Source organism: Monopterus albus, unplaced genomic scaffold (assembly GCF_001952655.1).
Source record: "Monopterus albus unplaced genomic scaffold, M_albus_1.0 scaffold26.1, whole genome shotgun sequence".
In the NCBI taxonomy this organism is placed as follows: domain Eukaryota; kingdom Metazoa; phylum Chordata; class Actinopteri; order Synbranchiformes; family Synbranchidae; genus Monopterus; species Monopterus albus.
Window position 1 is genome coordinate 3,703,774 of NW_018127906.1, and position 59,812 is coordinate 3,763,585.

At 42.3% G+C, this 59,812-nt stretch overlaps 1 protein-coding gene across 2 annotated transcripts; it reads right to left on the minus strand.

Moving 5' to 3' along the window:
* Nucleotides 1-4,940: 4,940 nt before the first annotated feature.
* On the minus strand, nt 4,941-38,815 carry rasgef1ba (RasGEF domain family, member 1Ba). 2 transcript variants are annotated; one of them, XM_020595043.1, is made up of 16 exons: nt 38,707-38,815; nt 37,231-37,881; nt 36,595-36,974; nt 26,503-26,685; nt 26,058-26,180; nt 25,743-25,880; nt 20,731-20,946; nt 19,224-19,298; nt 18,328-18,423; nt 17,715-17,817; nt 15,277-15,356; nt 14,085-14,180; nt 11,451-11,546; nt 10,666-10,789; nt 9,009-9,081; nt 4,941-5,661 (listed from the first exon to the last, which is right to left on the minus strand). In XM_020595043.1, exons 1-16 carry the CDS (start codon nt 38,753-38,755, stop codon nt 5,637-5,639), a joined length of 2,508 nt encoding a protein of 835 aa, XP_020450699.1. In that variant the 5' UTR covers nt 38,756-38,815; the 3' UTR covers nt 4,941-5,636. The 2 variants fall into 2 exon arrangements, with proteins under 2 accessions (XP_020450699.1, XP_020450700.1); XM_020595044.1 differs by lacking the exons at nt 36,595-36,974; nt 37,231-37,881; nt 38,707-38,815 and adding an exon at nt 33,092-33,336.
* Nucleotides 38,816-59,812: the final 20,997 nt, after the last annotated feature.

The following is a 59,812-nucleotide window of genomic DNA, read 5'->3' on the forward strand; positions in this document are numbered from 1 at the left end:
ACACACTCTTGTGTGTTACAGCCTGCTCAGTGTTTTATAACTAAGGTGTCACTTTATTTTTAAGCTCATTTAATAAGACAAGTTGAACCAGAACAGACTCATTTGGAGCAGCATAGAAACACATACAGTACACACATGGATCACTGTGTAGAGCTATGGGCAGCTTCTGCACAACTTCTATAATTAATTAAAGTCCCACTCCAGAAACATTTTCATTTTTATATTTGTATATAAAAATACTTTACTATAAACAATATGCAGTCTAACACAGCTTTTCCTCAAAAAAATTTCAGTGGGCCTCTGTAATAGGAATGAACATTGCCCCTCATTGTGCATTCCAGGATCTATGAATGTTGCCGTCATCCCTTATGTGGATTTGAATAATTTTGCACGCCCAATTTTTCAGTTTTTTATTTGTTAAAAAAGTTTGAAATATCCAATAAATTTCGTTCCACTTCATGATTGTGTCCCACTTGTTGTTGATTCTACACAAAAAATTACAGTTTTATATCTTTATGTTTGAAGCCTGAAATGAGGCAAAAGGTCGCAAAGTTCAAGGGGGCCGAATACTTTCGCAAGGCACTGTATATTTACAGGTATTGCAACTGAGGGTTATTGTCCAGTCATACTGTCGTTGGTTAAGTGTTCATCAGAGTGATGGCCCCGGGGGAAGAAATTGTCCCTGTGCCTGGTTGTTCTTGAGAACATTTTCCAGATTTTACTCTTCTGTGGTTGTGTGATGGTGATCGGCGTCATTTAGGTGAGGCGGCAGAGTTTTACTTTCATCCATTTGGGGAGAGTCTGTCACCGTGAAATGTACATCTTCTCAAAGCATCAACTAATACTCACTTTATTATTAAGATCCAGAATGTTTAAAAAGGGTTTCTTTGACATCATCAAGCAGACAATATACTATGTTTATGAAATTTCTATTTCTGTGATGGAACTAATATTCGTCTGTTATGGGGGAGTCAGGAATGTATGTGTGTGACACCGTGATTTGTGATGGCGGACAGAGTTACAATTAAGTTCGAGAGAAGCAGTTTAAATTGCGTTCCTGAACACTATTGTTAAGGAAGGTTGGAGTAGGTGAAGACGCCAGGAGTTTCCGATTGGCCCGCTGTTTTAATACGGTCAGTGAGGTATGCAAAGTTATGTTTGTTTTTACGTTGTACTGTAGCGATATGCTAACAGCTAATGTGCTAACGGCTACAAGAGTGCAGCGTGATAGTTTCTCTTATTTCTCGGTGAATGTAATAATAGTTATGTCAATCAACTTGGTTCTTGCTCTTTGTGAGAATGGTATGCATTTTAAGACAATTTTATGATTTATTTTAATATATGTAGTTCTCACGGCACGTTTGGTTATGCAATAAGTGCCTGGAACTGGAAGAACAGCTCGTGTCCGTCTTTGAACTGAGTGCGAGTTACACAGCTGTTTAATGACGGCAATCTAGTTACAGTACTAACGAACGGTATCCGGCATTTTAATGCCATAAACACGTTGTATTAAGAAACGTTATTACCAGAGGAGTTTGCTTTTTCAGTGCCCGTGTTTTTTTGTTTTTTTTTTTTATTATGTACGTTTGAACGTCATGTGTGATTTTTCAGCATCTTTCCAGCCGTTTTAATGATGTGTTGTGTTTTGTAGGAAAGGTTCTGGTGTGTGTTTGTTGTTTTACCTACATTCATCTCCGTGTCTGTGGTTTAGCTCTGTTGGGAGGTGAGAGATATCCTATTTTGCTGTCCACTCTTGTCTTTTTTCATACTACCACTGGAGTAGTTTGTTAGGTATTTTTAGTCAGATAGACATTAGTTAGACACTTCATGTATTAGAAATGTTTAGTGTACACAGGATGTCTAGCTCAGGCTGTTAAATGCTTAGTCATTCCCATGGGGTACTCCAGGTTGTTCAGGTTCAAGGATAACTAGATAGAAAGTTGATTACTGTTAGGAGACAGAATGTTTATTATTATTATTATGTGTTTAATCATAATCGTAATCATAATATTTTCTTATGCTTAATGTCATGACATCTCACTAGATGTCATGTCAGAATGTCTTAGATACACACCACACAATCAACAGACAATCACACATTGATTTTCTTCATGCTTTGACTACTGCTATGGTCAGCTGCACAGCTGGCACCGGGAGACGTCACGGTTTGGCGTCCCTGAGTAGTATGGGGTTAGCCCGAAGTGATATAATGTATAGGCCTGTTGTGGTTCGGTGGCTTTTTCCCATCTTCCGGCTGCCTGCGTGCATGTTGGAGGTGCAATATACCTGAGCGTGTAATGTTAATTTTAGCTGTGATCATTGAATAAATCAGCATTGTTTTGAAGTTACTTGGACTGCCTCGTCTCTCAGAGTTAACGTGATGAAAAGAACGGGGGCCAACAAGTTGGTCACACGTCTCTGTCATCACATGAAAATCTTTTCTGCATGTGCAGGCTGGGCGATGACATCAAAACATCATAGTGACTATTGTTACTGTAAAATGTGTTTCATGCATGACATTTTTGAGCGTTATCTAAACAATACTGCAGGTTAGTGTGCGGGTATTAGAACACTGTGGTGTAATATATACACGTTTGAAGAGTGTGATGGTTTTTAAGACACAGTGCAGCTTTAAGACACCAGACTATCGGTTTTGTATACAACTACTTTAGTGCTACACATTAATTAGGATATTCAGTTTGATGGTAGTTTTGTTGTTTGTTTTTTTTGGGCCTTTATTATCTTTTCTATTTTTTTCATCATCAGAGAATAAAATGAATATGTACATTTACAATGTTACATATTGAAATAATTTGGAAGTCAAAGTTTTCATTTTTGGCATGTAAGAAGCAAGAGTGTTGCCTAATGAAACTACACATATGAATCACCACTCTTGTATAAAATGAATAATAATTTTGGAAAGCTATTCGTTCCCATCAGAGCATTAGAAGTGTCTTGGAAGTCAGCAGCAGGCATCCAGCTGTGCTACCTTGATTTGGCCACTTGGTGGAGCCACATGTTATTTTAAGCCCAATTCAGAAAACTTAGCAGCAGCAAGGATTTCAACCCCACACAGCCTTTTATGTTGTCCCTTCATATGTTTCTGAATAACCAGAAATGAAATCCTGTAAGAGAAACTTTGTGCTGATGTTTTTTAACAGGGAATTTGTAAAATGCTAGTTTCACTGGCTGTCTTTGTTTTAAAAGGATTTCATCAATGTTGAATTCTGCCTGTGTAGCACTTTGTTATAATTTATATATGGTTTTTATTATGGAAGATTGAGATGGCAGAGCCTTGTCTTCATTAGTTTCCTTTTTGTGATTTATGTTCAACAGAAGCAAAGTCCAGGTTTTTGATTCACTTTCCAGACTGTTTTAAATCCCACCTCACTGGCAAATTGTTTTTTTTTTCTTCTCCTATGCAGGTGGTTCCTGGTTTGTGTAAACTGCCACAGAGCTGTTGATGTGTGGAGCTTTACTTCAAAAAAACCAGAAACATCTGCTATGCAACAGGTGAGTCCACTTCTCTTTGCATGAATTTACTACTTCAGTATCGTTTCTGCTGCAGTTGCATAAAAGCAAAATAATTTTCCAACAAACTGAATGTGACATATGCCATTCAGAGGCAGGGCAGTTTGATTTTTAAGATGCCGAATGCTGCTCTTCCTGGTAGTTAAAACACACAGTTTCTATTTAAAAGGTCGACGTGTCAAACTGTGTAATTCATGTGATTTACAGGTGATGATGCTCTGCTCTTAAGTATCAGTTTAAAAATTGCCACCACAGAATCCCCTAAGTATCAGTTTATACTTAGGGGATTCTGTGGTGGCAATTTTTTCCACAACAGATTCATATGGAAGTACATATCTGCTAAAATATTGGAGTGTGCACACACCACATTTCAAGTGTGTATTGATTAACAACAATATTCTTAATTTTAATATTATTGTTTTTCTTTAGTATGATTTAAGGTTCTTGCTATTTTGGCTGTTTGTATTAAATAACTGCCACTTGTTATAATTGTCTTTGTAGGTGTAACTACTGGTTATGTAAATCTGTTTTGTTTTGTTTTTTAAACAAAAAATTGAGCTGAATAAGATTTGGTCTGGGTCAAAACATTCAGGTTTAATGGCGTTACTGTTCAGGTGCTGCAGGAAAAGGTGGCTTAAGTTTCACTTTATAGTTAGAAAAAGTAAAACTGGACTTTATTTTAAGCAACAAATATATCTTTGACACTGAGGTGCATGACATGAGCAAGAATGGAGAAGACGAGGTCCCGACCACAACTGGCAGATCTAGCGTCTCGATCGCTGGGAGGACAGCGCAGCTTCTGCAGGTACACACACTGTCATGTCTTTCTATAGCTGCACTTAGCCCCTTCAAGTGGGTGGGTGAGCTTTAATTTATGATTCATGATTTAACATGTGAATTTATAATGCATTGAGATGGTCTTAACGTTTGACCTGTGTAAAAATTGTAGGATTAGATAGTTTACATTAAATGAGGTTAAGTCTAAAGGCCTTTTTTTTTTTTTTTTTTAAACACAAATTGCTTCACTTGGGTCATGTGACCACCCCTAAAAGCTACTGTAGTAACTGGGCCTGTGAGCTTACATAAACCTTTAACGGGTCGACAATTAAATGGAAAAACCATTTGACAAACCTGGAGTCACTTGATAATTTTAAACATTTTATTAACTCTTTTAAACACAACTAAATAATTTACAAACAGTTCCATAAACTATTCAATTGTAACAGTCCAAATACAAACGGATGAACAAAGAGGGAAAAACTCAACATATAGTTTTACACATTAAGCCACAACACTGACAGGAGAGCAGTCAAACATTTAACTTCACACTGAGCTAGTACCTTAGAAAATGTCTCATTAATTGTATAAAATAAGCCAATACATAAGCTTGTACCTAGTACAAAATTAAATAAAATAGCAAAGTATAGACATGTAGACATAATGTGACTGCAGTTTATAAATAAAACATGAAAGTATTTTTACTAATGAAAAACAACAAGAAAGTGTCGGCCATTCTACAACAAACATTTACTTCTTTAAATTTCAGCCAGTGCATCTTTTTCTTACATGTCACAATAATGAAGCCAGAGATACAAAAGGAAGAATAGGAAACAAAAACTACAGACAGCTGCTAGCTTAATGACAAACAGTGTTGCAGGTTAAAGTTTAATTTCTCCGTACAGAGAATGCTGGCTTGTGGAACCAGAGTTTGTTGCGTTAGCCAACCAGCAGCTAACTTTGTAGCTTCAGTTAACCTGGTTGGGGAACAAAGCCCCAGTGACGCCGTTAATGCTCACGATAAAGCACCTCCCTTGGCTTTTACTATGTTTGTAGCTTTTCCTTTTTTAGAAAAAAAGGACAAAGTCTTAGAGATGAAGAAAAATCGCTGTCCTGAAATATACAGCACAAAGAGCAAGAGGGCAAGGAAAAGCAGAGCTCAGTAGAAAGCTGAAGCTCGGGGGGACGCAAAAGGTCCTCGCCAGCCAAAGCACAGATTGTCGTTTCCCTTCCAACACAGGGATACTTGGTTTGGACAAAGCAACACTGACAGGCGCAGCTCACTCGTCAGGGGTTTGTCTTGCTTCTGGTTTCTTCAGCACAGCCGTTTAGACCCTGCTTAGCAGAGTAGATCTGGAGAGGGAAGAGAGAAGTGTGTGTTAGGTCCAGGCTTTTCTGTTGTTCACAGAATTAGAGTAAACATACCTCTACCAAAGTTACACAATCTGAGCGTTGAAATGTGCCATATTTAGAATTGTTTCTAATATTACAAGCTAATAAAAAAGCTGGGTGCAGTTTTAAAAAATTGAGCACTCCAAATTTCAATGCAACTTACTAAAACTTAGTTTTGAGTCCAACTTACTACAAACAAAAATGTAAAGTTTCTGGATTTGAATACTTTTATTTACAGTGCACCCACTATTAAAAATCTTGACTGACAGGACAAGAACCTTTCCCCTACAACCAGGAACCAGGTCATTTAAAAAAAAATGGGAAAAGGTAACTGTTAAAATTGTGAATCGAGTGTCACAGCTACAGTTTGTTTTTAGTAGATTCTGAAAGGCAACGTGTGTAGAGAGGCGGTCTGTCCCCGGCTGAGTCGCTCCGAGCCCAGCAGCACGTTCTGCTGACGCAGCTCGGCTTGAATAAAATAACAGACCGTGTCACAGCGGAGGCAAAGCTCAGGGGGAGCAGAGAGGGTTGGCAGTTGACCAGGAAAAGTGACTGCGTGTACACACAGAGCTGAGTGGATTCACCATGGCTGGGCTTAACCCAACCCCCTAAGGCTCTGGATCCAAAACTTGCCCTCACCTCTGACGTCTGCCAGTGGATCTGATTCACAGATCTGCACGTGGGTGGCTGGATGTGTAGGGGTGCTCTATAGCAACCTGCTTTGAATCACGCGTTAACTGCCCCTGAACACGTACACAGCAGTCAGATTTTTTCCAGTTTTACATGTTTATAGGTTCTATAAGTGAAACTGAGGAGATACTAGATGAGGTTAAAGCAATTACAGGCAACTTTGTCCATAAATTTGTTATCTATGTAGGTTAAAGAGTATTTTTCATAAAATACTTTTTTTGTGTGTCTTCTAGGGAGCCAAAGAATTATACAACAAACTGTCACCTGACTCAAGTAAGTACTGTACCTTTGTATGCTAATAGGTTGGGAAACAATCCAAGCACATAGTGTAGTGGTTGTTTTTTTTTTAAAATATAAACTTCAGCTTTGTTTTGTACAGAAGTGCACTGTATTCACCAAAGAAAATAAAATTTGGAGGATCTTTTCTCATAATTATGAGATAATGCAGGGGCTTGAACGCTGCAGAACTTGCCTGAAGATAATCAGGTTTTAACTAATTCTTTAGTGTCAGCATAATTTGCTAGTTGTCAGTACAGCCAATAGTGCATAGCAAAAGTGAATGGTTAATAGTTATTTCTGCTTATCTAGTGTTCCAAATCCCAAACAAATACAGAGTACACACGGGCTTCAGAGTTGCTACCTGCAGTGTAACTCACTAGATCCATGTACTGAGCAGCTTCAGAACCTGCTTGGAAACACTGGGTTTTTAATATTTCAGCAGCAGGATGGTTACATAACTCTGACAGCACATCCAGCAGCAGGTAGCAGAAAGAGTGCTGATGGCTAATCCACCGTACTTAGTGCTCCAAAAGGTAAACAAATATAGCCTAAAACTGGCGCCCACATTGTAACACACACTGTCCATGGCAACGTTACGTAGCCTCTACTCCCTGTTACTTGTCAAAGTTTATATCTGTTCACAGGAGTGATGATGATTAACACTTATTGTTTAATGCTTCGTCATCATTAGGAGAGGTGGAGATCAGGACCTTGTAACGGGCCGGGTTATGGCCGATGTTTAGGCCACCTGATGTGTCTACATCCTGTAGGCCATCAGACCAGCTATGTAATGGATTTGAGCTCAAGTACCAGTTAAATTTTGTTGTGTAGTATTTTGGAAAATGTTTCATTAAACGTTAAAGGTTCAGTCACGTGAACAGATCGTACTTTTACACCAAACAGCCAGAATGTTGCCATAGATACGAGTTACTGTGGGCTGCAGCTTGGGCGCCATTTTAGCCTGTATTTGTTTGCGTATTAGAACACTAAGTATGCAGAATTAACTATTCATTTTTGCTATGTGCTATCGTATGTGCTGACAGAATTACATTAAACTTTTAAAAACCCAAATGTTTGTTAAGCAGGTTCTGAAGCTTTCCAACTCCTGCTCAGTACCTGTAGTAAGTTACACTGCAGGCAAGAGAAAAGGGTCTTTTAATTATGAGAAAACAAGTCAGTTACAACATAAGATCCTCCAAGGTTTTTTTTTTTTCTTCTCTTTGGTGAAATGCAGTGTGCGTCTGTACATTTGTGGCCTTCCTGAGACACTAGGGGTGTGTATCTCTTCATGGTCCACGATTAGATACAAAAACAATACGACAGTGTGCGTTTCAGAATCATTGACTTGATTCAGCAGATATTCAATTTTAATTTAGCTTTGCTTAGATTACACATATGGTTTTACTGTCTAAAACGTGTTTCCTCATTTTTATCAGTTTATCTTTACATCCCCGTGAGATGCACAAATCTGTTGTTTCGCAGTGATGTACACTCACCGGCCACTTTATTAGGTACACCTGTACAGTTCATTGAAACACTTCCACCTTAATATCAGTGTTTATGGAGCTCGAAATGTTGCAGTTTTTGGTGAAGCTGTCAATGTATAAATTCAGTTATGTTTATTATTGGGGTCATAAGTTAAGGTGTTGTTGTACTGGACTACATTATATTTAGATGTATTCCTAATATTCTGACCCTCTCATGAATGTAGCTGGGAGGACAAAAATATAGACATCTCTAAATATAATGTAGTACAACGCCACCTTTAACTATGACCTCAGTAATAAACATAGAATTGAATTCATACATTTGACAATTTCACCAAAAACTGAAACAGTTTGTTTCATAAACAGACGTTAAGGTTAAGTGTTATACTGAAGTGCATACAGTTGAACAGGTGTGCCTAATAAAGTGGCTAGTGAATGTATAGCCATCCACCTGAGCTGGGTGAGCTATTTTGTCAGTGTGGACAAATTCACTGTCCCCGATTCAGTTGGCATCAATTAAACTGCAGTGAGGAAGAGTGCAAGAAGAAAGTCTTCCTCCGTCAGCTCTCTGGGGCTTTATTCAGCGAGTCAGAGCCGCTGAACAAAGACAACATCCATCCTCAGTGCTGTGTGAAATGACTGATGTCTTTTCATGTCTCTACACAAGGGACTAATAAGAATGATGAGCGCCCGTGTGTGCGCATGTTTGATGCTGACCTGACCGCAATTCCGTAAATGCATTAGTCTGAACTACATCCCCTCTGGGTCTGCCTGGTCAGCGGGGAGGCAGGAGGGGATGTGGGGTGACAGCTGTGATGCATGTCTGTGTGAGACATGGAGGACCGTACCCACCTCAGAGACTTCCATCTGTCCTTTTCCATGTGGTTCTCAGGGCCTTCGCTCTCGTATGATGCTAGATACAATGCTGCAGTGAGAAAAATGAAGGAAACCTTAGCTTTTTCTTGACAAATGTTTTTTTAAAGAGACAAAAACATGTACCCTCACATTTCATGATGCAGATGACCGACCATTTTAGTTCTTTTCCTTCATTTTTAACCCATCACATTTGTGCTTTCTATATTAACTAGTAACATAAGACAAACATTACAAGAACGACTAATGCTCCAGCAGATTTAAGCTTTTTTGGAACCTAAAAGCAGTTTAAAATGCTCCTGAGCTTTCCTCTGGGTTTACTAATGTTGCTACTACAGTGTTCTGTTGTTGGCCTGATTTACATATTCTAACTTAAGATTAAAAAAAATTGTCAATTTGTTGCATGTTTAGAAAAGTTCTATCTCCATTTAAGGCTTCATCATGTAAACTCTGTTCTGGCCTTAAATATGTGCACAGGTTGGCTGACAGGAGGATGTTCACTATCACCCAACACTGTCGCCCAAGGATGATAACGCCGACTGTAGAAGAACAGGGGATGATGATAAGAAGCGCTTGCAGCTGATTGGCCAGGCCTTACGGACCACTCTGTCTCTGATAAGAGCCAGCGACGTGACTTTGATGTGGAAGAACGGAGATGGAAACTCAGCACTGCTCAAGCAGGACGAGTGATAACGGGCTGTGTGTATATTTAAGGCTTATTCTGGATACAGTGCTTCACTGTTTTCTCTGCTGGTTGAACCGTAACTATTATTGACAGCAGTCACGTGCATTTGATGTTGCAGGGTGTAAAGTAACATGATTTCTTAAGTCTGGATCTGTTTTCACAGTAAATTAAGACATGATCAAGCTGAAAAAACATAGAAAAAAAAAATCATCTGGACGTGGTTTAAGGTAGATGAGGTTTCACCTCTCATCCAAGAGGCTTCATCAGTTCTGTCCAACCGGTGTTGAGCAGGAGGTATTTATCCCTGTGTTTCAGTCCTTCGATAGCCAACAATGTGAGGGTTCAAAGACAGGTAACGACGTTCACCAATACCGGACTATAAAAACTCAGTTGTTAGAGGACATTGTTGGCCTAAAACCACGTCCAAATGATTTTTTTTTTCCCTACGTTTTTTCAGTGTACTATGACCTGGATGACTGACAATTTGCATGGACAAGACATGATCAAGGAATTGGTTACAATACTAAAATAAAATTTGATCTTTGACTAATCAGAAATCTTAGTTTTGTTTACTGATTACACAAAGCTACTATGTTAATGTTTTTTTCTGTTTATTATAGAGCTTTAATCTTAAAGGAACTGTTTGACATTTTGGGAAATACAGCATTTACTTTCTTACCAAGTACATATGAAACTAGCCTGGCTCTGTCCAAAAGTAAAAAAGTTTAACATGACTCACTGAGCTGCAGTGATGCTGGTAGGTATATTGTTACCTTTGGAAAGAGTCATGCTAACAGTTTCTGCCTTGCGTCCTGTCTTTATAGTAAGCTAGGCTCACCGGCTGCAGCTTCGTATTTAGCATATAAACACAGTATCTGAACATCAAGCAAGTGTATTTTCTAAAATGTAAAGTCTTTGGTTGTGATCTTGCCCATTCAATAACAAACTCACCGTCCTCAGTGAAGACTGGAGCAGTCAGCAGGTACTGCAGGATCTTGCGATCTTTCTCAAATGGACACTCCACTTTCTTCCACGTCATGAATTCGCTCACTTGTTTGGCAAGTTCCCAGAATTTCTGGAATAAGACAAATAATATGGGTTCATATTCAGAGGGAATCAGCTTGTTTAAGGGCCTACACTGCATAATATATACACTTTTGTTTTTAAAGGGACATTGCATATTGGCCAGCATCACTGTAAATGTGCCAGTGTTGGCCATAAGACCAAGTTTGAGCCATTGTCCTCATGGGACAATTAAACAGGATGGTGTCTTTCCCTGGCTGCAGGCTACAAATAAACATGGTAAAATCTATAGTCCCAAACTGTCTTTGAGCCAGGTGTATGATAAGTTCCAGTGGGGCTGCCCAGTGACCAGAGCAGTACACCGAGGCCCTAGTCAGCAGTTCTCAAGTGTCAGTCTGTACGTGTGTAGGAAATGGGGCCGGGCAGAAAAAAGGGTTCCCAGGTTAGAACTGATGCTTAAAATAGTATCTGACTCAGTGGAGCTGTGACCAAAGACCAGTGGAAATACATGAATCTGTGGTCACTGCTCTCTGTATTTGTTCCATGGAAACTGCTGCATTTTACTCACTTCTTCATTCTGTAACACTCTTTAAGGGAGTGGAAATAAATAGCACCAGATCCGTTGCCACATGTAGTAAATACAGTGATGTTTTGAGGAATGAGAAGTCAGCTGCTGGGGAAACTCCGTCTGGGGATTGTAAAATTATGTTTACCTCAAAGTTGATGTGTCCGTTCTGCAGCCTGTTGGCACAACCCTCGTTGAGGAAGTAGATGTCTTTAATGAGCAGGCTGAAGAAAGGGATGACAATCTGCAAGACAGCAGAAAGAGAATGCGGATTGAACATTGAATCCAAAAGAATACAAATGACTGTGCATTATTATTTCTAGGCAAAAAAAAACAAAAAACAAAAACAAAATCAGACCAATATCTTCTGCTTTAACTCTCCAATTCTTATAGATATGTGGCAGCATATAAATACAGCCTTTGCTAACCTAAAAAAAATTCACAGGTGAATTCTTCAGACCAAAAATGGAAACAAGACTGGGGGAAAAAAAAAAGAGGACATTCTCCAGAGAAGAATTCCCCTTTAAAGGCCTTTAAATAATTAACTGCCAACCTCCTAAATGTTTCAGGTCACTGCATGTCTGGGTGTTAGCACATTTGTTGACCAGGACCAGGCTGGGGAGAGAACTGACCATTAACACTTCACCCTGCCTGGCTAAATCAGTCACTGTGATTGAGAAACACACAGAATGTCAAGACATGCTATAATCTGGCACAGTGACCTCTAATTTAAAAAAAAAAAAAAGGTCTGTCACCACTTTGCTGCGCATCTCAGCACAGCCTCACCTGGGGTCATCAATCATTCATGGCAGTGGAGCGTCTTAAGGGAAAAGCAGTAGACTGAGCTACTTTGCTTTCTCCATATTATTTTGACTTGGACTCCATCAGAGGCTGCACCCACTCCCCTTGTTCAAGCTTTTAGTTCTCTCCACAAAAGCTGTTTTGCCAAAGCAGTGAAAACTGTGATTTTTCTTTAACTCTGTTCTTGGCCAACTTCTATTGTAAGCTTGTGAAATCCTGCCTCCGCAACACGTTTCCTCATCGGGTGCAGCTGACAACCAGTTAAACCCACTTCCAGCTTCTCAGATGTGAACATTTGCTGCTGTCCATGATAGAAAAGTCAGTATCTTCAGGTTTCACACTGTTGTTTTGGCCAATCGAGCAAATCAGCAAGAAATCAACTTTGACCCAACTTAGTGCAAGTGTAAGGAGAATTTAATCACAATTTTGACATTTCATAGACCACATGATTAATTAAGAAAAGAATCAGTAGATTATATCTTATGATCAACATTTCAATCTCTTTAAATATATATTTTTTTTTTATTCTTGTTGCGGTCCATCAGTTTGGTTTTTTTTTTATTATTCTCTGCAATGATATTTTATTCCGATTACAATCTTTGTCTCTTACCCCGTTAGCTTTCCTTACATAAACCACCTTATAGTTGCTAGTTTTGATAAACCACACATGATCATGAATCGACCTGCTGCCTTGGGCCTCTGTCAGACGGAGAACTCTTCCTTCTGAAAGTCTGAACCAGTACTAGAAGCAGATCATGTGATCATATTTTCTGGATTACTCTTCAAAATGTCTTGTTGAGCTGTTCCTGCACAAACATGCCAGTCACCAAATAAAGAACAAAAATGCAGCAAACCAGAAGCAAAGTGAAGCACACATGTTGCTCTGTTGACCCTCCGACAACGTCAACAGCACAGTGAGTGCCTGGAGGAGATCATAAACAATCTCCCACTCCTCCCTAAAAGGACAGGTCACAAGAACATAGACTTCTTGGGAACTTTCTGTTTCGTGGCACTGACCTCGTGTGTATGCATATCTGAGCTCTAAAGAAGCATCCCCTGACAACCCTTAGGGAGCCAGATGTATATTGACAGTTCACTCTGATGCCATAACAAACAAATTCAACATGTAATGACATGGGGAGAGGCCAACCACCAACGCTGGTTCAAACTCAGCCAGGGTGGGTGACTCAAGCAGCAGAGAACACTATGTGATCTGGCAGGCTGCCATGTTTTACGTTTCCTCCACAGCCTGATTGTGGAGGAGGAAGCAGAGACTCTCCTAATGTCCCGACCCATTTATAACTCGACCTCCGTGTCCCCTCTGAGCTACACTGTTACACAACCTCTGTCCCTGCTCCAAGTCTACCCGAATGGAGTAAATATGATGGGAACTCTGCTTCCAGACGATAACAGGACACAACAAGCGGCGACACTGTTTGTTTTTCTGCTTTACTCCACCACCAGCCATTTTCATCAAATTGAACTCTGTAGAACATGAAGATAAAGGCGGTGGGATAACATCTCCATCTTTTAGATAACTGTGACAAGCTCTAAGTTTCTACAGCCTCAACACTTTGTTCAGGGAGGTCTAGTGGTCAGAGCATTTATTCTGAAAGTCAAAGGTCACAACAGCTGTCAAGTGATTCTTCATGATAAGTGGCTCTGGGTAAAGTTTCAGTCAAAGGTATGAAACCACAGTCTGAGTGCAGATGTGCAAACCTTCTATAAACTGGGGTAAAAGAAATGTTTTGTGGCCAATTAGATATTAACCAACATGATCAGACTCAGATTGGCTTGACCTCCCAGTGGTCATGGTTTTGCTAGAATTTCAACCTTTACTTAATAAACTGCACTTCAAAAGTCAGCACTCCTCAGTTCTGCCCAGTACGCTGCGTTCACATGGAGCTGAAGTACAGCTGAGCCAAATGAAAGCAATAACCACAAGTGTCATCCAGTGTGTGCTGCTGTGCGGAGGACCCACCTTCTCTCTGCTGCTGTTGGCGGTGATCGACCTCTGTGTGGCACCTCGCAGTGCTGTTCTGTAGTTGTAGAAGTTGCTGGAAGGATCCATTTGGTGCTGTGAAGAGAAAACATGCACAGGGTCAGATGAGAACAAGCTAACCTCTGACCAGAATTCAAGAAACACAGGTCAGTGGATTTGAGAGGCCAATATATATTTAAGATGATTACACATAATGCATGACCTTCAACAAACAGGCAAAGGAACTCCACACTACCATCAGAGCATGTTACACCTCAGTGGGGGAGAAAATGCAGGATTCAGTAAAGCACATAGGGACAAGAGAGCACAATGAAAAGAAATCATCAAAAGACAGTGAGGCAGTGGGGAGGTGTGTGACTGACAGGAGGAGGATGGAGGTGAGCTGTGATGAGACATGAAGGGAACCTAAAGAACTGCATCTTTGAAAGCCTCTAGATCCCACAGAGCCTGAACCGTGTCCCGCTCAGAAGGACCCACTGATCGCCTCTGCAGTATCTGGAGGTTCCTCTGGTATCGATGGGAGGGGGGCAGGGTTGCATGTGATTTGAATCGCAGTGAACTAGCCTTTCAGGTCACTGTCTGTTCACATGTCCCCTTTTTAAACTGTTGAATCTTAATAAGAAGTAAAACAGTTTGTGTGGGAAATGTGTTTTACAGCAGGGATTTAAATCCAGACCTCTGGCTGGCAACACATACAGTACATATGTTCTAATTGTTTCTGTCCATCTATGTGAAATCTGTGAGTCACAGCAAACTCCTGCTCATCCACTCAGATCCATTTTCATAAGAGCTTTCAGCACGACTGTGCTTATCGGTCAATGTCATTACACTTAACCCAACAGTTCATTAACAAAGAAGAAGCTCCCCCACAACAGGGTTCGTCATCAGTGCTGCGCACAACAAAACCACAGTTGCTAATTTTTGCCGCACAGGAAAACCACTAACTGCCACGAGTTAGAGGCAGGTGATAAAAACACTGGAGCAAATGATATAAAAATGTTCAAAACTGCAGGTTTTATATAGCAAAAGGTTTCTCTTAGCAGATGTTGACCCATGAATGCTGAATATCACTTCTTCATTTTCAGACTCGTCTTTTGACACAAAACTGCTTCCACATTAAATGAATTTTTATATCACAGCTGCAGCATTCAACACAAACATGCAAACTTACTTCTAAAATGTCGAACTTGGCCGTCTTGACTTTACTCCAGGTCTTCTTCAGCCGAGACACAGGGCTCATGTTCATCCCAGCTGCAAGGCAGACACACAAAAAGACAGAGAGATCACACATCCAAGTAAACAGCCAAACATGATCATGTTAACACATGGCATTTTCCCCATTCAGCCAGACAGACCCACACCCTCCCCTCCACCTTTCCTCCCATGGCAGTGATCCTTTAACATACCCTCTCCCCTCTCTCCCTTTCTTTTGATGCAGCAGGAACAATGGAGTTAACACACCCGGCCTCCCCTCCCAGCACCCTGCTCCTCATATGGTAATCCTCTGTGTGTGCGTGCTGTCGGTTTACACACTGAGGGGTCACCATCAGAGCAGAACAACAACACACAACAACCCGAGTAAACAAACAAACAAAAAAAAAGCGTTATTTTTATCCACAGACATCAGAAAAACAGCACTGACTGCTAAACCCCGTCCTCTGCCTGGGCTCGCTCCTCCACAGACAGCTTGGGTTGTCGCTTAAATGCTGCAGGGCCAAACGAATGCACGTCGAAACACGGCGGTATGTCGCCCGGTGTGTCAGAACGTGTCATGCCTAGGAAATGGCTCCATCCACTCAAAGACACCAGTGTGTGTAAGGACAGGTGTTGGCTGGACTAGTGGTCCCTTAGGGACACACCCCCCCTCTCTCTGAGAACATTATTACAGTACACAGCCAATGTTTTCTCTTTCCAGCACTGACACCGTCACTGAAGCCAAACAAAGACACTGTCAAAGTGTTTGAAAATATAAACCGGAAAGACACCAAAGCGCCAAACACATTCCCTCGTAGTGGAATCTAGCCACACATGCAGTTTTTGACATGCATTAAGTCAAGCAGGCCCAGATCATATCAGGCCTAATGTACAACAAGCACTTCTTCGGGTGTCGGTACAGTATGTGTAACGCCTGCATCCACACTGGCTAAAATATAAGCTCTACTCATGTGGGACATCACAAATGACTGTGTGAGAAAAGTGGCTTTCCTGAGAAAGTGCAGTTTGTCAACTATGATTCTGAGGCGGTTTCAGCAGAAGTGCAACATGGAAGCTGCAAACAAGATCATTTCCTCACCTTCTTACAAAATGCACCAAACACAAACGGCTCCATGCTTGAGCCCTGCAGCACGTTTAAGCAATGCTTGGAAACCACTTTGTCTTCTACTTTGGAACTACTCCTGCTTGGTGGTGGTGTGTTCTCCCCCTGTTTGGGTCTGAAGGGAGTCTAATTTTGTTTCCTGACTCCTACTGTCCTTGGGTCAGCTCAGAGGGCAAAACTCTCAAAATCTATGAAAATAAAACCAAACCATCTGCCCTGCTTGACACAGCTAAAGAATAGCTAGCTTTTGTAATTTGGGTGAACTAACCCTTTAATAGCATCCCTAACAGACTGTGCAACTCTGGCATTCCCTGGAGAGGAGGCTGCTGAGGAAGGATTTGCCTGTGGCACTCTCTCTCTCTCTCTCTCTCTCTCTCTCTCTCTCAGGGGAGGACAGAGGACAGCTGGCACTCCAGTATCCACCACCTTGCTTGCTCCTGTCCCTCTCTCTGCCTCCCTCCTCCCTCGTGTGTGCTCACGCTCCGTGGTCAGTGGTGACCATCTGCCTGGATGGTATGTTCTGTGTCCTCCTCCAGCTGCCTTGCCACCCTCTCTGCTTGGGACACACAGAACCCCCCTCCCCCCATCCCGACCAGATCTCCTTTAAACACTCACATCTCTGGGATTCCCAGAACCCATCAACTGAACCGCCAGCAAGGTCTCGAAACTGGCTGAGGTGCTCTACATCTCTATGTGTGACATCTAACCTTTACTGCAGCTCAGTAGCGTTGCCTAGACCAAGGCCATCTTTTTCTTTTTTAACAAAAATATTTATACACATTCACACCTGGAAGTTGCTTAACACAACTAATAGGTGGCCACTGAGCACAAATACCACGAAGCGTTTCCCCCTCTGAGTAAATTCTATCAAGACAATTATCTGCGTGAACTGCTGCTCCATTCCCTCTGCGGCCGAGCTTCACTGATGTCAGACTGAAGTGAATTACGTACAATAAGGTGGAAATGAACTGAGCCAAAGTCATGAGAAGCTACTGTAAATGTGTCTCTGCATGAAAGTCTCACTGAGAAACAAATTTAATTTATTACACTGGGTTTTCTGTTACTGAAAGAAAAAGACTTCTGTGCAGGAATGTGGACAGCAGAGCACAAGTGCAGACTTACAGATCACTGACGTTTCAGAAGACTTGAACACAAACAGACTTTTGGTGGCTACCTTTCTGCCCCAAACATAATATATCTGAGAAGAATCCCTCCAGGATAGAAGACATGCTTCTGTTTGACAACACAACAGCATGTTTTCCCAGTGGGAAGGAAACAGAGCAACAACTCACAGATGATGGCCATGAGGGAGTTGAAGTTGCCGATGTTGAAGCATTCGCGCGCCACGTCGATGAAGAACTCAATGACTCGAGCTCGGTGCTTCTTCTTCACAGACTGTTAACAACATGGAGGAGCAAACTGCATTAGCCCTCAGGATTTAATACAGAGTGTATCATCACTATCGGGGAAGAGGGTTTTCTATTTTGACAGCATGACTGATTTCTGTTTATTTGGGTGATCACTGAGCAGTTACCGTGACTGTATTGATGTACATTACATCTACCACTACATGACCAAGCCCACAGTCTAGGCTCATTGCTGCTTTGATACCCTTTAGGTGCTGAAACAGCTTGATGATCCATCAATACGTCACTTTTGTTTTTTTTAACATTCTCTCGCTCCAACTTCTCTAATTTGAAGGTTTGCAGCTTCTCTCGGTTTTATGTGGTTGTAAATTGAATACATTTGGGCCTGGAACAAAGTGGGCTCTCTGAATGCCATCTGGAACTCTGGGAAATGCAGTTTTCCCCACTTTAAGTGAAAAAATAATTTACATTCTTTGATGGCTAAAGTAATCTGTACGTGCAGCCCAGTGGTGCACCTGGCTTCAGGATCATTACTCACCATGCAGATTTCTGTGGCCACCAGATAACTGAGTCTGTTGAACCACTCCACATAAGCTTCCAGGTTGCTGGCCTTCTTGTGATCACTGAAGCATCTCTGCAACAACAGCAGAATTTTAATTAGCATTTAAAGCCAATTTCAAACATGAAGCTGAATATAGCTTTCCCCCTGTTCTCCAAGTCAAACTCAAACACTCAGCTTCTATAAGCTCAATAGTGGCCAATGTTATTCACATCATGCACGCCGGCCCTTTGTGTGGATCCCTCTTGATCCAACACCACACATTCCTTTGGCCTTACGCCACTCACCCCCATGTAGCGTTTCCCGCCAACAGACATGTCGCATTTTAACATGCGACCACACACACACACACACACACAATACAGTCTTTTCTTTCCAAATGGCTCATTGTCAAGACATCTATCCTGTACAAAGGCGGCCTTAACCCCCATCACCTTGCTTCCAAAATGGGTCTGTTGCCTAGCAGCCGAACACCAGACAGGAGGACCCACCACCAGACACACACACCCCTTCCTAAATCAAACCCTTGGCAGCTTTGGTTGCTAGGAAATGAGGTTCATGCATGCCCATCTAATCCAGACAGTGGGATGATTTGAGGAAATTGTCAGCGAGGCGTGTGTGTGTCTGTGTGCATGGGAAGCTGATATTTGGTTTGATGCTGCAGTCTGGAAATCACCTGCCCTCACCGTGACCTGAGCAGCAGCCAGTCTGTGCTGTGTAAACTTAACATCCGCCTGGAAACTAGTCTCACTTCTACCCCACACCAGATGGAGACCAATCACATCTGCACTCAGGACTTTAGTCAAAAAAAAAAAAAATGGCATATATGCCTTCTTATCTTCTGATGTGCTCTCAGAAAAGCATGCAGATGTTACCTTATCATTGTCCAGAGGGTCTTTCTGGATGAAGGCCTGGACAAATTCTTCAGGTCCAATGTAACTCAGTCTCTCCTGAAAAGGAAAAGAAACTCTCAAAATCCATCTTTGTTTGCATTTCCCTAAAAACTGTGACTCTAAAACAGCTTTGAGAAAGATTTCTATGTTTTAAAGGTTGCGAACACAGAGACCCCCAGAAGGCTCCCCCTACATTAGTTAGGGGCTCAGGTCATCTTCTCAGGTGGAACCCCAGGTTCCTTCTCTCCTTTTGATTCCTTTTTTTTTTTTTATTCATTCATCTTCTACCGCTTAATCCCGGAACGGGGTCACAAGGGGGGGGGAGCCAATCCCGGCCGGCAATCGGGCGAAGGCAGGGTATACCCTGGACAGGTCGCCAATCCATCGCAGGGCTAACACATAGACAAACAACCACACACGCACACGCACTCCTATGGGCAATTTAGAGACACCAATCAACCTAAGCTGCATGTCTTTGGACTGCGGGAGGAAGCCGGAGTACCCGGAGAGAACCCACGCAAGCACGAGGAGAACATGCAAACTCCACACAGAAAGGTCCCGGGCGGGGCCCAAACCTGGAGCCTTCTTGCTGTGAGGCAACGGTGCTGACCACTGCGCCACCGTGCTGCCCCTTTTGATTCTTATGTCCCTTAATTAAACATAGTTTTCTCAAGTTACTGAGTTTCTTTCCAACAAATAGCCCTGTTAAAAATCAGTGCTGTGCTAAATCAGACATGGGAGAAACTGAGGCATTCAGGTCACGTTGACTACAACACGGATCTCTTATCCATCATAAATGTCAGCTCCCTCCTCTGTCACAAGTTCTCTTCTGCAGCGTTGATGTAGACGGATTCTCTGTGCGAGTCACCAGTAGGCTTCTGATTGCTCTCCGGGAGGTAACATTTACATTTTAATTTGGTTTGGCGCGTCACAACAAATGATTGATCTGATGACTTTTAAGATGGAAATGAGCCTTCGGAACCAAGTTTGGCTCCATTTCAGGTAGATCAATGGACACCGTCCTTGACAAAGTTTATCCCCAGAATGTCAGACACTGGGAGAAAGTCCCACTGTGACTCTCCAGAGCCAAAGGTGGTGTCTCCACATGTCGTGTTGTGTCCAACCAGCAGATCCACAGAGACTCAACTGATTCTCATGTCTGACAAAGAAAAGCATCAGCTCCTCACATTAAAGAAAGTGGAACCAGAACATGTCGGTGACTGTTGCTTCTAAATAGCTGCTGGTTCATTTTCTACCAGTGAACTGACTCATGGCTGCAGCTCTAGGTCACTGAATGTCTTCATGAGGACGACACAGCGGGTTGGACACAGTGAGGGGATCTGGTTTGGAAGGAGGAGGTTTCCTCCTCCGACAGAGGAGACCTGATAAGGGTCTGGAGACTTGGCACTAACAAGGCTCTGCTGGTCACTGGGTGGTGGTTTGTCAACATTTGTGTATAGAAAAGTTGTACAACTTCTGGATTGCTCACCAGTTCTATGTGTGTAAGCTGCTGGGCAACAGTGAAGGGATCATTGCAAATGGACAGCATGTCTCTCTGGATGGCCGCCTGGGGCTTTGCTTTAAGAGCCGTCAGTCTCTCAGCTGCTGTGGCGTTGATCTTAACCAGCGCCTCCTCGTACTGGCTGAGCACAGTCAACCTCCTGATCAGACCTTGGCTCATCTGGCCAAACGCCTTCCTGTAAACCTGAGGGATGAAGGGGGAAAACAAAGCAATGGTTAGTTAGAACTCAGTGCTTAAAAGCCTCAAAAAAAAAAAAAAATGCTGTAGTTCCTAGAATAACAAATTCAGTAAGGGCTGATGATATTTCCACAAACTCCAGCATATGAAGTTTCTTTTCACATGACATACTATCTTTGGATCATTGACGACCCCCTATGGCTTGGATTTCCTGTTCTCCAGCCCCGGAGAACAGGTTTGAAACACATTGGCAAAGCTACCGTTGTTAAACTTTTCCATTATATGCCATATTTGTGGGCATAAGAAAGAGGCCCTACACAAGCATAAGAACTGAGGGAGCTGATTGTGCTGTAAATTGATATAGCCACATCGTTTAGCTCAGTTGTTGGCATTTTAGGTTCATCCCTTCCCTAATGACTGCTCTGTGGCAGAGAGTAATAACACCACCAGTGTTTTACAAAAAAAGCACCCTTTTGGACACACACTACGAGGGTCACTCACAGTGTTACACAAGTCTTTTTCGCTCATTAAGGCCTCTTAGCTCAAAGGGTTAGGGTTGGGGGGAGAAGACGCAATTGATTTTGTGTAGGTGGAGAAGAATGTGTTATTACATGAATGTAGAGGATCCTGTTCATGGCCTCTTCACACCACTGGCATGAGCTGCCCAAAACATCTGGGGTGACGAAGCCCCTTTTCTCACGACCACATCTCTCCTCACTGAACCTTCTGTCAACTCAGCCTCCAAAATCTGGGTTCTACAAACAAGACTCCAGCTCAAAAGTGGAAAACCTCATAACAGATGTGGAGGCCTGGTGCCCAGACAGTAGTTCGAGTGGACGCCCGAGGCTCCGCTGCAAACAGCCGGGCCGTGGCTATGGCATCTGCCTGTCAGGAGTGTGGTTGCGATGGTACATGAACAGACACGTTCACATGTCAGCCAATCAACTGGGACTGTGTGGATACAGCTGGTAAAAGGTGATTGCAAGACTGCAGGATGAAGAAAGATGAAGCTGCAGAGAGAACTTAGGTTTCCAATAGTACAGAAGGGTGGAGGACAACAGACGGAAAAACGTGTTTAAATGATCTCTGATGCTTTGTTAAAACGCCAACTGAAACTTTTACAAGGCTGCAACTTCTTATCACTTACTAATCAGTGTTAGTTAATCAAATGATGGTTTTATCTATAAAAATGTCAAATATTAGTGAAAAAGCCCGTTACAAGTTTCCAGAGTCCAAGAAGACAAATCAATCTGTGGGCATTAGAATGTGTTTTTACTATTCCAAGACTTAACTAAATAACACAAATTAAAAACAATTACTTGCAACCCTGCGAGAAATGCTTTGACATCTCAGTGTAAACACTGTCCACGCTGAGCTAATGCCTGAGCACATGCCTGCTCGGTGAGACCACAGTGAGTCACACCAGTGAAAATCACTTGTTGCCACTTCAAAGTCAACCATCTGCCGTAGCACAGAGTCGGGTATACTGTATATAGTCACAGATCTCAGAGACAACAGCATGTATGACATTTCTAAGCAGAGGGAGTCACATATTGCTGTTATGAATGGGGTCGGGAAAGGGGCACCCTAGCAGGGCCGCGCTGTTCCCTGGCAGTGTACAAGTCACCACGACCGAGTGCGTGGTTGGTTCATGCCATCACATCAGTAGAGGTCCTGTTTTTGTTTTTGGCTGAAAGGTCCTGCTGAGCGCCACCTGACCCAATCAAAAGCCTGACTGTTTTTAGCCACTTAGCCAAGCAGCACAAATGTACAGATGGTTAACGGTGCATCGGGAAGGAATATTTTACCTACATACAAATCCATGTTGTCCGGTCATGATGGCACAGAAATGACTCCCAGTCACCTGAAGAGGATGAATCAGCATTGAGTATTCCTTTGCTACAAATTGAGGTCAGGTGTCCAGTTATTCCAGATAAACTAAAGTCAAGTGTTTGTAAACAAGTGCAAGTTTTTCAGTTTTCTGAATGCCAACTTTCTACAGTCAAGTCTTTAAAGAGTCCTCTCTCAAAACAGCCATATCACAAGTGCTTGTTTTCATTATTTACATCCAACATGAGTGCTAGGCTCAAATCTAGTTTGCTAGCATTTGCTGACATAAAAGCACAGGAAGGGACTTGCCTGGCATTTTTTAAATTAAAGTGCAGTGAGTATTCAAACTAAAATTGGACCTGCGACGTCTGCTCTTACAGTACTTTCATCAGATCTTTGGTTTTAGATGTTACAGTGCCCCGGTGTACCTTTAATGGTGTCAGTTGTTCTTCCCCTGTCTATGTTAGGTCTTAATGAGCTAAAGATAATAGCCTGATGGACAATAGTTATATTTGTAAGTTTTCTTTAAGCAGGAGCAATAAGTGTTCCCTTCAGAGAAAAGTGGACAAACTAACAGAGCCTTTGTTACAAAGTTGTCACAAACCAGACTCGTGCTGAAGTGTGTATTTTTCAACAGCTGGGATATCAACGCTACTGATACACAAATGAAACTTCCCAAAGTAACTTTGAATACAGTGCAGGGGCCCCTTTCATAAAGGGTAATGTGCATGAATCGTTTGAATTAAAAACTGTGGTGTGTGTCCAACAGTCTGCCAGGCATCCAGACTGGGCATATAATGCGGGATCTCTTAAATCAACTGAGCTTGTCATAATAAAGCCAAAAAAATAAAAAAACTCTGCACAGTTTGGAGGAAGAAAAGAACTGCATCCCACCACATGAGGTCAGGTCAAGATCACAGTGCTTGTTTACTTCTGAGCTGCTGCATCCACATATATCCAACCACATCCATAATGACAGTCTTACTACAGAGATCAAGGTCCTGGAAGGTTTTGAGTGTGGTCAGGCCGAGACTTTGACCAGATGTTTGGAACGTCTATTTCTGGACATGAAACTGTTCCCAGAGCGCTGCAGTCCATTCTCTGAAGAATTAGCATCCACCTCTGAACTGCTTATGGGTAGACATTTGTGTTTCGTTTTCAAAACATGATATAAAGAATCTCTTCTAAGAGATGTCCTGTGGCGTTCACACTACCCAGAGCAAGGAATCATGCTTTATTAACACGGGTCATTAGATCTTTGAGAAGCCAGCATTCCTATTAATTCTAACACACCAGATTCATTACAGAGGTCTGAGGATGTGCTAGAACAGAGTCCAACAGTACAGGAACTTCAGCAATCACACAGTGCAATGAGTTAGAAAAAAGACAAAAAAAAAATAGAACACAAACATTAAAATTATTGAACAACCAGTCCAACATCCTGGTTCAAATTTCACCTACAACAGTGACAGTTGCTCTTGAACACAGAATTTGTAACACTGAGGACTCATAGACAAAAGTTTTGGTGCTATTACTTTCAATTTCAACTCCAAAGAGGTGGTTTAGACACTAAACAAATGAGAGGCAATCTAAGTTGGATACGTTCCTGTGGATTTCAATTATTTGGGTATATTGGGAAAACAAGACATGTCTCATTTTTGTAACTGCACTTAGTGCTGCATTATCTCATAGGTCAGTAGCAGGAAATCGTGTGTGATATGGCTGCAGCCAGTCTGCCGCAGAAACCAAAAGATGTTTGTGCGACAATCAAAACACTGCACCCATGTCTCTGAACACGAGTGTGTATTACTTGCATTCAGTTCAGATGTGTTTTATGTCCAGAGGCTGCAGCAAGACAGCAGATATGGGGAGCTGTAAATGTGTCCAAGTTTCATCTGAGGCATATTGATTTCTAGATAAACACAGAATCAATACTCGTGCCTGTACTATTGATGAGTTGTGGACCCTGCATTCAAAACAGTGGGGGGTGGGTGGTTTGCATTTTCTTGACTGGTGAAGAAGGGATGTCTTCTGTAGGGACAGATGGATGTTTGTGTTCTCCATCACCGTCTGGTCCTAACAAGCCCCTGCTGCCTCATCGTCAACAGCAACGCACCAAAAATACATAAACTCCACTGGGACACACAACCAGGCAGAAAACACCAAAACATGCATCAGAAAAGCCCTGATTCATGATGACCAACCAAATTAATGGTCTAGAAGAAAACATCTAATGCAATGCTAACCCAGTTAGAGCTGGAAAAGATGAAGGCTAGATATAAAAACTCCATGAGACCTCCACAAAAACTCAAACTAAGATGGGCATCTGAGGGGGTACACTTTTTTTTTATGTCTTTTTGTAAAAGATACCAGACCAAAAACCATCAGCACGAGCAACGAGACCATCCATTTAAAGGAATCGCTTAATATTTTGAGAAATTAAGTTTCTTCTCTTTTGTGCCAAGAGTTAGCAGAGAAGATTGATACCACTGATAAAAGCAACTTAGCTTAGCATATTATGAGAGACAGGGGAAAACAACCAGTCTGGCATGTCAGGAAATAATTACAACAACACTTTTCTGCTCTACAAAAATAAATTAATTAATTTAAAAAAAACCTTCCACACAGCGTAGCAGAGCCTAATGACAGAATACGCCAAAGACATTCACATCTGCAGCAGTGGAACAATCCAAACGCTGTCTAGGAAGGAGCACCCCAGAGATGACAAAAAAGCCATGTAGCCTATGAACAATAGTGCTTTCTCTCAACTCAGCCAGCCTCAAAATCTGCTTTGTTGCCAGACATCCACCTCTCTGCACTGCTATCTGCAAAGATCTGCCTGTGCCTGTAGCTTTGCTATGAAAGAGCAGCTTAACTAAACATTATCTAATCAGCAAGTCTTTTGTTCCTTAACTAATTTAGTATGAATAACTTTTCTGTTGCACATCTTGGCATGAAGAAACCAGACTGACCTCGTCTCCACTGGCCAGCCGGTGCGTCCGCTCCTTCAGGCTGCGCATCATTCTCTCATCCCTGAAGTCATATGGGAAGGTTTCCGTCCACTCTGTCAGCAGCTGGAGGATCTTGGGAGCAATCTTCCGAACTCTCGTCTGAAAACAGGATAAACACATTGGTACTGAGGAAACAGAAAGGCGAACCAAAAGTAGGCTGTAGAAGGTCGACAGCTAGGAGTCCACACAATGCTTTACTGATTCCTTAAATTTCATTGAGAAGAACTAGAAATCTGATATAACTGAGAAAGGATTTTTTTTTTTTGCTGTACACACCTTGTCGGCTTGGGGATCACTGAGACGCTGTTGTTCCATGCACAGGTGACACACCTTGGACATGAGTTCATACGGGTGGATGAAGAGACGCGAGCTGAGCAGGAAGGTGAAAATGTACGTCCTCTGTGGAAAGAAAAGAAAGCGTTTATTGCAAAAGAAAATCATGATCATTTAAGTTTGACAATGGGCTTTAAAGTTACATGAATACAGAACTCAGTGAGAATGATACCAAAAACAACAAAAGTGGCAAGTAGAGGGAATGAAAACCTTTGATCCCTGTTGTATGGACAGAAAATGAAATACAAGAAAGAAAGAAAGATGAAAAGGAAAGCAGCTTTTCATAAATAAAACAGATTCTACCTTCTTCCTTTGATGAAATGGCAAAGAAAACAAAACCATGAGGGATATAAAAAAAAAGTGTAAACAGCATAAAGACATTACTCACGTCCGGATAGTAATCTACAGTTGGGACCAGGTGGTGAATCAGGGCCTCCAGGGACCCAGACACCAGGTTGTTGTCATGATAGTAGAGGCCGGGGTAGCCTTCCTCCTTGGTCTGGTACAGGTTCTTGTTGTAGCTGCTGGAGTTCAGCTGCCCTGTGAATGGTGGAGTCTGAGGCATGTTGTCCTGCAAGGGGGGAATAAAGGACAAGCACAGGAATGGTTAGGACTCTTCGGATACTTCACCGCAGACGCTGATGTAGGACGACCAATCAAATCTAAAATAGCTCTGAGACAAAACAGATGGCAAAGATTTGTTTGGGAAATGGTTTGGACACAGTCACCACCCTTCTTTCTCTGGATCCCAAGGTTAAGGTTTCTGGGTTTAGTTTCACTGGGTGTGCAATTAGTCAACTGCAAAAAGGAGCTGACAAACTGTGGTTGAGGATCATGGATGGAGCCTTGACCCTGGCAGTATCAGTGCCCTGCACTAAACTCTGCTGCCAGCAATATCAACCTTAAACCTTTAACATCTGAAAATAAAGGAATTCTCAGAAAACAAAACCAAAGGATTCAGATTTGACTCACAAAGAGAAGGTATTTAATGATGAATGAGCTCTGTTAATGTGCTTCAACATGCAGACACAAAAATGAAAGTTCACCAAAAACATGCAAGAGCTTGTGAGAGACTGTGGACCACGCTGTAACCCTGCAGGGCATCCTGATCATTACCACCGCTGCCATATGCAGAACACAAAGCAAGAGGAGAGTGTGTGCATGTGTGTGGGTCAAAGAGGCAGAACGAAGCGCGATTCAAGGTATAACATGACCAGTAGAAGAATATTACACTACCATGGGTCAAATAGTACAAGTAGCATTAGCTTCCAAAAGCAGACATGTACACCTGTACTGACAACATGAGTGAACTCAGCAAAGTGTCTTTTACTACTTAGGAATTCAACTTTTCACACATTAGACAAGTTACATGTTATTTCTTCTTGTAGCTGCCACAACCATGATGAAATCCTCACTCTCTGGTCTAAAACAGGTCCTCACAAAGGTAGAACAGACAAGCTCACACAGCAGCCTCCTGACCTCTGAACCTGGCACTCTGGCTCCATCCCACATCAGGCAGACTTATGGCCTGAAAAACACAAAGGGCCTTTTCACGCAGTGGGGGGAGCTCAGGGTGAAGAAACCCCACCTCCACATCCTTAACACCCCTGCCTCCTTGACAATGTGCTGCCCTGTGGTTGCCTGCCAAGTCAGGAAACATTCAAGGTTTATGAATGGAGGTGCTGCCAGGGACGGATACACAGATGCCAGGAGGTGTAAACTGTACCTGCCCACGCAAGTAAATTTAGGGTTTCTTTATCCTCTGATGGTAAATTTGGTTCACAGAGAAAGCTTACAGCTGGAAAAAAAATATATCATCATATCACATATAACAGGCATTGATATCACCTGGTCAGAGTGCAGAGGGAACTCAGATTTTACTTAGTTGTCTTAAAAAGGTCAAACACAGCCCAAGTCTTGAGCTTCACCTTTAAAAACAAAAATCACATTTCCATTTGCCTGCTTGAGACAGATAGCAAAACAATCCCCGTTTATTCATAAGCTGACACAAAGCCACCACACATGAGGCACACCACCCAGCTCTCCACTTTCACACGCATGCTGCTCAACAATACACGCGTGCACACTCCAACCATCGCTATTATTCAGCCAGACAACCATGGCCATTTCCATGAGAAAGGCAAGTGTGAGGAGTCGGAGCACAGCGGCCTGAGCATCTGCTGCACCATGTGGCTTCCCTGCAGAGATGGGAGATCACGAGTTGGAGGGAGGGAGAGAGGAGGGATACCCCAATAAAAGTCACGGTTTACATAAAGTGCTCTTTCCTTACGAGCTCCACCACAAAGTCACTTAGTTACAGTTTCTTACTTAGCACGTACCTCCACAGATGTCTACAGATCAGAGCAGCTCTGAACACATCACTAGGGTTATGATAAAGAGCACATGAACAGCAGCAGGTGGCCAAGTGCGTAGAACTTGTCCCAGTCACATTTTCCATCTGGGATCTGAATCACCAGCTCACTGATCCTACACCATCCCTGTCTTCATGTTACATAACATAACAATAGCACCAGTGAGTTGCCAGAGGAGCACTGGTATCGAACAGGGAGTGTGTGTTGCCTGATACCCTGAGGTGAGGTATCAGATTTGTATCAGCAGAGAAAGAGTCAGACTGGTGCATACCAACTTCATTCTTCTATCAGCCAGTTAAGCTGGACTGTGATTAATCACAAGATTTGGAGATGTCATCTAATACTGCAACAAGTTGTACTGCAGCATCACCCTCATGCTGCCAGGAGCAGGTGGGAGACTGAAGAGAAAGGCTGCGTCTCTACTATAAAGAAAAGCCTTGAGGACACCACAGGACCAGACGCTGCAGGTCGTCTTTAACCTGCCTCTAATCAAATCCTTCCTTCTTCCTAGCAGCGCATGCACGCCATAAATCTTAAGACATGTTTGTACTTTACCGCCGCTCTTGCTTGTACTGCTTTGTCTTAAAAAAAATACAGGGTGGGGCGGTTGTGACTCGGAGTACAGTGGGTCATCTCCAAACCAGAAGGCCAGCAGCTTGATTCCAGGCTTCTCCGCAAGGCGCTGACCCCCCAGTTGCTCCTGGTGATGTCAGTGGTGTGTGGAAATGCTTTCAGTGTGTTGAAATGCATAGAAAGGTGCTGTACACATATAAGACCATGTAGTTTCATAATTTAGATGTATTCTAATGTAGTTTTGTTATTTTAAATACTTTCATTTGTTCTTGTGAAGAAATGTCCACGGTTTGAAAATTGCTACACAAGAAAAGGTTTTACTAAGAAAAACCAGGGCCTTGTGGTGATGAGCGAGACCCTGCGTTCAGGTTAAAAAGTGCTCCACACACGCCAGCTGCAGCCTCCACCATAATCTGAAAAACAAAGCCAGGGACGCTTACAAGCAGCAACAACTTAGCCACACTGATTTACATTTGGCTTCCAGGTGTCATGCACCGTAGAAGCAGGCAGCGGAGGACGGCGCGAACACATGTCGAGTCTTTAGGCCTGACAAAAGCAAACTCTCATCCCGCTGCTGTTGGTTTAACGTGGCCGACGGCAGCTGGAGGTAAACAAACAAAATGCCTCTGCTTGCATGAATGGTTTTAATTATAACCTCACTGGTTGTGTGTGTAGCCATCTGCTGTGACATATAAAGAAGTCTGATTCAGACTTAAAAGCAAATTAAAACAGTTAAAGATATTCTAATTTCTGTCTCTTTCTGCTCATTCATGAGCTGCAGGTCACAACATGTCCAGTGTTTAAACTGTGACAGCCTGTTTTTTTACAATCACACTGCTCTGTCATAAAGCAGCGAGTCTCTCAGATCATTTCTTGGATGAAGAGCTGACTCGGGACATCTCACGGTCATCGGAAGATCTGGGACTTCCTGCGCTGTGTAATATTTACACAGAAGCAGGGCTTTTACCTGAAACAGATGACACTGAAATGAAACTGAAAGACTATACTGCTGACACCCTGCAGCATTTGGAAGCTAAATAAAGAGAAAAGGAATTCTTAGTTTCAGAACATGATTAACTGAAAGGTTATCAAAATGTCAAAATAGTCCCCTTTTTTTTCTGTGGGTAAATTTTGAAACAGAAGTGCAGTGGCTTGGAAAGCTCCAAACGTCCCCAGGCAAACATCAAATTAGGAGTAAAACCCCAGCGTTTACGTGAAGTTACGTTCAGGCTGCAGAGCCATCAGTGGCCCTGGCTTGCAGGTAATCTGGTCAAAGTGTATGGGTGGAGCTGCCTCCCCACAACGAGAACAAGGGAGTCCTGCTCAAAACACAAGCTATCAAAGAGCTGACCGAGACTCTCCCCACCCTGCTGCAGTGCTAACGATCACTGGTGATGAGCAGCCATCAGCAGTTCAGAGGCTGTAAAGTAAAAAGCCTGAGCACACAGGAAATCATTCCTGTGGTCCAGCAGACGTGCACAAGCGGCCAGACAAGTCTGCTGTTCAGGTGCGCTTCTGACACCCATTTCCCTAAGAAACATCTTTCTGTAACCGCTGAGGCGCACAGAGCAGCGAAGCTCTGAGATTTGTGATGTAATAAAACATCCTTTGCGGCCCCTAAACGAATAACAGCGATGTGGCTGATAAGTAGGAGGCGCTGAAGTGAAAGCTGCAGAGGAGCAGCAGAAAGGTGCTTTGTTTTTGCTTTATTTGGGCTAAAAGAGGAGGGAGAATGTGATTCTGGCACAGAGACACAGCAGTAAATCAGTCCCCACCCCCCACTGTGTAAACACTGAAAGGCATCTCACTCATCCATGGCTTGAGGAAATGAGGGTGAGAGATAACCGAGTGGCTGCACATGGCGCTGAGGAGGCCGCACTGGAACAGCAGAAGTGGTCAGGATAAAGACGGACAGTCGGTGGTGGTGGTGTTTGAAGCACCAGAAGTACTTTAAACTAAGCTGAAGAGTTTTGAGTAGAAACGCACCTGCTTTGGACGGCTGGAGGCAAAATGTGGGAAATGCTGCATCTTCCCATTGATCCAAATACAGCTCTGGTGTTGAATATGGATGTGATCATTCAGGAAGACGTGACAAATCACAACTTTAGAGTTAAAACTGACACTCAACAACAGCAAGGACATGCACAAACCAGAAGAGACAGCTGAGAGAAATCTCTCTTAACCTCTTTCAGTCCCACTGACCTGCCAGTAGGTCAGACTGTGCACGTGCACGCACACACACACACACACACACACACACACACACACACACACACAAAGCAGCTAATCTCTGCTCAAGGCCAAAGGAAAGCATTTCAAGGATAGCAGAAATCTGGATTTTGGGGATTACATACAGACAGTGATGCAAAAGACGTGGGTTTGAACATTTCACACAGTGTGAACATCATATGAAAAGCTGAAACAAGTCGACATTATCACAGGTAATGACTGAGGGAGAAAGTCAAGTCTGATAACCTGGTGCACGCAATCCAAGTACTACACAAACTTTAGCAATTTTACATCCCACTGCCATCTAAGAATTGTTTTTCCAAGCTCCTTTTACTCTTGGTATAAAGCAAAATAGACCCATCTCCCATCTGATTGGCGTGTGATAACAGCCTTTAAACAAGACCCTCTTATTGTTCGCGGCTGATATAAGCCATTTTAACACATTAGAGTAACCATTTCCTAATGGTTTCTTCACACTTTCTATGACTGAAAAACCTACGACCATGGACATTTTCCAAGCAATTCCACCCAGAAGCTGAGCAAACACTGCGGTGGTGACACAGCAGCCATCCAACACACGGACATCAGTGTACAAACAGCCACCCCCTCCACCTGCCTGGACGATGTTTACACCAGTGAGTGCTGTAACACCAGCAGTGTTTTGACTTTGGGGAGTGATTGCAGCTGTTGCTGTGAGTGGTGAAAATCACAGCATCCATATAGGATTCCGTCAGCTGGTGTCGTCAGACTTCAGAGCCTCCCATTTCAACATTTTAGTGCCAACTGAGGCCAGAAATGCTCTGAAAAGATTACAATTTTAGCATCTTCAATTCCATGACAACTCGCTGTGCTGACGAAGACTGTGGGATAAGATCAATAACTCCAGAAAAGCTACTAAAGAGAGATTTAAAAGATGCTTTGACATGCTAATCAATACTGTAACTCGGTGCTGACCCATGTGAAAAACGGCTGCGAGCAAACTTGTTTTGAATCCCCGAGCTCTGTAGTCTACACAGCTTTTTATCTGCAGTTACATCAGCGCTTGCACCACATATCAGGCTCCTGTCTCTTCAATGATCCTAGGTCATAATAAGAAACTAAGCATTTCTCCAGATCCCCCAGTTGTATAAACAAAACCCACCACACTGCACCAGAGTACAGCTCCACCATGCAACCCAGTGTTTACAGGAGGAGGCACCTTCAAACTCTCAGCCGACCAAATCACTAACAAACGAAAGCTGGCAGCACAACGAGGGAAACCCTATGAATGTCTGTAACATAGAGCCGTGGCACCGAGAGCCAAAGAGGACAGGCCGGGGAGAGGTGGGACTAGCTCACTGATCCCCCACTGTCTTGCAGAGGAGCAGAACAAATCCTCTTAGTCACAAGGTTAATAATAGTCCGCCATTGACACTCCTGCTATTTGGGGAACATTATGGGGGTCACTTGTAAATAAAACGCTATAAAGAGCATCTTAGTGAAGCCAGTTAATTTGCCTGCTGTTATTCTGGAGGATGGATAAAGTCAATTGGGGAACACTACGCGCGCTTCCACTGCAAAATAAGGTTCAGTTTAAACACTAGAAACTCAAGGTGCAATGTTAATATTTGCAGTAAGTTGGGAGCACAGTCACGGAGCAGCCTGTAAGCGGCCAGTTTCATTTACAAACGCTGTCTCCTCTTTGGCTGCAATTAAAGTGCGCTCTTTCCACCACCTGCGCGCATTTTGGACAAGCTCCGCCGGGTCTCCGCGGCGCACAAACCACGATGCAGCATTCAATAAAAACAAATCCTCACAGCTCACCTCAACCAGCAGTAATCCAGACACGAACCTCCCTCGTATCCTCTCCGAAAATGTGACAAACAGCCGAGGCTTTCTCCTTTTACACGTGAATCAACCGAGGCGATGAAATCCAGGAGCCCGTGCCTTCCCCGGCCGCTCACTGCGTCATGGTTCAGGTGGAAATGCAAGAGAAACGTGTATTCCCGGCTTCAGATCAGGAATTGGAGCTCCAGCTGCGTCCGCTGCTTCGGCTGTGTATAAACTCCGGAGCCGAGACCGGCCTCTGGGCCTCCGCGGCCAATCAGGGGAGAGCTCCCTCCTCCCTCTCTCCCTGTGTCATCCTCCCCCTCTATTCGCTTTCAATTCCTATTCTCCCACAACGACAGGGTTACCATCAGTACCACACTCTTCCTATTCAGTTTGATCTGTTTACGGGAATTTCAGGTTAAGTGTTGCATTTAAAGAAAATCACATTAGAAACAACCAGTGACGGTTTTAGATGAGCTGCTCCTGTTCTCTACATTAACCTGCTCTCACTGCTGTGTCCACAGCAAACTGAAAACGGTTCTGGGTTTTTTGGTATCATTAGTTTGTGTGTGTGTGTGTGTGTGTGTGTCTATCGGACTGTCCATAGGGGGACGTGGGTCCTCAGGAACATTTTGATTCTGCCACCTTCCACGTCCTATGCATTTGAATGTAAAACATACTAAGCTGATGAAATTATATTTTCTTGCACAGAAAATGCAACAACAGTAAAAGGTCTTTTCTTACCAGAGGCAAATTTCCTAACATTTATCAAATCAATATCCTGTGGATGAACTGCTTCTCATCAATTACACTAAGCTATTTAATACATTTACTCATGGAGCCTGATGAAAAGAGGAGGACCAGAGTTGTTACCATTCATCCTGGGGGGACATGAATGTCTGTACCATGCACACAGTAACAATCCACCCGATAGCTGTTTGACATGTTTCTCTACAAACACAGAAAAGTCAGATGATCAGCATAGAGTAGGATTTATCCTCTGGGAACCATGAATGAATGAAAATATCAGATTTCATCACAGTTCGCAGTGAAACACACGCACACACTATTTTCATTTCACCCACACGAGCTGATGAAGAAACAGAATTATTGTCCATCCTTGCAAAGGTTTTATCCTGGTATAAAACATGTTTGTGTAACAGGACACCAGACTGAGCAGCACTGGCTCCAATCTGTGGTTAGCATTTCAAATGTTAAAGCAAACAGAGCTTTTCCAGTATTAAATGTAAACTTGATCAAGTTAAAAAACAATGCTCAGCTTGACAATTATGCATTTTGATCTTGAGCTTCGATTTAAAGTGTAGTTGGTGTTTGAATTAGTTTGGAAAAGGATGCAGGAGCATTAAGTCATGAAAAGTCAGTCCAGATCAAAGTTTAGACTGATCCTACTCAATATTGTCAAGTATCAGTAGAGTTTAACAAGCTTCTGTTCACACTGTTGACAGATTCCAGCAGAAAACAGAAGATGGTTGGAAATATTTACTTTTAATTTATATAAAAGTGCATGAAACAGTTCCCATGTATGTGGTACAATCAACTGGTACTCAGAAATCCTTAGACAGAAGAACAATTTCTCCTTTACAGTTGATTTTTTTCTGAGCACTACCACCCACACTTGTCAGTCAACAGTCATCTTCTTATACTCTTGGATTTTTAGGGTCTTTTCCTGTTTGCAGTTCTGCCAAAACTAGACATGCACCGATTGCAATTTTCTTGACTGAGTTTCCAATTTTGTTTAAGTCTGGCCTGTCGGTTCAGAATCTAAGAACTGTGAATGACAGCATACATTTCTATAACGCTTCTTTAATGAAAAATGTTACTGTAATAAAACATTGTATTAAAGTTGAACATTTTACATCTTTCTCTCACTTTTTCTTCTACAAACTTCCAACTAGAAGTGAAGTGCAATATTTGTACTCCTCCAAATATAAACAGGTGCAAAAGGTAAAAGAAACAGAAGAATGTCTGTTACTACTGAGCACACTGTTGTTATTGAAGTGTGTGTACAACCCCAAATCAGAAAAGGTTGGGATGGTGTGTAAAATTAAAACTGAAAATAGTGACGTGTGGATCATCTGTGCCCTGTTGGATATTGGAAACAATACAGCAGCACATTATTTGATGCGACACCTCATCACTTTTATTCTTTGTTCAAAATAAACACTCACTTCCATTCTGATGCCTGCAACACGTTCCACAAAAAGTTGGAACAGTAAAGCGTTTACCACGGTGTAAGGCTGCCGTTCCTTTTCACACTTAGACTTAAAAGATCTTTAGGGACTGAGGACACCAAGTGATTCAGTGCCAGGTGTCATTTTGTCCCATTCTTCCTGCAAACAAGTCCTAAGAAGCACAACAGTCCTGGGTCTTCATTGACGCAATCTGTGTTTCAAAATGCACCACACACTCTCTACCGAGGACAGGCTGGGACTGCAGGCAGGCCCGTCCAACACTGGCAGTCTTTCACTTCACAGCCAGACCTCGGTAAAGTGTTATTTTGAACACAGAATAATAGTGACGAGGTATCACATCAAATAATGTGCTGCTGTATTGTTTTCAATGTAACACAGGACACAGACGACTACAAATCACTATTTAGAGTTATAATTTTGATTTTACATACCGTCCAAACCTTTTCTGATTTGGGGTTGTACTGTGTTTTACCACGGGTTGGACACACTGTACATATACATGCATTTCACGTGTAGCCAGTAATTCCCTCATTGTGCACTATTTGCCAATGATTTGGACGTAGTTTTCCCTTCTCCGAGGTGTTTCTGTGCACTGTTTGTACACCAAGAGCTTTCAATTGCGCAAGTGAACAAGCGTCTAGTACAGACACGAGCGCGAGCCTCCCTTGAGGTGCACACAAGATGCTACGCACTGCAAATGCTACAGTTATGGTCTGTGCCACTGTAGCCGTCCCTGGTAGGCTAGTGGTTAAGGCGCAGCGCTCTCGCTGCTCTTGAATCAGGGTTGCATCAGGAAGGGCATCCGGCCTAAAACACGTGCCAAATGTCAACATGCGAGTTGTCAGTGTGATGATTCGCTGTGGTGACCCCTAAACAGGAAAAGCCAAAAGTGACTTTCTATGGTCTGTGCCACTGCGTGTGTGATGTAAACTGTTGTGCCTCTAAATCTGACCAGCACAGAAACGGGTATCTTAGATTGATCGGGCAGTCACCAGTTGAGACTGTTCATGCTGAAAAACAGACATTTCCGATCTCCACTAATGGATCAGTGCATCTCCAACTAAAATCTCACAGTTTGTATTATCAGTGTTGTTCTATCGTTCCACCAGAGCCTGAATACCATTCTACACTTGACCACCACTCCTTGGTGTGAGTGCATCCTAGTTTCCATCTTTTTTGATGCTATGATTTCGGACCAGTCGGCGCCTCTACCACAGTTTGACTACTTCCACATCTACACCCATGTTCTCTGGCTAGACTGGTGAGGAGCTCCAGAACTCTGACCTCATGCTCCATGCGAGCTCTCTCCCTCCTCTCCTCCCTCTCAGCCATCTCCCTCTGCCGGCACTCCTCCCTCTGCAGCCACTGGGCCAGGAGTTCCTGGTGCCAGCGGGCCTGCTCCTGCCTCTGGTTCTCCAGCTGCACCAGCAGGCACCTGGCCTCCGACACCAGCTGTTGAAAGCACTCCGACAGGTGCTTGAGGACAGGTTCCAGGCAGGAGGATTCAGGGTGAGTGTGGCCAGAGGCAGGAATAGTGGTGGGGCTCGGATCTGGGGGTGCAGGGAGAGGACAGGCAGGAGACTGGGCAAGAGGGGGATGAGGAGCAGCTGGAGGTGGAACAACATGTGGAGAAGGAGAGCTCAAGCTGTTGTCCACTGGTGTACCTATGACACAGGATAAAAACAAAGAAGTTATGAGATTATCACTAATGGCAGGAAAATTTTTGGAGCTGAAATAATTTCAATTAATGGACTAGTTGAACAATGGAAGATTCATGCGCAGGAGTAATTAAATCATTATCAAACAGGAGTCAACATATACAACATTTTCTAAAAAGCAAAGAAGATTTTTACCAACACTTAGCACTGGGCAGGTGTCAACCTCTTCGTCTATGGTTTATATAAAAATGATAGTGCATACCATTCATTTCCTGATGGATGGATGATTCTATATAAACCTCATGGCGTCTGTCTTTAAGATGTTGTGGCAATCCTGCGTCGCTGAACTCAAACTCATCCGTTGAATTCTCGCCATCCTCCAACTTGACTTCAGAGTCTAGCTGCCATGACTGTCGGCCTCTTTTCTCATCTAAAGAGCTCAAATGTTGTCTTCTTGTCCTTCCCAAAAAGCCAAAGTGGTGTCCAGCAACCTCTGTTTTAGAATTTAAATCTGGCAGGATACTTCCTGCCCTGTCAATGGAGTCAGGGTGACGTTCTGCCACACGATCTGGAGAAACAAAACAGGGGCCACCTTCACTGCCCGCTGACCTCCGGCCCAACACAGCATCCATCTCTGAAAAGTATTTAAAAGTGCAGGGCTGCAAGCTGTCAACGCTCCTTTGCAGTTTGGCTCTGACATAGTTAGCCTTAAGAGTTTTGACCCGAAGGCGGCACTGGTGCGGACTCCGAGAGAACCCCATTTCACTCATGCGGGCTGAGAGGTGTTTGAAGACATGGCGGTTACGGAGGTTTTCTGCCAAACTCTTCTGGACTCGCTCGTCGCTCCAGGCACACAACAGCACCTGTGTTTCCTCCACTGTCCAGTTAACAGAGCGCTCGGCCTCTCGCTTCCCTGCGCACACAGAAACACAGCTGAGAACAGTAAGCTGCCTCATAGTTGACTTGTTGGTCCCAGGTAATACTTCCAATATACACTGAAGACAAGCATCATTAAAGGACCTGCACTAGACCACAGACCCTTGAGCTGATATTAACATTGCCCTCACTTTAAACTAGAAAAACCAGCTGCCTGACTGACATAAAAATCTGCACATTCTGGGTCATAGGGATACAAGACTGACAACAAGCTACTCAATCCTCAACAGCTTAGTTTCAAGAGTGTGGTAATTTTCTCATCTTTCACTAGTATCCGCAATATAACACCTAATTATGCAGTCAAACAAAGGCTAACTATGGGAAACAAAAGCTATTTAATGTCTGCGGATAACTGTGCATGCTTTGCAACTAATTTAACAAGTCGATTTATAAACACGGGTCAAAAAATCTAAATACACGTCCCTATTTAGCCAAGATAGCATTCTAACATTAATCATGGTTGATAGCTAGCCAGCTGTTGGCTGAGACTACCACCTGAAAAGTTGAGGGTTAGCCAATAATCTATCTTAATTCAGACAGACATAAAACACTGCCGTAATAAAACTGCCCACAGTCCAAAAGGCTGAAAGTGTCACTGTGCAACCAGGATAGACAGCAACGAATGGTGAAAGGCTTTAAACTGAGTGAAACCAAACTAGAAAGTAATTTCTGTAACAAACACAGCTAACGTTAGCAGCAAACAGCTAGCTGACGTAGCTACATCACAGATTATGTGACTTCGTCTGCTTCCTTATAACGCTCAACAGTAAACAAACACCCCGGTTGTTTGTAGGGTTCTTACTTTTTGTTGTTGAAACAGAGTTGGTCGAGTTGATCATCGTAGGATTCATTTCGACGTGCTGCAGCAAATGTAAACAATCCTCACACACAAACAGCGACCCTCCTCTCTTCCGGGTGACGCAGCTCAATGCGTCACGTGTTTCCGCTTTGAGCGTAGCTCTTTCTATATTACATATTCACAGTCCAAAGACATACAGCTTAGGTTGATTGGCAACATTAATTGCCCGTAGGAGTGAGTGTGAGTGTGACGACCTGTCTAGGTGGACCCCGCCTCTCGCCCAGTATCAAGTGGGACAGGCTCCAGCTTCCCTATAACTCTATTCAGGAATAAGCGGTGTAGATAATGGATGGATATTAGAAATTACAAATAAAAACTGAAAAATTTAAAAAGAAAATGTATGATGACAATGATGACAATTTCCACACTAATTAGATTCTGCACTATTATTCTGGCTACTATTATTTTTCACACACCCACATAATGATGTCAGGTATAGTTTCCCCATAACACTCACTCACATTATACTGGCAATCAGGCTATAGATTATGTTACAGGTACTAGCCCTAAACCTTCTGCTCTATATTTTATCTTTACCATGCCTGTAGGATTAATCTCCTCTAGTAAACCTTTGCACAGTGCTACATATTAGTAATCTATTTATCAAGGTTAAATGAATGAAATGAAAATAATAAACCCATTAAAACAAATTTGATCAGGTTGAACACAATATAAACAATTCTCTCAAGGCATTTATTGGTAGCAGAATCAAATGAGATTGTTTTTAAACCTTGCCTTCAGTTCAGAATAATACACAGCCTACAAAATACTGTGTGAAAGTTCAAAAACAGAAATTACACACATTGGGGGCTAAAGTATACTTTATGTCAGATACCACAAAGGCTGATCAGACAGACAACAGAACTGCTTCATTCAGTTCAGTGAGACAGCACGGTGGGTCTATAAAACTAATAAGTTTAGTCTGTTTAAACGTTTGCCACAGTGCAGTCTCATGTAATCTGACAAGAAGTGCAGTGCATTTTTTTAATCACAAAAATGCAATAGCACATCCCTGTACTTTGTAATGTGAACAATGTAGTTCTACTGTTGACCTTGCAATCATTTAGACCTGTAAAATCCTGTATTATAAACATGGTGTGCAGTGTGGTTAGACATCTAATAAGTCTTAAAACTGCTGTATCTATCAAACAACAACACTGCTCCTTAAATTTTTAAGAAAGAGATCTTTTTGATCTGAATGCCCACACTGTCTCCTCTTAAGGCCCTGTTTGGACTGTGATTCTTGTATTCAGGTTCACTTTACCCAGATTATACTTGGGTCGAGCTGAGATAAACTCGTGTGGTACCAACATGTCTGAAATGTGCCCGTCTTTCAAAAAGGAATCAGAACCTTGTGAAGAAAAGAAACAATGGAGCAGAAAAGAATAAACAAAGTTGACTACACATGCATTACTTCACTGAAGCAGTAGCTATATGATCACATGGCCCTGACCATCAACAAAGGTAAGCACTCAGTTCAGGGCATTTCAGTTACAGTCATGCTTGTGTTTACGTCCGTCTACCCGAGATGCATTCTACCAGCTTCAGGTGAACATCCCCCAACAGTGCAACTCATTTCATCTTTGAATAACAAGAGGGAGCCATCCAGAGGAAACAGCTCCTAAAGAGGCTGTGAGGTGTTAATGTCTGTTGAGAGTAATTATGCCTGTAGGGGATAGGAGGAATTAGCTCATTTACCATCTTTCCAGGAACTTGAAGTTGAGAGTAATTATGCCTGTAGGGGATGGGAGGAATTAGCTCATTTACCATCTTGCCAGGAACTTGAAGAAGATCCAGTTTCCTCTCTGTGTGTTTAACGCAGTGATATCTACAGTTTTTAGTCTAGTTTAGCACTACAAGCAGGGAATAGTAGTAACTAAACAGCAGAAAAAACATATATAGTGACTTTGGAGGCAGTGTCAAACCCTGCCTAAATGTTGCTCTGAACTAGAGATGTGCCCTAGATGACAAACTAACGAGAGATTTTGTTTATGGTGTATATTTTGAGAGCTGGAAACTTTCATTAATTCCCGGAGTCAAGTGAAAGATCAACTCATCTCAGCAGCAGAAACTCAAACCACATGAAGGTTTCACTGTGCTGTCAATTACAAAAATCCTGAATGTTCTCACAATGAGGAAATGAGATGACAAGAAAAGGCAATGGGGCTATTTTAAACTTCTCAAAGGCGTTTGTACACACATTGAGGAAGAAGATTTAGGGAAATAAAAGAGCATGCAAAGACGTCCTCTTGTTACAATGGAAGACGGAGAAGGAACTTTCAACCACAGAAACCACGTTTCAGTTTTTGGTTTGAGGGACATATTTTCTACCCCGGAGAAAGTCCATGCTGCTGAGGTGGGACTTTCCAATGGGGTGGAGTCAATATTACACTATTTCTCCATGATATTGTTATTAGAACATAGGAGAGTAATTACTTTCAGTGTTACCGAGAGTTATATCACCATTACACAACCCATGTCCCAACATCTGTGTGAAAAACAAAATAAAAAAGTGGGCGACAAAGACAAATGAAACCAATGTTTTTTTGTGTAATTAGGTCAAACATTTTTCGTCTGCCTTTTCATATCTACGTCTCATTTCCAGTGAATCACAAAGAACAGTACAAGGACTATTTTGTTGTCTTACTGCAGTTTCAACAGAGCTTGGTAATGCATTGGTCACAGCTCTTCAGTTGTAGTAGAAACAAATACGAACATGCTAAATTCCAGTTTCTGATTAGGTTCTTGAATATTGTTACTATGGTAAGAAATGCCCCCACACTGGGAGAAATGTTAATCTGCCAAAGGTGAAATTAAAGCTCAATATCTCTGGACCAGTACAGATCAATACCCCTGCTAACCATTCTAAACCATTTGATGACATTCTGCACAACAGGCCTGAAAAAGTATGATTTCTTTGTTTCAGTCTTGGAGTAACTTTGAGCCCTGGAACTGGAAAGATTGTTCTCCACAGCACAAAGCTGTCACCGACTGCTTGGAAGCACACACGCTCAAACGTACAAGTGATAAGCCCACTATGGTGCAGGTAATTACAGGGGACAAGGAGAGCCAAGACAGTTGACTGGACGCTCAGCTCATTACTCACCCATGCCTCCAGGCAGTTCATTGCAGGCCCGCTGAGAGCCAGGCTTTTAATATATAGACAATAATAAATAAATAACTGCAGCGCACGCACTGCCTCCTCCTCTAGATTGTCTTCTGCCTTGCCCTCAAACATCAGAGCCAGGTTTCAGATCTTGTCCCGGTGTGATTTGTGGTGCACAAAGGCAGGTCAGTGAGCACACAGCAAGAGGGACACGCTGGAGACGGTTATGTTAGCTGAGGTATCCCACTGTGTCTGCATGCTGCTCTCTGGCATGGCTCCATCTTCTCTCCTTTCATATTCTTGATAAGCAGCAGCAGACGTGTTGTTTAGGTTAGTGGCTCGCAAACTCTCACACCCAACACAAAGACTCAACATGGGAGAGGTGCAACAATTCATGGAATCTGTCCTTTTTTTCAACTTGTGGCCCCCTAAGACCCCAATGAAGTCAAGTGAAGCCCTCCTGCAGACTATTAGCAAAATTCTAACATGCACATGCTACAAGTGAAAGCATTAAAGATCCTCAGGTCATTTGATATTAAAAAAAAGCGTGCAGTTTGCCTTGTAAGCTCAGCCACTTTGACTCTTGTTGCTACATGCAATTGGAAGATAAGATAAGATGAACCTTTATTAGTCCCACAACGAAGAAATTCACAACACAAACATTCAATACAATAGTGAGAAGGAAAAAGAAAAAGCTCAATAATGAGCAGGAGCTGCTGCAACAAACTGCCACCATCTTTGTGTGTTTTGCTGCCTCTTTGCAAACTGCCAATAATAATAATAATAATAATAATAATAATACATCTCAAGTCAAGAAGCTTACAGTGCTTTGAATTTTGTAGTTTGTGGTGCCTTTGAGTTGTGAATATTTGCACATACAGTAAGGTTAGGTGGATACATATTAAGACGCTGTTTACAGAAAAATGTAGCACTGTTTTTGTCTGCAACCCATATCCTCCACAATTATGGCTCTTATGACCAGTTAAACAAAACAGAAATCGATTCCTTTGGTGTTTCATTTCAGTCCGTATCAGTGCCTACACATGTGCTATGCTTTGTAGATATTTTCTACAGTAGACAGGGACTCTCATGTTTTTGGGTGGTGACCATAAGCTCATCATCGCCTGCTGATATTACACCAGCCTGTAAAGAAAATGGTCCCCTACAGCTGTGAATTACTGCTGCAAAGCATATGCCTGCACCAGGGTGGGATGCTGAACCACAGGACTTCAAAACACATGGACAAACCACGGCAGGTCATTTATTAGCCATAAAAGTGAGTTTCAGATGATGTATTTTCTTCACTCTGGTCTTCAGATGAATTACAGAACTCTCGGTCCCCTGCCTGGACACCCTCTAATTTGCTTGCACTTTTATAGTAGCCACCAATTTGCGGAAGCCACTTTGACCAACAGTGAACTTATGGCAGAGCATCTGAGCTTCAAAACATTTCCTACAAGCACCAGATGCCTATATGTGAAAAACACCATGTCCACTGTAATATATTTAAAAGCACAGATCAGTCTGAGGTGAAGTGAAAGAGACCTTCTTGGGAAACATGTGGGGATTCAGCAGAAACTCAGCGGGAGCACAGATTTCTCCAGAACTACACGGCAAAGAACAAATGCAACCACATATAGGTCACAGACATGTGCACCTTTCTGTTTTTTAGCCTGTAAAGCTAAAATTGTCTTCAGTCACACGCTCCACTTCCTGTCTGCCTTATTTTAGTCACAGTCATCTGCACATGTGTGTAACTATACGGACATTTCCACCTTGAATTCCTTCTTCCATTGTTTGCTTTGGCTGCAGCTTCAAACGGGAACTGAGGAGCTAAAACTAGAACAAAGAAACCTAAATATATTACACACACTGTTGTTGCACATAAACCACATTCCTCCGAGTTGTTTTTGACCAGATTAGGTAGGAAATTCCTGTGTAAGGGAAAGCTGTGGTCATCCACTGCTTTGATGAGCCTGAGAGTCAGAGCAGGTTGGTCACATCACATCAGCATGACGGGGTCTCATGCAAACAAGGCCGACTGAAGGATTGAACAGCTGAAAGAATGATTCCCTTGTGGCACTTCTACTCTGTGGCAGTCTGCAGCTATGAAAGCACATCCACTGTAGTTAATAACAATGGACATGTCCTGAACCAAAAACACTGATGCACATTTCACTACCTGTAAGACTAATGGTGTGTTCCATTTACCTCGGAGCTCAGAAGTTGGAGCTGGAAATGACATCACACCCAAGTTAACTGCGTTCAATTTTCAGTTAACGACAATACCAGTTGAGCCGTGCTAGCCGTTGCTAGCAATACCAGTTTATAACAACGCATCATATGGTTTTGTAGCAACATGTTTACAGATATATGTTGGGCAGTACTGTGTGTACCACCGTTTTAATCATCAGACCCCACCAACGCCCATCTTCAGCTGTCTCCTCCTGTTTTTGGATTTCAGACACTGCAAGGAATGTGTCCCACCTAAGTGACCGAGGCGGCCCCCTCTTGCTGGCTGAGGAATGCTTGGCATTCCACTGCTCAGATTGTTTCCTCAGTGCAGACAAGGGTCCACGTTTCTTCTGGTAAATGGATCCTGGCCACACAGGGAGCTCTCCCCCCTCCCCACCTCTCTGTACAGCCACCTCTTAACACCTACTATAATACAGCTGATGAAAACCATGTGGAGGAACAGTAAAAACTGGGCCATGTCCATGGCTGTATGAATGGTGCTTCTACGAATTTGAAAAAGAAAGTTATAGAGATCAAAGCCCAAGAAATGCAGGCAAAAGTTAACAAAGCATTAACATTAACAAGCTGAAAGATAAATGTTTATGATGATAAGTATCATCCTCTTTGAGGCAGTCTTACTGGGGTGTTTTTGCACAGCAGTTCTGAGTCTTTCTGGATCATTCCTGGAGCAGCCTTGATGCACAGACATTCAGATATTAATGTAAGGTTTCTGACCCAGAAGTTTGAACTTGAAGCACGACTCCAGAAACAGGCAGAAAATTCAAAAAGCTCTTTACAGGAACACAGTCAGATGAGGCAGATGAGGAACAGGGAGGTAAACACAGGTTAAGACAACAGTTAAGACAACAGTCAGGATCAGGTAGGCAAACTAAGATGAAGCAGGCTGGACCACCAGGCCCACAGGAGCACAAGGACAGTCTACTACAGAAATGGGCTGGTACATACAGTATACACTAAAACCTCTTTCAGATATGGTACTCGTGAATTTACAAGCAACATGTAACTGTGTAGCAGTTGCTTTTTTGGTGTTCAGACTCAGAACTGCTGTGCAAAAACACCCCAGAAAGACTTTGTTCAATCATAGCAGGACCTAGCCGGGTACAGCCAAAACGTTCAAGTGATAGACTTAAGAACAAAGTGATTAAATGAGAGACAGCCAGTGAACCAAATGTGTTTCCAAGCTTCCCTCCCTGTGTTTCTCCAGCTGTTCTTACCCTCATCTGCACTCAGACTGCCCCTACACTGTCCAATGTCCCACCCAGACATGCTTGTTTGTACAGATCAGCTTCAGACTGTGTTTGTGGAGCTGGCCAGCATCTTCCAGTTCAGGGGTTTGGGTCCACATCATTGTTCTCCCTGTCCCAACAAACCAAGCTTAGTGATGATTAACCACTCATTTACTAAAGAGTAAACAGTTAGTTCCACTACAAACCTGCTTAGTGTCAATACTCTGTTCAAGAGTTTTTTTTTTAAATCAGGGATGGGGAAAGCACGCATGTAACGGAACTACAGACTGAAATCCAGATCGAAAGGATCCAAGTCAGTCAAATAGAGTTCATATGCAAGCATCTCAAGAAAAGATTAAAGCATGTTTTTGGGGAAAACATGCTGCACCGGGAAACTAAATTATATTCAAGTCATAATCTGCACAGTTTTAAATGTGATTTATTCTCATATACTGTATGCAGGCACCTATGGTTCAGACAGTTCAACATTTCATGAATTTCACACATGGTTTGTTTGTAGGGGGAAAACATTTATAGGCTCCAGTAGTAAAACAACTCATGCATATTTCCATCCAGGCAGAAATTAAACATTCAGCTCAGCTCCTGATTCCTCTGCCAACAATAAATTATCACCAGGCTCATTTTTTCACCTGCCATCAGCACTGTTAGACGAAGCAGGAGCATTAAGAGAGGCAGTGAAGACCCAGCAGAGTTACCGAACAATAATATCATTAACAGCTTAAAAACAGAGGAGCTCGACTGGTGGGCCGGGGGTCACTGGTCAGGGAATGCTCGTAATTAGCCGGAGCAGCTGGGAGGCTGAGGGTTGTGTGTGTGTGTGTGTGTGTGTGTGTGTGTGTGTTCAATACCAGTGGTTATTTTAATTCATTTAAGTTCAATTTAATCCAACTGGAGCTTTATTGGTTTGACACAATGATGCAATATAGCAAACGGTGACAAATAAACGACCCACTACAGAATAAAACACTGTATGTAATTATTTATCTTTTGTTACTTTGTACTGCTGATGGCTATTGTAATTCATATGTGAAAATGGATTGAAAATACTTATGTGACCATCAGGTAGTCTGCCTCAGTTGCCTTTGACTGGATCAAAGAACATTCCCAGCTACAATCACACAAATAAACCAAAGAAATCACCATTTTATTTTCATTCATTTCAGTTTCAGGTTTAAAGTTGTACATTGCTTCTATCAAATCTGAGTAGGAGGCTACTGCACAGCCAGACACTCCCTATCTCTCTTTATTTCATATGTTTGTGTAGTTGGGGAAGTGATTCAAGGAAACCAGGGAAACAATGAGGCACAGCCAAAACATACCACCCCACGCAACTCGACCCAACCTCTGTCTTCCTTTACCTCCTCCCTCCACAAGAGGAGCAGGGTCAGAGGGTGCCCCACCCTCAATCAACAGTCTCACTGTGCAAAAGAACTGGGAGATCCATCCAAGAATAAGATCACAGGCACTGGAATAACCCAACTAATGTGAAGCGTGTGGTCACATGCAGCTGATCAGTAATTGATTTCTTAGATGACATATAAAACCTCTGTGTCAGCAGGTTTCAAAGATGAGGAAAAATCTGCACTAACTTAAGAAAGAAAGGAACCAGATTTTAAACACTCCCCTATTCAAGGGCTTTGAAAACTTTACATCCAGTTGCTATTCTTTATCATAAGACTTGAAGAAGCTCAGTGGAAACTTGCGCTACTGGTAACCAGTAGTACAAACAACCAAATGTTGCCAGGCAAACCAAGTGTAACTGAAATTTGGGCTCACATAAGTTGGCATCTTTCCTGTGTCCATGCACCAGAGAAACAAATGAAAGGCAGCTCTGGTTTCGAGAGACTTAAGCTGAGAATCAAATGTTAGCATTAGCTGAGCCAGCATCTAGACTCAGACTGGGTCCAGTGTACCAGTGTCATTTCCCAACATTCATCTCAAGTGTGGCATAAATCTGGTAACCAAGTATGCTGAATTAAGTTGCTATTTGGCCAAACAATTGTGGATACATGATACATATTTAGCAATAAGTTGTCAGCAGAGTTGGGCCAATTGCAGGTGAGTGTCGGCATACTCGGCTGTGGCTCAGATTTAGGTAGATGTTAGTGCATGGATCTGTTAGTTAGCAGCACTCACGTCGGGTTTGGCCTGGTATTAGCACCCTGAATGGGACCAATAGAACTGGGCTCATTCAGGTATGCCATTCATCATGGGTCTGGTGCTAATGTGTGGTAACCCAAGCTAGTTCAAATATGTTTTTACCTCCTGGAGCCTTAAAAGGTCTGAGCAGGTTCATCAGAGCCACACTGGCCTGACTGAGGACCACCTCTACAGTGATCATGGAAGAAAGGAGTGATGAGAGAAAAGAACAAGTATGAGAGGAACAAATACTGTGACAGAACATGATCCAGCTTGAAGAGCGTGACAGGATAAGTCTTGAAAAATGTGTTTTTGGTAAACGACAGATGATAGGAGTGTTTCTGTTCCATTACCCAGACCTTCAGTTTTGATTGAAGGTCAGTTCAGGGATTAGAAGAATGGCTTTTCCAATTTTCTTATTAAATGAATCTGAAGTCATCCAGTTTATCAGAGAGACAGTGTTTGAAGGCTGCATTTTTCTCTGAAATGGAACAAACAGCATGAAGGCTCCATCACGAAGCCGGCCCTGCAGTCTGACCTCTGAGTGAAGAGAGGATGTTTATACAACGGGTCAATGAAATCTAACATTTAGATTAATTAAATATCTGAAGAATCTCTATAAAATACAGTTCTACGGCTTTGGTGAACGCTTAAAAATTTAATCCGGAAATCACATCCCCTCTGATTTTATACTGTACATCCAATTTAATTTACTCAACCTCAATTTATCTACTCAACCTGTAAAAACTATGTTTTCTATGGCCCTGGAAGGGCTTTCACTGTTGATTTCATCAAACCCAGCCTGAGAGTTGTTTTATGAACTGACATGGATTTTGAAAGACATAGGTATTTACCATGAGAGGAAGGTCAGACTAAAGGGCAACACACATTAGGGAAATATGATGTGTCAAACCATAATTCTAAAACTTATGAAAATACACCACTGTCACCACTGTAGACACACTGCAATGTGCAAGAAAATCTTTATTTATTTATTTTTTTTATTTGCACTGTTAATATGTCTGCCAAGCTGCAAAATGTAGAAACTGAATGTAACTGCAAAATGTAAACTGGCTGTGTATTTCAGTTATTTTCCCTTCTTGTAAGACAGGCTCTACGAACTAAAGTATGATGCAGTATTTCAATGCTTATGTTTAGAACTTCATTAACATTAGGTAAAAATCGTGGCCTTGAAGAACAAGACAGAATATACTGTACATTTTGACTTTAGAGACATCAATGTTAAACAATCTTTTTCAGAGTTTGGATTCTGTCTTTTGCACCACCAATTCTACCAAGTTTATGGAAATGCAATATTAAATCATTCGGGGGGGTATTAACTCAAGAGTTCTGTAATTCATCTGGAAATTACAACTTCAAATGCAGCATTAACCTTTTAAAGCTGCTCACTCACGGCCATGCTGTCCAAGGTAGAATCAGTTTGTTTCTCACCATAGCAGCATGCTACACATCATTTAGTGAGTATTTATTGCTGGCTAGATGTTTTTCAAATGCTTACACTTTTTCACATACATTCTTTAAGGGTGAAATGGGGGAAAGTATAAAGACAAAACCTCTCGTTTTGTGCTCTACATCCAGTGTACTGTATCTACCAGACTGAAAAATGTCATGACGTAAACAACAAAATGTGTCTAAGCTTTTGGAGGCCTCCCTTGTCTTTGAATCACTCATCTGGTGACACAGAGAGGGAAACTTTGGGTAAACAGCAGAACCGGGGATTCTCAGCATGGTCACATCTCCAGTGTCAGTGTATCTGTGTTTGTGTGCGCATCGTAGCAAGCCAGTGTTGGCATCATAACTAATGAGCTTTAGGTCCAGCGAGTTGCAATTCCAACACACCCTAAACCAAACAACTCCCATGCATGACTTCTCTCACTTACACACACACATTCACACCTGCCACTTCATCATCCGCTGGCACCACTTTGCTGATCTGGAGGAAAGCCCGTGGCCGAGGCGCTCTAGTAAAATGCCATACTGAGACTTGAGGCTGTCATTGTGAGCTACAGCTGCAGAGGAACTGTACTGTCAGAAAAACAAGCTAATCTGATGGATAACCACTCTCTACACCTCCTCTCTTTCCACTACACAGGCCAGAGAGATGGAACCACCCACACAAAAAAATGAAGACAAGATGTCCAAGATTACATAATTTGAAGGCTTTATGTAACAGTGAGGGCGAGTCAGTCTGTTGGAACAGGTCTTTTTTGGACTCTTTTCTCTCTCCTACTCTCTCGCTATTTCCTTTTACGAGAGGACGGATGAATGCGTTGATGAATGGTTTGTGTGCCACTGGCCATGTCCCAGAGCAGTACCTCTGTGACAAAGAATGGCACAGATGGTGGCCCAGGCCTGGCATTCAGGGTACCAAATGGTATGCCACAACAGGTCCAGATGGACTCAGCCTCTCCGTTTTATTTCTGCCTTTGACTAGAGGGTGGATAAACAGTGAGAAACACAGATTAGTAAAAAAAACAAAGAGAAACTGTGGGGCACGAGGGCAGAGCCTGCCTACAACATGGGGAAAGTTAAAAAGTGAGTGTGAAAAGGCAACAAGATAAACTGATCAGGTTTCCCATCTGCCTACCTTTTGTTTTACTCAAAGAAATCCACCTGCTGAATCTCCCTTTTAAAAGAGACCTCGATTCCAATGGGACTTCCTGGTAAAATAAAGCTAAAAAAAACTAAATCTTTAAATGACCACCAACCTCTCAGCTCATAAAACTGATGTCTGAGGCCAAATTATCAAAGCAAAAGAAATGAGACAACTAGTCTGCATTAGCAAATACACTGTGATAGAAACATGATGCCATCAGGGTTAGAGGTCTTTACAGATGGCATCTATGAAGACGGATAGCTTCCAAAATTTTAGGCCAAATCTGAAATAAACCTGTGGGAAAACATACCCAAATTTGATATTTACACATTTAAAAATTAAGAGACCAACTCCAAAAGGGTCCTGAAGACAGTCACACCCAAGAATTATTAATTAAATCTGATCCAAAATCAGAATGATTTTAAACATATTCTTACTGTGGCCACTCTGACAAGTTTGGTGACCTTAAAATTAAAACCCACAGGAAAAATTCAAAGGTATGCAGCCCTGAACTTAACCTGTGATGACCTTTGAGCGTGCATATAAAGAGAAGGGTGTGAATTCCAAATAACAGCACTCTGCAGAATGCATTCGAAAATATAAATCAGTTTTCGAGGGACATGTGTCTGGTATTGACATTTGATACCATGGTTTCAAAGTTACTTTGCTCCACTTATGTGAGGAGGAAAATCCACTGCTCCCTAATGACCATTCACAAATTACTTCATATTCCCTGTGAGGGAGAATACAGAGCAGCTCATCCTATTCTTAGATAAGACTTTCCCTCGCAATTAGCATTTATCAGTGCAGACTCTCCTTAGTAACTCTTGTAGTATGATTACAAATGAACGTCTATTCAGAAAAACAGCAAAAGGTTTGCTTTTCGTTCCTTTACCAAGAACTGAAAAAGTGGGAGAGGATGAACCCCCAAATGAGTGGAGAAATACATTTCAAAATATGAATCCACAACCAGTAGTCAAAGCATGGTCTACACATAAATGATTGCTGTGTTGCTATGCAATTTACTGACTTCACCTTCTGCCCTTGTCTTGGCATGACAGCTCTCAAATTCAGTCTGAGTTCAATGTCAATGTCTACTGAGGACGACTGGCAGTTTAGTTTCTTTCAGCAGAATATCATATTTCATAAGTTTTAGTCAGATCACAGAGAATAACATATCTTTTTCAAGTCCATCTCTGGGCTAATGCATGGAGACATTCACACCTATGGACAGTTTACAGTTACCAATTAACCTGACCTGTACTTCATCTTCTCACTAGTAGGACATCAGTCCTTACAAAGAGCTCTGAACCTTTTGGAGTTATAGGAGGAGAGTCACCAAGAACAATCTGGAGGCTGCTGAGAAAGCCTCATGGTGGTAATGGATCCAGAGGGGAGACCCACTCAGTTCAGGTGTACATCGCTGCAGGCCGGCTCGCTCAGGTGAGTGTGTATGACGATTAAAGACCCAAAACACCCTGAGATCCTAGATTCAAGATGGGTGAGTTCATCGATGAGCCGATGAAGCATCAAGCATCTGACAGACAGCAGCTCTAAGAACAGATGTGCCGCTTAGAGGAGAACACACATGATTTACTGCTCAGTGTAGAGACATGACACATCTGAACATGCACACAGACTATATCCTGCACAGCTCAAAAAGAACACACAAAAACTTGCAAACACAGCCGTCCAGAAATCGTGCGTTGTGCACAACAATTTCACACGTTGTGAAGATTTTCTTCACACCGAAGTACACACTGAGATTTGCTAGTTTTAACGTTTTCCTCACTCACAACCAAAACACACAGCTCTGTGAACATAGTATGAGATTTTGGGATTTATCATACCCACTGCGCGCACACACACACACACACACACACACACACACACACACACACACACACACACAACCTACCAAATTCTGCCATAACAGTACCACATTAAAACAGGTTCACCACAGATGTGCCATTGTTTCCAACCAACAAAAGACCGTGGGAGGCGGGAGCAAGCTGTGACACACAGATTAAAAATCAACATCAATGCAAAGGCACAAAAAATGAATTAAAGCCAACTTGCATCATTTCAAGGCTGGTGGAGAAGCACATAGTTTGAACTGTCAAAAACCACACACATTTACTTTACAGGTGGGAGCAGAGGTTGTTTAAGTTAATATGGCCTGTGAAGTATATGAAGTCTGTCCAGAAATTCTCTCTCCCTTAACGTTCTTCTCATATTTCAGCTGGCAAGCAGGCACACAAATTAGAAAAAGGTAGTTGGGAAACTCACAAAATCATTACTTAGAGATGCCTTGAATGAAATAATACAACTCACTCAACTCCAAAGCAGTGGACACATCTAAATGTTAAGGATAATACTTGTTTTTGGGCTTTACTAACAGTTTAACAGGACTGGGGTTACACCTGTGGATAACTTTCAGATCCATTTATTACTAAATAACTAAACAAAATGAACCTTCATCAAAGAACAATGCACTGAGCACACTAAGTGTGGTTGTGATGTAAGACAAAGTTAAAGAAGTTGCAAGGAATAGGAGGAGAAGTAGTCAGCTAATCCCTGGTAAATTATAGAATCATCATCTGGAGCAGAGACCTGGAGAAGATGATCCTTGTGGATTACTCCCCATTCAAAGACCACAATCTGTCTGTGTTGCACATTACAAACTCTGTACATTTTGGACAAGGTTTTAAAGAAATTGACCTGAAACAAAGTGGGAGTGCAGTAAAGAAAACCATCTCATCCCACAGGTTCACCCTGTTCACCCGTGTGCACCTCAAGACTAATTACCACATCCAAGCAGGCTGAGTCAATACTTGTGGGTAAAGTTTGTCTGATGTCTCAAAGAGAACAAACTCATAAAAGAGAGCAAAGAGAAGCTTCTCTACTGTCTGACATGCACATCAGTTAAGCAGTTGTTCTTGCTGGGTGTTATAATCAGCTCGGTGCTGCAGACTACAGCGCTGCTCAGACATGTCGTCATCACAGAGAACCTAGGGGCTTCCCGTTCATTATCAGGTCTCCATATGAGCTGTCCTCCCAGAAAAACTAACATGATCTTTTTCCCTCATGTATGAGTGGATTCTTTTGTTTGGAAATCACAGTTTACGCATCATATACAGTAAAATGTGGACATGGGAGACATTTATAAAGCAAACGAGCAAAAGTAAATGCAACAAGGAAGCTGAAATCCCTCAGAAAAAAGTAAAAGTAAAATCATTTCATCATCACAAAACATCCATTGAACAAATTAACATGCATTCTTATTTACACAAGATTTTTAAAAGACTAAGTACTGGTATAAGGATCTCAGCCCATTTGCCGACGCAAACTGACGCACGTTTGGTGGCACAAAGTGAAGGGAAGTTGTATCAGTTCTTCCTTTACTTGAGACTTTAAAGCAAAAATATGCAAGTTTTGATCCAGAAAAATAAAGAAGTTAACAAGATAAGCAAACTTTGGAAAAGCACCTTTTAGCTCCAGGATTTGAAAAATACTACTGAAAGCACTGGAAAAACATCTTTGAAGGAAAAATGCTAGTCATTTCCTGCATTCAGAAACATGAATGGCTTGCACCTGACTTGCCTATGAAGATCTGTGGTGACTGACTGACTTGGACTTTTCCTCAGGATCTTGAGACTGGACCTGAGCCAGTAGTCCTGACCCCTAGACCTTGAAAACAGCCCAGGTTGTAGTTGTTCCTCCCCGGTGGCAAACGGCACTTTCACAGGAAACACTGGGACCTACCATTTACCATTTTTTGTTTGGAAAGCTGATATAAGATGACATTTTCATTTCACTGTCACTCCTCCAACACTGTGGCACATGTCAATAGTCTCCAGAGATGCAGTGACAGGCCCCCAGTCTATTCTCACTGCTGCTGTATTTGCACTTGTATTGGGACTGTATTCTCTTCTTCTCATATCAGATTCTCCACTTTGCTCACCAGGGAATTGGATCCTGACAAGCTCCCTGTAGAAAGCCGGCGGACGTTTCTGCTTCTCTGTGGGGAGAATAATTAGTCTCATCTCCCTCCGATCTCTGTCTTCTTCACACCCTCTCTTATGCCTGTGGCAATGTGTGTAAATTAGCTCCTTTCTACCTCAGTGCAACTGGGTTCCTCTGCTGGAAAGCCCATCCATGTCTCACCTGCATAATGATGAGCTCAGCTTTTGTTCTGTAAAAGAGTCGCATGCTGCCATGACCCAGATTTCCAGCTTCCTCAATGTCATCCTCAAAGAAAACCAACAATTCTTAGATGCAATCAGACCATGAAAGTAGCCAGGACATTAGAGCAGAGAGTGACAGCTGTTCAAATACTAAATGGGAGGACCCAGAAAAAGAAAACTTAAAAAAACAAATAACCGTTTACCTGTTCTTTGAGCAGTGTTCACATGTTTAGAATTGCACTGTTAAATTCACTAACAATACTTTACAATAGCGATGTCACTTGCATTGCTTGATCCACTCTGGTGCTGGTTTCTCATGACTGGAAAAATGAAGATGACATGGGGTCACTGTGAAATCCTGAGCAGCTCAGCTGGACCTTACAGATAAAGTTCCAGCAATCTAAAATATGCAAATGTAACATTTGGTGTCAGTTCCTAAGAATTAAAGAATGAGGACAACGGTGTCTGAGCACACAGAAAGCCACAGCTGTGGTCTGGCAGCATGGGCTTTGAAACATGAGGCGTAAGAGCAAGGTTCAGCATCATCAGTTGCTCCAAAGGGAAACAAAGGCTCAAGCTGCTGTGAGGTGATTCTGCTAGTAATCAGGTGTCGGCAGCATTAGGGAGAAACACAGGCAAAATTCTCTTCAGATGATGTACAGTTATCCTGGTGTGTGTGCATATGTGTAGCAGGAGAGGCACCAACACAGATATCTGAAGGCAAGGTGGAGAAACCGGGGTGTTCTGAAGTCACGTCACAGAACATCAACATTTCTTTTTTATTTTATGCTTCATTTAAATTTATTATGCTTTATTAATCCCCGTGGGGACATTTCTTAATGATGGTGGTGCTGTTAGTCGATGCCTGGCCACCAGAGCCAGTAAATCTCTAGGCAGTGGAGGAAGAAGTACTCCACTCCTCTATGTAAGTAAATACCACCGCGTAAAAATACCGTTACAGGAAAAAGCCCTGCATTCAAATTGTTACCCAAATACTCACACCAAAGGTAAAAGCATATGTAGAATGGCATATTTCACATTAGTGTCTTATATTAATGAATTGTGATTATTGATGCATGATTGTGTTTATTGCTTTAATGTTACAGCTGGTAAATGTGGAGCTAATGTTAACTGGCATATGTTATCTAGATAATCAATGGGTTGAATCTAATAATTATGATTTGTATCATTTTACAATCTGCTGGGTAGCGTTTGAACTTTACACTGGGAATCGATAGTCTTATGATTATAATGTATTACTAATTTTAATCTCCAAAATACTGGCAATCGAAGTTATCAAATACATAATGTAGTGAAGTCAAATTGTGTGCTAACAGAAAATAAAAATACTGAAACATGTTTTGCTCAGTTTGCAAATGTAAATTTTTTTTTTTAATTCCAATTCTACTGAACCAGGTTTGGCTGAATCTTGAATCTTGTGCATGTTAAAAGTCCCACAGAGTGCAGGCTGATCTCGTGGCAGGGCAGCAGCTGTGATCAGTTCTTCAAAAGCAGCATCATAGAATGGCAGTGCTTTAAGCCAACAGCAGGACGTTCAAATATGGCCTTTGCTGATCAAACCTTGCCTGTGGGCATCGAAAGCCAGGAACCGTGACAGTCTGAGCTCATACGGTACAGCTTGAGTATATAGGTGTGAGTAAGTAATAAAAAAAGTTCTCGGCTTTCAGTGTGGGAAAAATTAAACAGGATGAGGGTTGCAGAGGGATGCTGGTGACTGGAGGGCTGCCACACGGAGTCCCCAACCTGCCAGGGAAATCTAACTAGGAAGAGAAAATCACAAAATCTTCTTCTTTCAGCACTGCTGTGAAGTTGCCCTTGATCATGGTACTAAATCCTCTATTGGCCTACTGTAGCTTTAGTAATTGTACTGTTCCAGCTGAGACTGCAGTGCCAAACATTAGAGTGTAGACGGTGCAGAAACAGCAGCTCTGTGCGAATGAGCTCCACTTCAGTCACAATCATTGTTTCTGTTTCTCATAAATACAGGTGTTAACTATCCTCCTCAATGACCACCGTTAGGTCCTCTTGTTGCATAACTATGTTCCCTGCATGGATGGATTACTGAACAGGCCAGGTGGGCATCTGGCCAGGGGCCCAAGGGGCCCCTAGACCAGAGGGCCATGAAGGGAGTGTTAACCTTTCTGCTGGAACGTCAGATGATTACAAAATGACTATGAAAAGCCACAAAGCATGAACAAATAGAAACAAAACAACTGCACAGAGACATAAAATGACTAAAAACATAGACATGTTGTAGTCCCCGGTGTTGGAGTCCAAGCCAAGTCTCAAGTCACCAAAGAATAATCTGAGTCGAGTTCCCGTTACCCAAGTCAGAGTCATCAAAGACAAACACAGCTCTCACCATTTTATATCATCAAACCTACAGACAATCTATTGCAGAGGTCACACTAGACTTTCTCAGTGTCCGTCATTATAATAGACAGAGTCATAAATATTCCATCATAATTTATTATTATCCTTCAATTTATTTTCATTTTTAATGACAAGACATATTTAATAGCATTTAATTTGATTTTTTAGTTAATATAAAGGAACAAGCTCATGTGCAGCCACTTTTCATGTCAACACCACATCAAGCAGTGACAGCAAAGGCCATTAAAAACACTGCGGCCACCGTGTGTAAAAAAGCAAATATGAGCACTGCAATTTGACAAAATTAGACAATTACCATTAAAATAAGAACAACCTATTTAGATGAAGGCAGACTGACTGGACTGAATTCAGCTGACCTGCTGCCAAGGTGAATGTCACTAGGTTTCTCATGGCCCTTAAAACTTTGATCTGAAAGCTGAACCTGCGCTCTGATGCCACACTGGAGACTGGACTTGCCAGCTCCACTTCAGCCAAAGTTTGGAAGTTGGGAACCATTTCTTTCTGGAAATAATTAGAAGTTCCTCTGACTGTGAGGTTTCCCAATCCTGATGCACTCACTTCACCAGGAGGGATCTGCTCCAGCCAAACTAACCAGCATGGCCCTGCTCTATGGATCTCGGCAGCACAAGGTAAAGCCATGCAGGATCATGTCCTCCTCACAAAGTGACCTGGTGAACGCCGTGTGAAGCAACCTAATCACAGCAGCACCAAAATGATAAACTCCAGTAAGATGTCTAAGAGCAAGAAGTAATAGAAAAAACAGAAGCTGTACGTATTTCATATGGCAGAGGAAATAGGATGAATAAATGCACCAATATACGATAAAGCCACCTGACTGCACAGCTACGAGACCCTAAGGCTAAAGAAAGAATATGCAGCACCTGCTCTGCTCCATTAATACATAAACTCTGCAGGCTGAAGACATCTTGGTTTTGCTTTATTCATGAATGCATTTGTGGTGTGTTGGGAACAAAGCTCACTTTGACAGCAGTGGTGTCAGCACAGGGCTTACAGGCTGTCAGTCAGCCAGCTGAAACACCTGATCATCTGTAACCGGGGAGGGAAAGTGGATCACCAACCCCCCCATTAACAATGCTGTGCCCGAGCCTCTGAGCAAGGCATTTCCTCAGTAACCGCTCCAGTGGACAACAGCAAACTTTTTAAAACGTCATTATGATTGAAACTATGCTGGTGGCGATGTCAAAAACAGGAATACAGTCATCCATAATTTATGTATCTGTGCTGAAAGTATTTCAGTTCTTAAGGTATATTCAGACCAAGCACATGCGCATGTGCTTCAGCTAAAACAAACTATCCCACAGAAACAGTAAAATGTCATTTTACTGATTGAAACCGTGTGATAGCAGGTGCAGGCGAGACACTAATAACCTGAGAAAAAGGAAAACTGTCGACTGGATCCTCACTTTGTTTCTGTCTGGATGAGCCCCAGGTGTTTATGTTTTTTTCTGCTGTCTAATTGGTCAATTATCATTATTGTGTGGCGGGTTGCAAAAACACACACACACACACACACACAACCACATACAGACCCCTCTATTATTTATTCTGCTGTGGAGGCAGATGGTGCACTTCTCTCACCACAGCCCACCTAAGGGAGTTATTAGGAGTTTAGGCAATGACCAAACCCCTTCCTGCCCTCTCTGTCTCTCCTTGTTCCTCTGCCTCTGTATCTCACACACTCAGTTACAAACACCATTAAATCCATCAAAAATAACTGGACAGAGATACAAGGGAAGTTTATAAGATTCTCTGGCTTTCAAAGGATAAACCTTGGGTAATTTCTGCTTTGTGTGTTTTAATAAAACAAGCCAAAACATATCATACTCTATGGAACTATCCAAATAAAACCAATTCATCATTAAACCAACCTAAAGAAGCTGCAGCATGAGAGAAATTTTGTTAACATACTCCACCAAATAAAGCTCGTCTCAGTTATCTTTTGTTTATGAATTTACTGAGGACATTCTGGCAGATGAGGGTCAGGAACATCATTATCAGAAGAAGTTGCGAGCCAACTGCAAGGACAGACACATACTCCCTCCTACTTGGAAGGAAAATCTAATCTGAGGTTTTTCACAGAAAATATTTTTGTTAATATTTCATTTCATCATTAAATAGAATTTTAGTGACATTCCACATTTCTATACTCCTTAACATCAACAGATCCTTCCTGTGTAAAGTCACAAAGAACTAGGCCTGACACTCATGTTTGTCCAAAGAATAAGAATCTCAGTGTGTTTGTGTGCGATTCGTGTACGTATCTGCATTGGGCCATGTTCAGACCGAGTTTCAAAGGCATAAAAAAAACATAGCTCTCTCCATTCATTTCAGTGGGGGATCAGGCTCACGGTGCCGCAGGGGGTCCAGGAAAACGACACAGCCCTGTGTGGAGAAAAAGCTCCACATCTGCCGTACCGGACAGTGACATCACCCAGCAAAGGTGCTGCCTTGGCCAATCAAACACAGGGGATGGTCAGAACATGGGTGCCCACAAACAGTCACAGCTATTCACTCTCACACATACACACACAAGCCAGGCCCCCTGTAAAATGACCTGTCAGTCATGAAAGTGAAAAGTGGAACAGCCAACCTGCAATGACATAATGAACACAAACACTAAACCTGCTAATTACACAGCCATTAATTAACTGGCAGCTTTACAATTTTGATTTGATTTGATTTATTCTTTCAAGCATGTAAAGACAGTTGATATGTCAACACACATAATTTTACACATATCCAACAAATGCTAATCCAATATCAATTTGCTTATACCTAGTACATGCTTGAATGGAGTAGGAAGAAGTCAGACTTATCCAGTCCTACCCCATGACATCATCTTACATCATTGGTTTGCAAGCAGTATCTCTACAAAATAATTCTCTTCTACACCACACAAGTAATATACTAAAAAAATTTATAACAGTGTTAACATTCTTACATAATTACATTCTTAAATAATTATCTTCTACACCACACAAGTAACATACTAAAGAATTAATACAAGGTGTTAACATTCATACACCACACCCACAATGTTCCATCTAATTAATCATTAAGC

Bases quoted from the DNA above. Each gene is read 5' to 3' on its own strand.
- rasgef1ba (XM_020595043.1), bottom strand. From the start codon at position 38,755: ATGAATCCTACGATGATCAACTCGACCAACTCTGTTTCAACAACAAAA. The intron at 26,181-26,502 runs GTGAGTAATGTC...TTCTTTCCACAG, and splicing joins CTGTAGATTACTATCCGGAC to AGGACGTACATTTTCACCTT. The intron at 25,881-26,057 runs GTGTGTACAGCA...TCCTGTTTTCAG, and splicing joins GTGATCCCCAAGCCGACAAG to ACGAGAGTTCGGAAGATTGC.